At 35.2% G+C, this 72,089-nt stretch overlaps 1 protein-coding gene across 1 annotated transcript; it reads right to left on the bottom strand.

The window, feature by feature from the left end:
* Positions 1–48,762: 48,762 nt before the first annotated feature.
* LOC146999327 (uncharacterized) lies at positions 48,763–63,491 on the bottom strand. Its single transcript, XM_085821922.1, has one exon. It carries the CDS (start codon positions 61,749–61,751, stop codon positions 60,297–60,299), a length of 1,455 nt encoding a protein of 484 aa, XP_085678048.1. The 5' UTR covers positions 61,752–63,491; the 3' UTR covers positions 48,763–60,296.
* Positions 63,492–72,089: the final 8,598 nt, after the last annotated feature.

Genomic DNA, 72,089 nt, shown 5'->3' with positions numbered 1-72,089 from the left:
GAAAACTACCAACTCATTATTGCAAATGATGCTGGCAGTCGTATAGACAAGGTTAAATTCATATATTTTTGAGGAAAATTCTTGCCATGTTGCAGGAGTTATAACAACACCGCGTGTAGTAGGGTATAATATTTTATTTTGTTCCACACATTCACGTAGATAAATGTTCATTCTGTTTTCAAACTGATTTATGGACACAAAATATCCCCAACCAAGAGTCCACTGTGCAATCAACTTCGAACTTTCTTTTTTCTGTTCTCGATTATTCGGCATGAAGATATTTTCAGGAACAGACTTCATATAGTGGGCAAACCAGTCATCCTCTGGAAGTTCATCCTCATTATCTTCCAAGCGTCGTTTTTTAATTTTCGAAATTTTTATGTTTCAGAATGTGATACTAATTCTAGGATCCTTAACGTCAGGTTGAGAGGGTATTCCGTGCATCCAAAATTGATTCGTTGGGGGTTTCATTACAAGGAGAATTCCATGAGTTAAGTCCACGCTTCGAGATGTGAAATTTCGCCTGGTAAATACCATTTGACGTTTTGCACCTAAACTGATGATAGGTATATCACTTTCAGGTTCGAGACAAGTTTCATTGTCTTTATGCGTTGAAAGTTTCGCCACTCCGTCAGGATAATAGTTCAATAAAGCAAAATTATATTTTTTGCCAGTTATCGTTTCAACATAATCTTTTACATTTAGAAGAGTTTGAGTCCATGGTTCTGCACAAATGCTCGTTCCACAGAATTCGTAACTAAGTCCTTCATCACCAAAACCGAGTACTTTTCTTCGTGGAACATACTGAGTCCCATTAATTTCAAAACTAATATTTTTAAAATCATAATTTGATAGTTCATCTAGCAAAATATCAGCTTCATTTCGTGAATAAAATTCTTCGTATAATTCCACATTTAACTCTGTATCACATATATTCCTCATATTCGCTTCTGAATCTAACGACAATTCTGAATGATATAGAAATACGTAGCATTCTTAAATAGCAAAAATTATCTAAAACATACATTAACGAAATGATTTCATCAACACTTATCGTAATACATTCTTATCATGTCTTGTTTGTGAAGCCAGTCTTTCCGACGTCATATGTGTAAAAATAATCATGATAGGATAGTGGGAAAGAGTTATAGTGTCCTAATGTTGTTATTCTGAACCTCGATATTACATATATGCATAAGGAGAATCTTAAAAGCATCATCCACTTATCATGATAGAGTAATGGAAAATTTCTAAAACTCTGATAATCATACGCGAAAGAATGTATTATCTTAAGGTTGTTGTTGCTATTCCAAGTTTGACAATACATACAGAAGTGAAGGAAGACCCTTGATAAGTGCTGCACGTTATCATGATAACGTGAAGTCTACAGCGCTTATCAAGGATCTTCCTTCATTTCTGTATGTACTTATGCATATATGTAATATCGAGGTTCAGAATAACAACATTAGGACACTATAACTCTTTCCCACTATCCTATCATGATTATTTTTACATATATGACGTCGGAAAGACTGGCTTCACAAACAAGACATGACAAGAATGTATTACGATAAGTGTTGATGAAATCATTTCGTTAATGTATGTTTTAGATAATTTTTGCTATTTAAGAATGCTACGTATTTCTATATCATTCAGAATTGTCGTTAGATTCAGAAGCGAATATGAGGAATATATGTGATACAGAGTTAAATGTGGAATTATACGAAGAATTTTATTCACGAAATGAAGCTGATATTTTGCTAGATGAACTATCAAATTATGATTTTAAAAATATTAGTTTTGAAATTAATGGGACTCAGTATGTTCCACGAAGAAAAGTACTCGGTTTTGGTGATGAAGGACTTAGTTACGAATTCTGTGGAACGAGCATTTGTGCAGAACCATGGACTCAAACTCTTCTAAATGTAAAAGATTATGTTGAAACGATAACTGGCAAAAAATATAATTTTGCTTTATTGAACTATTATCCTGACGGAGTGGCGAAACTTTCAACGCATAAAGACAATGAAACTTGTCTCGAACCTGAAAGTGATATACCTATCATCAGTTTAGGTGCAAAACGTCAAATGGTATTTACCAGGCGAAATTTCACATCTCGAAGCGTGGACTTAACTCATGGAATTCTCCTTGTAATGAAACCCCCAACGAATCAATTTTGGATGCACGGAATACCCTCTCAACCTGACGTTAAGGATCCTAGAATTAGTATCACATTCTGAAACATAAAAATTTCGAAAATTAAAAAACGACGCTTGGAAGATAATGAGGATGAACTTCCAGAGGATGACTGGTTTGCCCACTATATGAAGTCTGTTCCTGAAAATATCTTCATGCCGAATAATCGAGAACAGAAAAAAGAAAGTTCGAAGTTGATTGCACAGTGGACTCTTGGTTGGGGATATTTTGTGTCCATAAATCAGTTTGAAAACAGAATGAACATTTATCTACGTGAATGTGTGGAACAAAATAAAATATTATACCCTACTACACGCGGTGTTGTTATAACTCCTGCAACATGGCAAGAATTTTCCTCAAAAATATATGAATTTAACCTTGTCTATACGACTGCCAGCATCATTTGCAATAATGAGTTGGTAGTTTTCAACAAAGAAGGTGAGTGTATTTTTCAACAAGTTTTTAAACAAGATGAAAATTCTTTTAAACTAAAACCTACATACCTAAAAGTAAACTGTGATATTTTAAAAAAATTGAAAGAAATTATTCCTGATGTATCTAATACTTTATATAAAAGTATTTTTGAAATTATTTTACCGTTGCAAATCAAATGTAAAATCAATTGTTCGGATATGGTAAGTGATGATGATGAACTTTTTAAAGAACTCATAAACTCTATCAAAACTGAATTAAATTCAGTGATTACAAAACTATTTAAATGCGAAGGTTGTATTGTAAATCATCCTTCACAAACAAGACATGATTGCATTATAATAAGTGTTGAGGATAGAATTAAATATATTGGGGAAGATATATTTTTATGTATTAATTTTAAAAATATAAGAGATTCTGTAAGGCAGAAAAAAATGTTTCATTTATTTTGTAATAGGTTTTTTGAATCGAAATGTTATGAAGATTATAAAAATGCACTAATATAAGTACAGCTATTCTATTTAAATTTCTGTCTTTGGTTGATGTTATGAGTATTTTTTGTTTTCCTTATGTTTTTTTTAATAGAAATATATTGAAATTTTAGTTTTAATTTTAAAGCAAACATGTATATCAAATATCAGTAAATGGATATTGTTGTTAATTTGATATTAACTAATGAAAGAAAATTCTAAGTATATTTTATGTATAATACAGAAACTTGTTCTTTGGAAATAAATAAATGTATTTAAATAGAAAAGCTTCTTGGTGAAATGAATGTATTTTTATTTTTTATAACAATTTTTTTAAGTATTGTATGTTTACAGTGCAGTATATGCTTCAAGTGATTCACTCGTGTTGAAAAGCATAATAGCATTAAGAGTTTATGAAGCGATTATTCGCTGAACTTATGTGATATATTTGCGAGGTTTCTTGAATACGAGTATCTGAAGAGATATTTGAAATCTCATGAAAGAAACATCAGATGTAGTGTATGTCCTAAGAAATTTAAGTTTATAGTTTGAAAAGTCGCGAAGCTTCTCGTCTTAGAATTTTGTAGTGAATAATCACAAGTTCTTTTCATGTAAAAAGGATATGAAAACTTATAAAGTTACTTTTAAGAGTAAATCATGATAAAAAATATTTAGTGAGCATAAGAATTTAAAACAATATGAATCTTTACATCGTATTGAATGTTCGGACATTTTTTCAAGTAAAACAGAATTTAAAGAATATCTCACGAAACATTATTTTTTAAATGTTGCCGGTGTCAAAAGAAACAGAAATATGCTGATGATGATGTTTTGAAACAGCATGATACTTCTCTTCTTATAAATTGCATCCATTGTTTACAAGTGTTTAAAAGAAAAAGTGATCTCTTACACCACATTCGAATGCGACATGATTTGATGTGAATCTTATAAAAACGAAGAAACGTTGACATCGTTAATACATGCAAGTCTTCTAAAATCGCAAGTCTTAATAGTATGTTCGCAATTGAATCGATTTGCTAGAACATAGAAAATGATCATGTCTTAGATGTACTTCTTGAATATATAAAATTGTAGTTAGTAGGGAAAAAATGAGTTATGATGTAGTTTTACACTGAGTTATGATATCGGTGTTTAAAATGGTAATCAATAGTTACATTTAAAATGTGTCGTGAGAGTGAAAATGCAGAAATAAAAGAGCTTTGGCGAATTTAATAAACGCGGTTCAATGTGGTTGATGGAAAAATTTGTTCCATGTGAATTAAATAGTGTAAGATATGAACCTCTTTCTCTCAATAGTTAATTATTCAATTGTAAGACAATTAAACTTTAAATATATATGCATATAGTACATGTAATGATTAATATTACATTGAATTATGTAAATAACTGATGATATGTGTATTAACATAGTGAATGTTCGCTTTTATGAAGTTCTAAGCATTACTTTAAATACCATTCATAAAACTTTTATCTCATATATACAAACATGACAATATCTATTGAGTTTTCGTTTATTCTTTGGAATGTATGGAAGTTTAAATATTTTTTTAATTTAATGTAGATTGGAGTAAAATATCTGTATCTTTCTTCATTTCAATCGGTAATATCTGTATGCTGGTAAAGGTACGTATGTTCGTAAGAATTATACTGTGTCACATTTTTGACAATCTTCTTTCATTCATATTAGCTAATAAGAGAATTATTGAAGTTAGTAAAGTAATGAAAATCAACGTTATTGAAAGAAAAAAACTCTAAAAGCATTTACATTTCCAGAATTATATCAAAGTTCCTTTTCTTAAAAACACCAGGTGTATCGTAGTTTTTATTTCTATTTCGTTAAAAGCTGAACTTGTAAAATAAAAATTTTCTATTAGTGTAAGGTAAACAAAAAAATCAAGAGACAATCCGTATCATGAATGAAATTCAAGTCTTACATCGGATTAAAAAGAAATATTCTGAATCTAAATGTTTATGCCTATTTAGCACAAAATGTGTTTATTTGTCTTATAAATTTAACTAAAACCATTCTTATAATAGTATGTTGCCTTTAAACTGGGTAAAAATGTTAAGTATATTTTCTGATGGTATTGATATACTTGTCAAAGAAGTTCTAGAAACTTCAAATGTCGAAAGAGCATATGATAAGAGTCTCCTTTCCTATCGCTACGTCAGTTACAGGTTAAGGGGTGTCTTGAATGGATGAAGGTAATGTTTGTGCGAAATATAGTAGTTCTATTTTGAACTGAGAAATGATTCGCTTTTTGTCAATTAAGGAAACTTGTAGTATTATTAAACAGAATGTCAGTGAAAGACATTGCGTTTGCATAGTGAATTATGAAGGTATTGAAAGGTAGTAAAGAAGGTGAATTAAAGAATTAATTTGAACAAATAAGGTAAGGAAGGTTATTATTAAAAGAAAAAACTGTTCGAAAGATGTATGTTAGAATTAAAAGTAAGATGTTAAAATTTAAAAAGATGTAACAGAGTAAAACCAAAGAATACTGGTAATTCCCATCTGGAAAACAGTAATTTGAATACGATATTGAAAAAGTTGGTTTTAAGAATTTCTTTATGCATGTGATGCAAAACAATTGCTACTTTATCATGAGTGCTGACATAGATGCAATCAGTGTATGAAAAATAGTAAAATTAATATAGTCAGTGTCTCTAAAACATGAAAAAATAATAGTGTGAGCAGTGTAAATTCATTTGAAGTACTGAAATATGACATAGACTAAATACCAGAAGATGTAAGAAATATTTTGGTATGTGTGGATGAAACACTAAACGTGGTTGTAAAATTAGAAATGAAAATTATCAACACACATAAAGGTAATAGGGATTTAAAACTAAACATGATGTTAGAAACTTTGAAGATCGTAAAACTATATGAGAAAGAAATGCATTTAGATATAAATGGTATTAAACTGTAAAGTTGTGAATGGAAATTTCTGAGTAAAACCTGTAGATGATCTATTATGATCGGAGAATAAAACAAGTATTTTAAAAATTGTAAGGAAATATTTGAATATGGAGTAAATGAAAACAATCCATATCGTTAAAATGAATAAAAACGGATAAAATGTTGGAATTACGAATGATGAGACAGAAATAAAAACATTATAATAAATAAGTTAAACTAGAATTAAGAAATATAAACACAGAAGGGAAATCATGAACGTAAGAAACGCAATTAACAGTTATAGACTTAAGTGTTTTAAAAAAATATTCGGTAATGTAAGGAAGATATTGTTAAACATGTAAAAGAAATTAGAAATTCTGTAGAAAATTTAGTAAAAGAACTAAGATCACGAAAAATAAACGTTTCTTTTTAAATAGAATTTCAAACCACTAAGTTAAAGTGTGTATAGAATACTAGAATGGTTTAAAAAAAGTAAATGAAGTTAAAATTCAGAATATATTGAACATTATAACGTTAAAAAAAGTGTGAAATTGCATCTAAAATTAAGTAGTGTAACAAATAAACAGCATGTGCGGGAACGTTTGTGAAATATAACATATAAGTTAAAAATCAGGGTATGCTGAAATGGTATGAAAGGTATGAAAAAAAAATAGTATGTGGAAATTAAATAAAATATTACAAATTAGAAACGTTAAGTATTAAAAAAAATATGACAGTAAATAAATATGTTATTTTGAACAGAAAACCTGAGAAATAAGTTAAAGTTTCATGGAAAACTAGAAAGAATAAAAGTATCAGAATAAAATTGAGTAATAAAAAAAAATTATCTTGTAGTTTCATTAAAGGAAAGTCTTTTCTTTATATTTGTTTCTTTTACATTGTTTTCAGAGTCGCGCATTGAATAATTTTAACACCAGACTTAAAAAATATATTTCTAAAACATATAATTCACTTTTTCATTAATAGAGGGCAGCATCGCTATATCATCAAAATTAAGATGCAGAAAATATTTCCCGTTGCCAATTTAAAAAAAAAACTAACTTTAAATGAAAAGCATGAGGTCTACAACTCAATCAGCAATCTAAAAACAACTCAACTCCACTCGAAACCACGCCTCCTGGTGTGATGACGTTGCCTTTGCTCCCGCCCTCTGTGTGACGTCGTTGGCCACGCCCACACCGCGTGTCGCAGAACCCCCATTTTCTATCTACTGGCATAGAAAGGTAGAACAACGGGTCGTCCCACTCGATCCAGAGATTTTACCGTTCACCCGCAGGCTGTTCAGGAACAGGAGTGTTGCGGACCCTTTCTCCGTTCCCCTCCAAATGTTCTTTCGGAAAAGGGAAAGATTTTATTTTTTCCCAGCCTTTGAGTATCTTTTTTCCGACTCGAGACTCAAACCCATCGGGAAGAAATATAAATTTTTTTAAGAACTTTCTGCTCCTAAAAACTAATATAAGATACGTATTAATGCTAATATTTTAATGAATTCTGTAAGACATATATAAATCCCCATGTATTTTACGAGCTGATCTATTATTTCCTACAATGTTTTGTGAATCAAAGTAACATGAAGGAATTGTATTATTATTTGTTTCTTCTCAAAAAAACCTCTTACAACTATATTGCTTTTCTAATACATTGTGTACAAAACTTAGCTAAAGACTATAATAAGAGAATATGAACTTAATTCACCAAAAGAGTGTATAGCTAGTTTGAGTTAGCTGAATCCGTGAAAATAGTTAGATAATATTCATATCAAGTAAACATTTGTAAAAAAAAAATGTGTTTCCTTCTTGTCATGCTACTTCAACCCTTAATCGTTTAAGAAATTTAGATTTTTTTTAGATCAGTTTGTCTGGTGCAGATAAAAAAAAATTAGAATTAATATGTATGTTTGTAATCTATTTGGAAATGGTAAGTTCTTAAAAAAATTTATATTTCTTCCAGATGGGTTTGGGTCTCGAGTCGGAAAAAGGAATCTCGAAGGCTGGGAAAAAATAAAATCTTTCCCTTTTACGAAAGAACATTCGGAGGGGAACGGAGAAAGAGTCCGCAACACGCCTGTTCCTGAACAGCCTGCGGGTGAACGGTAAAATCTCTGGATCGAGTGGGACGACCCGTTGTTCTACCTTTCTATGCCTAAAGGGAATGAAAATCACTTTCCCATGTTGTTTCTTTCCTATGGGCGAACAACGGGTCGTGAACAGAACAACATGGCAACCCGTTGTTCGCTCATAGGAATAACATAGATAGAACAAAAAATCACTTCCCATGTTAAGTCTATGGGCGAACAACGGGTCGCGAAAGGAAACAGAATAGAAACCTGTTGTTCTACCCTAGAAAAAAGGTGAGAGAAAATGAAAAATCGCTTCCCATGTTAAGTCTATGGGCGAACAACGGGTCGCGAACATAACCGAATGAAAACCCGTTGTTCGCCCATCTGAAAAAGCACAGAGGGAAGGAAGATTGCTACCCGTGTTTTTGTCTAAGATAAAAACAATAGGTTGCCGTGTTTTTTTTTTTTTTTTTTTTTTTTTTTTTTTTTTTTTTCAGTGGACAAAACTCCGTTGTTCGCCCTAAGAAACGGATCGAGAAAGAAATGATTCATCTCCATGTTAAGTCTATGGGAGAACAACGGGTCGCGAAAGGAATAGAATGAGAACCCGTTGTTCGCTCATCTGAAAAGCATAGAGGGAAAGAAAAATGAATCCCAATGCTTTGTAGACGGGCGAACAACGAATCGTGACTTGAATAATACAGCGACAACCCGTTGTTCGACCCCTAGGAAACGGATCGAGAATCGAATAATTCATCTCTATGTTAAGTCTATGGGCGAACAACGGGTCCCGAAAGGAATAGAACGAAAACCCGTTGTTCTACCCTAAGAAAACAAAACATAGAGGGAAAGAAAATCACTCCCAACCCTTTGTAGACAGACGAACAATGAGTCGTGACTTGAATAATACAGCGACAATCCGCTGTTCGATCGAGAAGAACTCAATGATTCATCTCCATGTTAAGTCTATGGTAGAACAACGGGTTGCGAAAGCAACAGAATGACAACCCGTTGTTCGCCCATAGAAAAAAAGCATAGAACGAAGATTGCTACCTGCGTTTTGTTCTTTACACCTCATAAAAAATGTATTGTACCCTCCTTTTTTGATTTAAGGAGGTCTGAACGTGTTGTCATGTTTCTAAAAATAGATTTTCAAGAAAGGAATATTTGACTTTTGAGAAACATCACGGCATATTGGGACATATCTCCAACGAAAAGGGTTTGTCGTTAATTTTTATAATGTCTAAAGACTAGACAATATAAAAATAAACAATTTTTTTGTTTGTTTTTTAATGAGCCAGAGAATTTTTTTACCAGCTCTCAGAAATTTTTTTCCCAACCGACTCGATTTTCAATTGGCAAGACAGAACCATTTTGTTTTAAGAATGGGCTCTTAAAAACCGTTGTTCGCCCATAAGAAAAAAAAAAAGCATACAGAGGGAATGAATATCGATACCTATATTTTGTCTAAGACAAGAACAATGGGTTGTCATGGTATTCAGTGGGCAACTCGTTGTTCTACCCTAAGAAAAAGCAAAGAGAGAAAGGAGATCACTTTATATGTTATGTCTATGGTAGAACAACGGGTCACGAATGAAACAGAATGAAATCCGTTGTTCGCCCATAGGAAAAAAAAGCATAGAGGGGAAGAAATATTGATACCTATGTTTTTTTGTCAAAGAGATAAACAATGAATTGCCATGGTATTCAGTAGACAACTCGTTGTTCTACCCTAGCAAAAAGCGAAAAAAAGAAAGCAGATCGCTTCCCATGTTAAGTCTATGGGCGAACAACGGGTCACGAATGAAACAGAATGAAAACCCGTTGTTCGACCGTAGGAAAAGTACAGGATCGTTTTTCAAATAGGATTTATTTTCCTCATTCAGGTTTTGTAGTTGCACGAAGAAAATAAAAAAGAAAGGTTTTCTCCATGATCCAGAGAAAAATGCGTGTTACCTCCATCAAAGTTGTACGCATTTGAAGTGAAACTTGGAATGTTTAAATCCATAACGGTGAGTTCCTTCTAGAAATAATTTGAAATGTCTTGGATTGGAAATCGAGTGGGCTGGGAGAAATTCTCAGAGCTTGGAAAAAATTTTTCTGCCTAAGAGTTAAAAAAAAAAAAAAAATTTTTTTTTTTTTTTAATTTTTATAATTTCTTTAGACATTATAAAAATTAACTCTATTTACTTTAAATCAGGTCTCAACATTTTCTAAAACAAATTTTCATTCATTTCCGACGATGGAAAGGAAAAAAGTACTGATATAACCCATTCTTGGAATCATTCCAATTTATAAGAATAGAATTCCAAGAACTTTATTAACTCTGTCCCCATTTTTCTCTCTGGGAAAGAAGTCTCCCTCTTTCTGAAAATAGACTATGATCCATTCTTGGAATCATTCCACGACCCATTGCAATCATTCCAATTTTTTAGAATATAATTCCAAGAACTTAATGAACGATCTTCCTACCCTTTTTTTTTTTTTTTTTTCTGGGAATAAAGTTTCCCTCTTTCTATAAATAGATTTCGACCCATTTTTTGGAATTCTATTTCTTAGAAAGAATGAGTCATGATCAGTTTTTAGAAAGGGTGACACATCTAAAGACATCATAAAATTAACAAAAAGTTTTTTTTTTTTTTTTTTTCCCTTAATCTGAGCCAGAGAATTTTTTTTCCGGCTGTCAGAAATATTTCGCAGCCGACTCGAATGTTCAATTGGCAAGACAGCACTATTTTGTTTTAAGAATGGACTCTTTACATTTTTCAATATTCTCAGTTTTTTCGCATCAGATGGCTGTGAGTTGTTCAAGAATGCAGATCCGCATACAAGATTTTCTGGAGAGCGACTTGAATTTGTTTAAAGTGAAGGAAAACAGAGTCGACAGAGGATCTTTTTCAAGATTTGCTCCCCCAATTTTGGACTCATCAAGAGGCGAGTTTAGATTTTCCAAGATTGGATGAGAGAGTGACCCCAAAAAATGGGTCTCGGAAGGAATAGAATGCATTGACACTCATGGGTAATGAAATACACTGAAAAAAACAAGCGTTTGAGTTACTTTCTAGACTATTTCTATACAAATTCCACCGTATAAAATGACGTCATCGTTGCGTTCAAACAAAGTCGACAGAGGATCTTTTACAAGATTTCCTTCCCCAATTTTGGACTCATCAAGAAGTGAATTTAGATTTTCCAAGATTGAATGAGAGAGTGACCCCAAAAAATGGGTCTCGGAAGGAATAGAATGCATTGACACTCATGGGTATTGAAATATACTGAAAAAATCTTCTCCAACATTTCGTGGTCGTTGAAATGGGTCTCAACCGAAATGGTTAGTTTTTTTTTTATTCCATTTAGGTAGAAAAAGAATCCGGAGTCTGAAAAATGCAAAACTCCACAGCACGGACTGAACTTAAGCGAAACTCCGAATGTTTAAATAAATAGAAAAAAGTGTCTAATTATACTGTTACAACCACGAAATCTCAGAATGATTAGATTTACAGTTGACTACAGTGTCCGGGTTTGACTATGTCCGGGGTAGACTCTTTTGTCCGGGTTTGACTACATTTTTCCCATTCGTTAACATGGGGTATCCGGTATCATATGGGCGAACAACTGGTCGCGAAAGAAAACAGAATAAAAACCTGTTGTTCTACCCTAGGAAAAAGGTGAGAGAAAATGAAAAATCGCTTCCCATGTTAAGTCTATGGGCGAACAACGGGTCGCGAACATAACCGAATGAAAACCCGTTGCTGGCCCATCTGAAAAAGCATATAGGGAAGGAAGATTGCCACCTGTGTTTTTGTCTAAGATAAAAACAAGCGTTTGCCGAGTTTTTTTTTTTTTTTTTTCCAGTGGACAACCCGTTGTTTGCCCTAAGAAACGGATCGAGAAAGAAATGATTCATCTCCATGTTAAGTCTATGGGAGAAGAACGGGTCGCGAAAGGAATAGAAAGAGAACCCGTTATTCGCCCATCTGAAAAGCATAGAGGGAAAGAAAAATTACTCCCAATGCTTTGTAGACGGGCGAACAACGAGTCGTGACTTGAATAATACAGCGACAACCCGTTGTTCGACCCCTAGGAAACGGATCGAGAATCAAATAATTCATCTCAATGTTAAGTCTATGGGCAAACAACGGGTCGCGAAAGGAATAGAATGAAAACCCGTTGTTCTACCCTAAGAAAACAAAACATAGAGGGAAAGAAAATCACTCCCAATGCTTTGTAGACAGACGAACAATGGGTCGTGACTTGAATAATACAACGACAACCCGTTGTTCGATCGAGAAGAACCCAATGATTCATCTCCATGTTAAGTCTATGGTAGAACAACGGATCGCGAAAGCAACAGAATGACAACCCGTTGTTCGCCCATAGAAAAAAAGCATAGAACGAAGATCGCTACCTGCGTTTTGTTTCTTAGACCTCATAAAAAATGAATTGTACCCTCTTTTTTTGTTTGAAAGAGGTCTGAACGTGTTGTCATGTTTCTAAAAATCGATTTTCAAGAAAGGAGTATTTGATTTTTGAGAAACATCACGGCATATTGGGACATATCTCCAACGAAAAGGGGGTTGTCGTTAATTTTTATAATGTCTGAAGACATTATAAAAATTAACAAATAGTTTTTTTTTTTTTTTTTTTTTTTTTTTTTTTTTTTTTTTTTTTTTTTTTTATGACCGAGTGAAATTTTTTCCAGCTTTCAGAAATTTTTTCCCAGCCGACTCGATTTTCAATTGGCAAGACAGCACCATTTTGTTTTAAGAATGGGCTCTTAAAACCCGTTGTTCGCCCATAGGAAAAAAAAAGCATGCAGAGGGAATGAATATCGATACCTATATTTTGTCTAAGACAAGAACAATATGTTTTCATGGTATTCCGTGGACAACTCGTTGTTCTACCCCAAGAAAAAGCAAAGAGAGAAAAGAGATCACTTCCCATGTTATGTCTATGGTAGAACAACGGGTCACGAATGAAACAGAATGAAAACCCGTTGTTCGCCCATAGGAAAAAAAGCATAGAGGGGAAGAAATATTGATACCTATGTTGTTTTTGTCAAAGATAAACAATGAATTGCCATGGTATTCAGTAGACAACTCGTTGTTCTACCCTAGGAAAAAGCGAAAAAAGAAAGCAGATCGCTTCCCATGTTAAGTCTATGGGTGAACAACGGGTCACGAATGAAACAGAATGAAAATCCGTTGTTCGACCGTAGGAAAAGTACAGGATCGTTTTTCAAATAGGGTCTATTTTCCTCATTCAGGTTTTGTAGTTGCACGAAGAAAATAAAAAAGAAAGGTTTTCTCCATGATCCAGAGAAAAATGCGTGTTACCTAAATCAAAGTTGTACGCATTTGAAGCGAAACTTCGAATGTTTAAATAGATAACGGTGAGTTCCTTCTAGAAATAATTTGAAATGTCTTGGATTGGAAATCGAGTGGGCTGGGAGAAATTCTCAGAGCTTGGAAAAAATTTTTCTGCCTCAGAGTTTAAAAAAAAATAATAATAATAATAATAAAAAAACCTTTGTTTTTAAATTTTTACAATATCTTTAGACATTATAAAAATTAACTCTATTTACTTTAAAGCATGTCTCATCATGTTTCTAAAACAAATTTTCATTCATTTCTGACGATGGAAAGGAAAAAAATACTGATATCATCCATTCTTGGAATCATTCCAATTTCTAAGAATAGAATTCCAAGAACTTTATTAACTCTGTTCCCCTTTTTTCTCTCTGGGAAAGAAGTCTCCCCCTTTCTGAAAATAGACTATGATCCATTCTTGGAATCATCTCATGATCCATTGGAATCATTCTAATTTTTAAGAATATAATTCCAAGAACTTAATGAACGATCTTCCTACCTTTTTTTCTGGGAAAAAAGTTTCCCTCTTTCTATAAATAGATTTTGACCCATTTTTTGGAATTCTATTTCTTAGAAAGAATGAGTCATGATCAATTTTTAGAAAGGGGAGACATCATTCCCAGACAAAAAGGATAGGTCGTTAATTTTATGATGTATAAAGACATCATAAAATTAACAAAAAGTTTTTTTTTTTTTTTTTTTTTTTTTTTTTTTTTTTAAATCTGAGCCAGAGAATATTTTTTCCGGCTGTCAGAAATATTTCCCAGCCGACTCGAATGTTCAATTGGCAAGACAGCACTATTTTGTTCTAAGAACGGACTCTACATTTTTCAATATTCTCAGTTTTTTCGCATCAGCATCAGATGGCTGTGAGTTGTTCAAGAATGCAGATCCGCATACAAGATTTTCTGGAGAGCGACTTGAATTTGTTTAAAGTGAAGGAAAACAGAGTCGACAGAGGATCTTTTTCAAGATTAACTTCCCCAATTTTGGACTCATCAAGAGGTGAATTTAGATTTTCCAAGATTGAATGAGAGAGTGACCCCAAAAAATGGGTCTCGGAAGGAATAGAATGCATTGACACTCATGGGTATTGAAATATACTGAAAAAATCTTCTCCAACATTTCGTGGTCGTTGAAATGGGTCTCAACCGAAATGGTTAGTTTTTTTTTTATTCCATTTAGGTAGAAAAAGAATCCGGAGTCTGAAAAATGCAAAACTCCACAGCACGGACTGAACTTAAGCGAAACTCCGAATGTTTAAATAAATAGAAAAAAAGTGTCTAATTATACTGTTACAACCACGAAATATCAGAATGATTAGATTTATAGTTGACTACAGTGTCCGGAATTTGTTGTCTTTTGAATATTTTTTCCAACATATCGTGGGGCAAAAGGATTTCTGTTCGGCTGCTCCCCCTCTTTACGCTGTGATTTCAATACTGTCCTTTTAAAGACCTTCATGGATTAGCAACGAGACTCTAAAGCAAAAATTGCTTCTATTGATTAGCAATTTCTAAAGGATCCCAGAGGCATTTTTTTTTAAGATTGGTTTTTATTTTCTAAGCTCAGAGGGAAAAGAAAAATCTTTCACAGATAATTTATTCTTTTTGAATTCCCTGAAATAGGTTTCAAGCGAAACGGTCTGGACTTAAATCCTTTCCGTACTACAGGTCCCTCCTTTTAGGCTGACCATTGAGGTGTGAAGGGGGTTGCAGTTTGTGATATTTATTTCCATTTCCACGACAGAGAACACTTTTGAGATTTAGAGAGGTATGAGAGACGAGCTAGAGGATTTTTTTTTCCGTTAACATTGTGAAAGGGATCGAGTCGGCTGGGAAAAATTTCTCAGAACTCAGAAAAAAATATTCTAAGTCAGTCCAGAGAGTTGACATTGCTCTAGGTTAAAAAATGTTTTTCTCAGATCACCCTGGTATAGCTAAAGCGAAACACGAAAGGCTGTCAATAAAAAAAAAACATTTTTTCAGATTTGCTTTCAAAAGCTATGAGAATCCAAAAGAGCTATGGGAATTTCCAGAAGGGAAAGGGGCAGAAAATAAATATCCAGGTGAGTCCACAGCACGCACTGCACGGAAGGAAAACGGGAAAGACTTCCATAGATCAGAGAGTCTCTTAAAAAAATAGAGGGATGTCTCATTGATCGAGTCGGCTGGGGAGAAAAAAAACATTCCTAACAGCTGAGAAAAATGTTCCCATACCTTCATAATGGATCTTTTCCAGGAAAGAGCAGTGTGTATCCAGGTCGTATCCACAGCACAGACTGATTGGAAACGAAATACGAAAAAGAAACATCCAGCTCATCTAAAGTTCCGAAATGGTAAGAGATTCTGAAAGAATTCTTCTTAAGATCATCGTGGGTTCCAGATTTGGGTAGAGAGAGAGAGACATGTTGCATCTGTAACAGCCCACTCTGTTCTGAACAAAAATGCGTAATGCTTTTATAGAAAAGAAAAGAATTGAAAGTGAAAGTTAAAAACCGAAATCGGATCGGCCGGGAAAAAATTTCTGATAGCTGGAAAAAAATTTCTCTGGCTCAAATTAAAAAAAAAAAAAAAAAAAAAAAAAAAACTTTTTGTTATTCATAAAATTAACGACATACCCTTTTTGTTTAGAATGATGTCTCACTCTTTCTAAAAATAGATCATGACTCATCCTTTCTAAAAATAGAATTCCAAGAAAAACAATGAGCTATTTTTAGAAAGGATGAGACATCATTCCCAGACAAAAGGGGGAGATCGTTAATTTTAATGATGTCTAAAAACATCATTAAAATTAACAAAAAGTTTTTTTTTTTTTTTACTAACTTAGCCAGCCAGAATTTTTTTCCAGCCATCAGAAATTTTTTCCCAGCCGACACGATTTTCGATTGGCAAGACAATACATAATTCTTTCTAGAAAGAATTCACACTTATCTATTTAAACCACTCGCGTTTCGACTTCCAATCAGTCCGTGCTGGGGATTCGACCTAGATACACGCTACTCTCTCCTGGAAAAAAATCTTCTGTGGAGGTATGGGAACATTGCTTCTTCTTGGGAGGTGTTTTCATTGGACGGATGGCTCTCTTTCTCTACCTTAGATGAACTGAATGTTTCTATTTTCGTATTTCGAAGCTATTTATTGATCAAACAAGGTGATTCCAATGAAATGACTTACCAATTTTGAAAAATGTTACCCTTTGAATATTTTTTTGGGGGGAAACTCTGTCCTTTCAGTCGATACTAGAACGCCCCGAGTGCCGACTTCACTCAAGTGATTTTCGTTCGACAGATCTCATTTTTTTCCCTACGTTTGAGAGCTACGAGTGCAATTTTTTTTTTACAATTCGCTTATACAGCTACGAGGATATTGGGCAAGGTTGATATGAAGCGGAACGTCTGTATACATCACGCTGAGAGACCCATTTTTTTTTAAGGATCTCAGAGAAAAAAAAATTCAAACGTGTCGTCTAAAGCAGGCTCATGTTGAGAGATCGTACAACAGCTCTCCATTGCGTTTAGTGGGCGACCCGTTATTCACTCGTGGACAAATAGGAATGCTCTAAATTTTCTCCTACCTCAACGGTGTTATATTTGAAATGAATAGGACTAACAAACCGTGATCCACAACTGGTTAGACCAGTTAAAGAATAGATGGATTACAAGTGTTCCAGCTATACTGATATATTTTGTGAAACTTTAACAAAGTCCTTTCAAGAAGGCAAGATTTCATGATCCATAGCTGGCTAGACCAGTCAAAAAATAGATGGATCACGATTGTTCCAGCGTATATTATATATTTTGTGAAACTTTAACAAAGTCCTTTCAAGAAGGCAAGATTTCATGATCCACAGCTGACTCCATCAGTCAGGATAAAAATGGAACATGATTTTTTTTTATTCAATCGTATACTGATATATTTTGTGAAATTTTAACAAAGCCCTTTCAAAAAGGTAAGATCATGTGATTCAGAATAATTGTTGAATCGTATATATACTGGTATATTCTAATAAAAAAAACAACAGAATGTTCCAATTTGAATACGAATATGGGTCTATATCCCAATATGCTTTATAAAATCAATTTCCTATTTTGTAAAAATTGAAGAATGACTTTCAAGCTGGCTGCATAGGTGGTTTCTTTTTCGTGGTTTTTTTCCCTATGTGTAACGTGAATGCGAGCCAGTTACCCTTCAAAAGTCGTCCACGAAGGCATTTCTCAACGCAGATAGCCCTCAAGTGCTTCATCTTTTGTGTGTCGCTGAAAAATCTCGTGATGTCACGCGAATCCTGTCGAAAAATCTTCTTGAAACCCTTCAGAATCATCGTATTCGCTACGAGGGGAAAAATAGGGTGATGTCTCGTTGGTCGAGTCAGCTGGGAAAAAAAAAAACATTTCTAAGAGCTGCGAGAAAATGTTCCCATACCATCATAGAATTACTTTTTAGGAGGGAGAAGTGTGTATCCAGGTCGAATTCACATCACATACTGATTGGAAGTCGAAATTCGAGTGGTTTAAATAGATAACTGTGAATTCCTTCTAGAAAGAATTTTGTATTGTTCCGAAATGGTAAGAGATTCTCAAAGAATTCTTCTTAAGATCATCATGGTCATCTCAGATTTGGGTAGAGAGAGAGAGATGTTACATCTCCAACAGCCCACGCTGTTCTGTTCTCAACAAAAAACGTGTAATGCTTTTATAGAAAAGAGAAGAATTGAAAGTGAAAGTGAAAAAAACGAAATCGGATTGGATTTCAAAAAATTTCTGAGAGCTGGAAAACAAATTCTCTGGCTCAGATTAAAAAAAAAAACACTTTTTGTTAATTTTATGATGTTTTTAGACATCATAAAATTAACGACATACCCTTTTTGTTTAGAATGATGTCTCATCCTTTCTAAAAATAGATCATGACTCATCCTTTCTAAAAATAGAATTCCAAGAAAAACAATAAGCTATTTTTAGAAAGGATGAGACATCATTCCCAGACAAAAGGAGAAAAATCGTTAATTTTAATGATTTTTTTTTTTTTTTTTTTTTTTTTTTTTTTTTTTTTTTTTTACATCTGAGGATTTTTACATCTCTAGGGGCTGAGAAAAAATGCTCGCATACCTTCACAGAATCTCTTTCTAGGCGGGAGAAATGAATCATTTGTTTCTCGATTCGTTTCTTAGGGCGAACAACGGGTTGTCCACTGAAAAAAAAATAAAACACGTTAACCCGTTGTTTTTTTATCTTAGACAAAAACACGGGTAGCAATCTTGCTTCCTTCTATGCTTTTCAGATGGGCGAACAACGGGTTTTCATTCTGCTGTGTTCGTGACCCGTTGTTCGTCCATAGACTTAACATGGGAAGCGATTTTCATTTTCTCTCACCTTTTTCCTAGGGTAGAACAACGGGTTTTCATTCTGTTGTGTTCGCGACCCGTTTTTTACCCATAGACTTAACATGGGGAGTGATTTTTGTTCTCTCTATGAGCGAACAACGGGTTTTCATTCTGTTGTGTTCGCGACCCGTTGTTCACCCATAGACTTAACATGGGGAGTGATTTTCGTTCTCTCTATGAGCGAACAACAGGTTGTCATGTTGTTCTGTTTACGACCCGTTGTTCGCCCATAGGAAAAGCATGGGAAAGTGATTTTCATTCCCTTTAGGCATAGAAAGGTAGAACAACGGGTCGTCCCACTCGATCCAGAGATCTCACCGGCTACCCGTAGGCTATTCAGGAACAGGGGTGTTGCAGACCCTCCAAATCTTCTTTCGGAAAAGGGCAAGATTTTTTTCCCAGCCTTCGAGATTCCTTTTCCGACTCGAGACCCAAACCCATCGGGAAGAAATATAAATTTTTTTAAGAACTTTCTACTCCTAAAAACTAATATAAGATACGTATTAATTCTAATATTTTTAATGAATTGTGTGAGACGTATATAAATCCCCATGTATTTTACGAGATGATCTCATATTTCCTACAATGTTTTGTGAATCAAAGTAACATGAAGAAATTGTATTATTATTTGTTTCTTCTAACCTTTTACAACTATATTGCTTTTCTAATACATTGTGTACACAACTTAGCTAAAGCCTATAATAAGAGAATATGAACTTAATTCACCAAAAGAGTGTAAGCTAGTTTGTGTTAGCTAAATCCGTGAAAATAATTAGATAATATTCATATCACGTAAATATTTGCAAAAATGTGTTTCCTTCTTGTCATGCTACTTCAACCCTTAACTCTTTCGCATAGAGAGATGACCAAATCTGTTTTCAACAAACATCGAAAACGCCCGAGTTTACGAATTTGTCTTGGAATAGTTTTCCTTTCCCCCCCTGCGGTTTCATCCATTGTGTGCATATTCAGCTTACGGCCCGATTGCACCTTCGAACGTCAATACCTTTCGTATTTCTCCTTTATTTGCTTCAAAAGAATGATTGACATGTCTTTTAACAACTCGCGAAACCAATGAGCCATATGCTAACGTGGAGGGGAAAGAACTAGGTAGAAAAAAACGAGGCGTTGAGGCGGTTTGCCGTTGCCTGAATGAACAGGCGTTACGGGCGACTTCGATGCGAAAGAGTTAATCGTTTAAGAACTTTAAAGTTTTTTAGATCAATTTGTCCAATGAAGATAAAAATATTAGAATTAATATGTATGTTTGTAATCTATTTGGAAGTGGTAAGTTCTTAAAAATAATTATATTTCTTCCCGATGAGTTTGGGTCTCGAGTCAGAAAAGGAATCTCGAAGGCTGAGAAAAAAGTCTTGCCCTTTTCCGAAAGAACATTTGGAGGGTCCGCAACACCCCTGTTCTTGAACAGTCTACGGGTAGCCGGTGAAATCTCTGGATCGAGTGGGACGACCCGTTGTTCTACCTTTCTATGCCTAAAGGGAATGAAAATCACTTTCCCATGCTTTTCCTATGGGCGAACAACGGGTCGTAAACAGAACAACATGACAACCTGTTGTTCGCTCATAGAGAGAACGAAAATCACTCCCCATGTTAAGTCTATGGGTGAACAACGGGTCGCGAACACAACAGAATGAAAACCCGATGTTCTACCCTAGGAAAAAGGTGAGAGAAAATGAAAATCGCTTCCCATGTTAAGTCTATGGACGAACAACGGGTCACGAACACAGCAGAATGAAAACCCGTTTTTCGCCCATCTGAAAAGCATAGACGGAAGCAAGATTGCTACCCGTGTGTTTGTCTAAGATAAAAAAACAACGGGTTGCCGTGTTTCATTTTTTTTTTTCAGTGGACAACCCGTTGTTCGCCCTAAGAAACGTATCGAGAAACAAATGGTTCATTTCTCCCTCCTAGAAAGAGATTCTGTAAAGGTATGCGAGCATTTTTTCTCAGCTCCTAGAGAAATGTTTTCCAGCCGACGGGATCGACTAGACATCAGCCGAATTTTTTTAAGAATAGACTCTCTGATATCGATGGAGGATTTTTCCCCGTTTCGCTTTCGTCGAGTCCTTGTTGTGCACCCACCAGGGTACAAGTGTTCGCACCTCTCAACGAAGCTTTCCTAGATCGTGTTGAGTGGATTCCTGAACCCTTTCTCAGAGAAAAAAATTGGAAACACTCGTGAAGAAAATACAAATGTGTCGTCTTTCGGAAAGGATGAAGGAGGCTCATGTTGAAAGGTGTGAACACTTGTCCCCCAGATGGGTGCACAACAGAGACTCGACGAAAGCGAAACGGGGAAAAAAATCCTCCATCGATATCAGAGTCTTTTTCTTAAGAAATCGGCTGACGTCTCGTTAATTGCGTCGGCTGAAAAATATTTCTCTAGGAGCTAGGGGAGGGGGGGAAAATACTCGCATACCTTCACAGAATCTCTTTCTAGGAGGGAGAAGTGTGTATCTAGGGGAAATACACAGCACAGACTGATTGGAAGTCGAAACGCGAGTGTTTTAAATAGATAAGTGTGAATTATTTTTAGAAATAATTTTGTATTGTCTTGCCAATCGGAAATCGAGTCGGCTGGGAAAAAATTTCTGAGGGCTGGAAAAAAAAATTTCTCTAGCTCAGATTAAAAAAAAAACCTTTTGTTAATTTTAATGTTGTCTTTAGACATCATTAAAATTAACGATCTTCCCCCTTTTGTCTGGGAATGATGTCTCATCCTTTCTAAAATAAGCTCATTGTTTTTTTTTGGAATTCTATTTTTAGAAAGGATGAGTCATGATCTATTTTTAGAAAGAGTGAGACATCATTCTAAACAAAAAGGGTATGTCGTTAACTTTATGATGTCTAAAGACATCATAAAATTAACAAAAAGTTTTTTTTTTTTTTTTTTTTTTTTTAAATCTGATCCAGAGAAATTTCTTTCCAGCTCTCAGAAATTTTTTCCCAGCCGTTCCGATTTCAGTTATTCACTTTCACTTTCAATTCTTCTCTTTTCTATAAAAGCATTACGCATTTTTCTTCAGAACAGAGTGGGCTGTTAGAGATGCAACATGTGTTTCTGTCTCTACCCAAATCTGGAACCAACGATGATCTTAAGAAGAATTCTTTGAGAATCTCTTACCATTTCGGAACTTTAGATGAGCTGGATGTTTCTTTTTCCTATTTCGTTTCCAATCAGTCTGTGCTGTGGATTCGACCAGGATACACACTGCTCTTTCCTGGAAAAGATCCATTATGAAGGTATGGGAACATTTTTCTCAGCTGTTAGGAATGTATTTTCCCCCCCCCAGCCGACTCGATTAATGAGACATCCCTGTATTTTTTTAAGAATGGACTCTCTGATCTATGGAAGTCTTTCCCGTTTTCCTTCCGTGCAGTGCGTGCTGTGGACTCACCTGGATATCTATTTTCTGCCCCTTCCCCTTCTGGAAATTCCCATAGCTCTTTTGGATTCTCATAGCTTTTGAAAGCAAATCTGAAAAAATGATTTTTTTATTGACAGCCTTTCGTGTTTCGCTTTAGCTATACCAGGGTGATCTGAGAAAACCATTTTTTAACCTAGAGCAATGTCCACTCTCGGACTAGCTCAGAATTTTCTTCTGAGCTCTGAGAAATTTTTTCCCAGCCGACTTGATCGACGAGGCATCACTCTATTTTTTTAAAGAATAGACTTTCCATTACTGAATGAAGCATTTCGCGTTTAGCTGCAGTTCAGTCCCTGCTGTGGAGCCACCGGGACACACGTGTTTCCCTGATCTGGAAAGAATGGGTATCCAGAGAGAATGCCTCTATACTTTTCCCGTTTCATTTCATTCCCCTCTAGAAAAAACTTCTATGAAGGTATGGGAACATTTTCTCGCAGCTGTTAGAAAATTAATTTTTCCCCAGCCAACTTGATCGATGAGACATTCCTCTAATTTCTAAGAATGGACTCTCTGTTATCTATGGAAGCCTTTCCCGTTTCACTTCCCTGCAGTTCGTGCTGTGGACGCACCTGGATATCTATTTTCTGCCCATCCCCTTATAACGTTGTGCGCCTCTAACTTGCACGCAACCAAGAGGTGACTGTGAAAGCTTGTATAAACCACAGAGTCTTATAAAGGGTTTAAGTCCCTTTTTATTCAACGTAATAAATTACAATGGCGTCCTCTTGACGCTTACAGACTGTGCCCACTAGGCAGTCAAAAAAAAAATAAGAACCTGAAAAGAAAGTAAAGACAATATTCTAACTACGAGGCTCTCTAAAATAACTAACTCACCGCGTTTTACAAAAGCCGCATCTAATTCAGCAGACTTGAAGCTCACTGGAACAATTGCAACTACTTCCCGCCAAGCACATAGGCCGCAACGCGGGGTTCTTCAATTCTCGATTTCTACCTCCGCGCTCGCTAAGTAAGAATAACTCTCTCACCGAACTCGTTTCCTTCTATTTAAATCATAATACTTCCGCTGATAATTTGAATCCTTGCGCGTTCTACTAAAATTTACATATTCTGGCATTGGCAGTTCCAGGGGAAAGTAAGGCTTGACAGGAAAGATAGTTTAAACTTAAAATAAATGTTAGTTAAAATAAATATAAACCCTACATTTGCCGCTGCCAGAATTTGGAAAACTTGGAAGCAGGTCCTACAAACGACCTGTTGTAAGTTTATCTAATTCTGAACTAACTGGCGAAAGCCTCGTTTACACAAAAAAATCTTATGTAACAATTATATATTAAAATTCTGTTAGTCGTTACAAAGCTTTCTTCTTACAGCAACTTTTCCTGGACTTCATCAATCAATCTTGGTCTTTCCTTCCAGCATCTGGAAGGAATAAGTATCAGTATCTTTCTACATATATTATAATTTACACTTCTTGACACAATAAATTTTTGTTTTTAACGTTTCGTTTTTCTTAGTTATTGCTTACTTCACATTCATTCAATTTTTCAAGCATTAATTTAACTTTACCCTGGCTCTCCACCGTGTGTGGTGTCAAACGGGAATATTCGTGTTTTAGTCTTACAACACTTCCCCTAACCACCATGATTTGTTAGAATTCAACAACCAAATAGACACACCTTACTCGACATTCTACAACTCAATGAGCTACTTTAATATTCTTAAAAATTCAAATGTAGGTGGAGAACCCTACAAAACACATTCATTCTAACTTCCCCCTCATTCATCTTTAAACATGCAGGCTTTCGCTCTAAAGCATGACTTTACAGTTTAATACTTAAATTTTGACTTCATTGCTTTTAAGCATTCACTTTTAGCATCTACAATTTTATGCTTCTAGACTAAATTCTACTTTTACATAACATGCAAGTATTTACATACATTTACAAAAGTTTAATACATATGTTTTTTACAATTTACCATAAAATGAATAAGAGAAAATAAATTTTTACTTTACTCATTCTTCGCCAAACTGGCGGCACTGAAACTAAAATTCTTATTAGTACAAGAATACGAAGTTATTTTTATCTCCGGCCAAATTTTGGCTTTAACATAACAGAATTAGTCTTTCGACCAACAGAAAATGCTTGTTTTTAGCTTTTACACTTAAAGAAAATAATACTTTTGCCTTAGCTAAATAAAGTAAAACAAAACTAAGTCTCAACTGAGACATATTGACTTTCGTCAAAACATAGAACTTCGTACTTATGCATAACATTTTGGAACAAAAGAGAAAAATATTTATAGAAGGTTTTAACTTATCTTTGAGTTTTCGATGCTTGAAATTCCGTCATCCGTTTTTGGCAAAATTGATCCCAAGTTAGAGGTTTCATGGATGTCAATCTTCTCCTTATTGATCTCCGAGTGTCGTCCCCGTTGCTTTTTCTTTTGCGTCCTCTACATGCTGGCCTCTTGACGGAGTAATCGTCTGGTTGTTGGCCTTTGCGTTTCTGCCTGGGACGGCTGGTCGTGACGTCCTCCGGTCTGGAGTCCTTCTTGAATTTCTTCTGTTCGTCGTATTTTTGTGCCTCCTGTTGGCGTTTCAGTTTCCGGAACGGCGGCCTTGCTGGCACCTGACTCTGTGGCCGTGTGCGCGTTCTCCTTGATGTGTAATTTCTCCTGCCATCTTTTGTACGTGGTGTTTTCGTCTTTACCACGGTTTCTTTACCCGGTTCATCTGTATTTTTGTTTTTCTTAAACGCCGGAGTTTGAAAATCCTTTTTTCTTTTTGATACCGACGTCCGGGTTGTAGAAGTGCTAGGTCTCTCTTCAGTTCTCCGTTTCTTGGGTGGTGGAATAGTTGTTGCAGTCTCTGGCCCTTCTATTTCGTTTAGACTTGAGTCCTGCAAGAAACTTTTAAGGATTTCAAAATCATTTGGATTATAGTATTTTTTCACCTGGTCGGGACTTCTTTACAGATTTCCCCTCTCTCGTTTTTAAGATATAAGACTACTCCTTTGATTTCCTGAACTACATAGGGGCCTTCAAACTTTGGAGCTAGCTTTGCCATAAAATTGTCTGGGTCACTTGATAAAGAAAATTTCCGTTTCAATACTTTATCCCCAACTTTAAAATCTGCTTCACGGCGTTTTCTATCATAATATAACTTCTGTCTATTTCTTGCCGTATCCGAGGTTTTAAGCGCCTGATCAATCAACTTTTGCACGTCTTGTTGTCTAAATTCCTGCTCTCTTTGTTGCACAAAGAATAATTTATCTAAAGGCGTAATTAACTTTCTGCCTAAAAATAATTCTGCTGGAGATTTTCCCGTAGTATCATGATGTGCCGTTCTCAAAGCATAAGCTAATTCATTTATGTAGCCATCCCAGCGCTTGTGATGTGTGCTAACGTAACTGCGAATTATTTTTACAATGTTTTTATTAACTCTTTCTGCTACGTTAGCGTGTGGTCTATACGGAACCATTTTGATATGGCGTATGCCAAGTCCATTGCATATGTTTTCAAATATTTGACTAATGAATTGTTTTCCGTTATCGCTAATGACTTTTATCGGTGCACCGTATTTTAAAATGTATCTGTGTAAGAATGCATCTGCGACTGTTTTGGCTGACGCGCGTTTAAGTGGAACAATTTCTATCCATTTTGAAAAATGATCTACTATTACTAAAAGAAAACGATTTTTATTTAACTCGCTCTGGGGGAAGGGACCAAGAAGATCTATGCCTAAAATTTCATCCGGAAATGTAGCGCGAATGCTATTTAAGTACCCGGCCGGGGTGTAATTAATATCATTTATTAACTGACATTGATTGCAGGACCTGACATACGCCGTTACTATTTTGTATAATTGCGGGAAATATACCGCCTCGCGTACCCTTTTTATAGTCTTTCTGACCCCGAGGTGGCCCGCAGTTTTTTCTTCGTGCAACTCCTTCAAAATGCTTAAGCGAAGCGAGGCTGGGATGACTGGCTTATACTCAAGATTTTCGTTTGTTGTTTTCGTATAGAATAATAAATTATCTATTATTTCAAAGTTTTTTGCTCTATTTCTTATCGCATCGATATCTGTGTGCTCAAAGCTTTCGGGGTGTTTCAAATAAGCATAGATATTTCCAAATTCAGGATCAGCTTTCAGTTCAGTAATAACCGTATCTCTAGAATCTAAAATTTTTGAAGTCAACACAGCGCATTTAAGTTCATTTCCTTCATCGTCCAGTTTTATACGAGAAAGTGCGTCAGCTACATTGTTTTCCTTACCCGGTTTATATTTTATTGTGATATTATATTCTTGGAGTTTTAAAGCCCATCTTATTAACCTGGGCGTTAGGTTTTTTCCCGAGTAAAGTCTACCAACAGCCGCATGATCCGAAAAGACTGTTACTGGCGATTTGCCGAAATAAACTCGAAATTTGTGTACAGCCATTAATACGGCTAATTTTTCTCTTTCTGTAGCTGTATAATTCCTTTGTGTTTGATTCAATGTTTTACTAAAAAATGCCAGCGGATGGTTATTTTGCATAAGAACCGTACCCACCGCATAGTCTGATGCATCTGCCGCAATTTCCAGGTTTTCGTCCCCCTCAGGGAATTTTAAAACAGGGGCATTAATAAGCGCTTCTTTTAATCTTTCAAAAGCTGTGTTCGCTTCCGCTGTCCACGTAAATTTACTCTTTTTTCTTTTGATTACTAAGAGTGGTTCAACAATATTAGCGAAATCTTTTATGAAAGATCGATAGTAAGAACATAGTCCAAGGAAAGACGAAAGTTTCTTGGCGGTGTTGGGCGGTGGGAAATTCTTAATAGCTTTTATTTTTGAATCTTGCGTTTCTATACCCTTTTGCGAAATTTTATAACCGAGATATTTAAGTTCTTTAGTTGCGAACTTGCATTTTGAGGCGTTAATTGTAAGACCGGCCTCTTTTAATAATTTAGAAACTTGTTCGAGGTCATTAATGTATTGTTCCAACGTACTACTCGTTATAATTATATCATCTAGATAAATTAAAGTTGATTTTCCTAGGACAGGCTTTAGAACAATGTCCATAGCTCTCTGGAATGTTGATGGGGCCCCACACAACCCAAAAGGCATGCGTAAAAATGCATAAGTGCCTGATTTTGTTATAAACGCGGTTTTATGTATATCTTCGGGTCTCATAGCTATTTGATAGTAGCCAGACGTTAAGTCCAAAGTAGACATATATTTCGTCGATTTGATCTGTCTAATGATCTCGTCTATAACCGGGAAAGGGTAAACTGGAAATTTAGTTATGCTATTTAGTTTTCTATAATCGATAGCATCCCTTTTATCCGAAGGAGGAAACTCGTTCTTTTTCCTACATAGTACGACTGGACTCGCGTACTCACTATTTATGGGCGTTATTATTTTATTCTTTAACATCTCCTGAATATGTTCTTCGATGATTAAAACTTTTTGTTTATCATAGCGATACGGTTTAGTCCTACAAGGTTTTTCGGCATTTAATTGAATCTTGTGAGTCACGATCTGACAGTTTCCCGGTTTTTCTGAAAACAAATGAGAAAAATTACTCACCACTTGCTGTATTGCTTTACTTTCCTGGTCATTCAAATGGCTAAGGTCCAATTCAGGTGTCTCCACCGGTTCCACCACCCTCTGGTCCATCTCCAGCACCACAGAACTATCTTGAAAATTTAATTTGGCCCTCGCGGCCCTTAAAAAGTCCATACCTAAAATAAGAGAGTGTTGGAGGTCTTTCACCACAAAAATTAATACTTTGAGATTTTCCTCTTTTATCTGTAAGTTCAATGATACTTTCCCGATGCAGTGACATGTTTTTCCTTGCGCCGCTATAATTTCCGTATTTCTGGTTTTAAAGAGTCGTATCCTATTAAAATTCTTTTTGAAGAACTTTTCACTCATGAAATTTCCTTCTGCCCCTGTATCGATGAGGACTTCTACTGGTACATCGCCAACCAGGACTTGTATAATTGGTAGCTGTGAGTTTTTTACGATGACTGTATTTAAATGTCTATTTGAGGGTTTTTCTAAAACTTCCGGGGTCTGGACCCTCCCTTTCACAGGCCCCTCTAGTCGTTTAAAGCTTTCCTTTCAATGTGTGTCTTCTGGGTACGCGGATGCTTATTTTCAAATTTTCTTTTTGGGCCTTGACCTTCAAGTTTCGATGCGTTAGCTTGATAGTTCTTTCCCCCATACGAGCGATTTCCATTTCTGGTTTCCTCCTTCCTTCTGGTACTTTGAGAATATGTTTCCCCTCTCGCTCTTTCCGCTATTCTGCGATTTTGAAATTTCACCGCCAATTCGAAAAGTTCCTGCAATGTGGTTGGGTTTCTAATTTCAAAGTAGTCTTGGACAGCGGGTAACAATCTTGGTAATATTATTTCAATTATCTCCGCATCGGGTTTTTTCCCATACAACATATCCGTTAGTTTGATTTTTCGTAAAATAAAGTCCGTCAATTGTGCTGTATCCCGTTGATAGAAACTATATAGCTCGGCTTCCAGCCGTGCGTGATCTTTCACTATGGGGAAGGCCTTTACTAACGATTTTTTGAAATTTTCAAATGTATACGTCGGGCTTCCAAATTCATCTAGTAGAAATTTTCCTATATTTTTCCACCATAGCGCGGCCTGTCCTCTTAGTGCTGATGTGGTGATGGCGACTTTTTGTCTTTCAGGCACAGGGTAGAGCTGAAAGTGGTTTTCTATACCTTCTAAAAATACGGACACCGAATTTTTTCCGTCGAAATAGACGTTTGGCTTGATTGATGCTCTCAAAGTCTGGACCAGGTATCCAAATCCTTCTAACTGCGTTGTCATTTCTTGCTGTTGTCCAGCGGCTTCCATCCAGTTTTCGGCCATTTCAGTTCGATAAGTGTTCGGGCGCCAATATAACGTTGCGCGCCTCTAACTTGCACGAAACCAAGAGGTGACTGTGAAAGCTTGTATAAACCACAGAGTCTTATAAAGGGTTTATGTCCCTTTTTATTCAACGTAATAAATTACAATGGCGTCCTCTTGACGCTTACAGACTGTGCCCACTAGGCAGTCAAAAAAAATAAGAACCTGAAAAGAAAGTAAAGACAATATTCTAACTACGAGGCTCTCTAAAATAACTAACTCACCGCGTTTTACAAAAGCCGCAGCTAATTCAGCAGACTTGAAGCTCACTGGAACAATTGCAACTACTTCCCGCCAAGCACATAGGCCGCAACGCGGGGTTCTTCAATTCTCGATTTCTACCTCCGCGCTCGCTAAGTAAGAATAACTCTCTCACCGAACTCGTTTCCTTCTATTTAAATCATAATACTTCCGCTGATAATTTGAATCCTTGCGCGTTCTACTAAAATTTACATATTCTGGCATTGGCAGTTCCAGGGGAAAGTAAGGCTTGACAGGAAAGATAGTTTAAACTTAAAATAAATGTTAGTTAAAATAAATATAAACCCTACACCCTTCTGGAAATTGTCATAGCTCTTTTGAATCCTCGTAGCTTTTGGAAGCAAATCTGAAAAATGTTTTTTTTTTTATTGACAGCCTTCCGAGTTTCGCTTTAGCCATACCAGGGTGATTTGAGAAAACTAGAATAAGATCTCTCAACATGATCTTTCTCGAGTATCTAAAGAGGGAGTGTTGATTCCTACCTGAATAGATAACGGTTTCTACTCATATTTGAGAGCAGTCTCATTTAAAACGTATAGCAAAAAACACATGAATTATGTCTGGTATGGTAACAACATTAGAAACTAAAAAACCATTTTTAAGACAGTTTCACTCTAGAAACAAAAAATCTGACAATATTTCACTCGGAAATGTTTAGAAGCATACTTTAAACAACGACTTGAGAAATGAAAAATGGGATATGCCTTTCGTGAAAATAATTTCTATCCAGACGAAAGCGGGAAGAGATTTCCAAAAACGCATTTTTCAACTTAGAGCAATGTCAGCTCTCGGGACTGACTCAATTTTTTTTTTTGAGCTCTGAGAAATTTTTCCCAGCCGACTCGATCCCTTTCACAATGTTAACGGGAAAAAATCGTCTAGCTCGTATCTCATACCTCTCTAAATCGCAAAAGTGTTGTCTGTCGTGGAAATGGAAATAAATATCACAAACTGCAACCCCCCTTCACACCTCAATGGTCAGCCTAAACGGAGGAACCTGTAGAACGGAAAGGATTTAAGTCCAGACCGTTTCGCTTGAAACCTATTTCAGGGAATTCAAAAAGAATAAATTATCTGTGAAAGATTTTTCTTTTCCCTCTGAGCTTAGAAAATAAAAACCAATCTTAAAAAAAATGCCTCTGGGATCCTTTAGAAATTGCTAATCAATAGAAGCAATTTTTGCTTTAGAGTCTCGTTGCTAATCCATGAGGTCTTTAAAAGGACAGTTTTGAAATCACAGAGTAAAGAGAGGAAGCAGCCGAACAGAAATCCTTTTTCCCCACGATATGTTGGAAAAAATATCCAAAAGAGAACAAATTAAACATCATACATATGTTTTTTTTTTTTTTTAAAATAATCATGCGTTTAAGGGGGGACCCGGGGAAATCCTTTCAACTCTCTAGACATACAGATATTTTCTACACTCGTATTTAAGAATGGAAAATCAAATTTAAAGACTATAGTGAAACATATGAATTATGTCTGGTATGACAATAACATTAGGAACAAAAAATTGTTTTTTATAAATCTATTACATTTTTTTTTTACAATGTTCTACTAGACAATGTTTAAAAGAATAGTTTCCGTAAAAATATTTGTAAAAGGCTTACATTTCATGCAGATCATGTCTATCCAAACGAAAACAGGAATAGATCTGGAAAAAGCATTCTCATTTTAAAACTCTCAGGACGCAAATGATATTTCCTTTTTTTTTTCAATTTCAATAGACGACACCTTTAAACAATTCCATTGGAATCTCCTTTTTTGACAAAGTGCTTCGAAATACGAAGAGAAATATCCAACTCATCAAAGGTTCAGAAGCTGTCAACAATTCTTAAAAGAATTTCCTCTTAAAAAAAACATCATTTGTCCAGATTGAGTAGAGATGTGTCGTCTTTTCAACAACCAGCACGGATCTGCATTGATACGCGGAATACTTTTATAAATCAACGAGCAATGGACATCCAATTCATCTAAGGTTCAGAAGTAGTCAACAATTCCTAAAAAGAATTTCCTCTGTAGAGCATCCTGGGTCCAGATTGAGTAGAGACGTGTCGTCACTTCAATAGCCAGCACGGATCTGCATTGAAACGCGGAATGCTTTTAAAAATCAACGAGCAATGGACATCCAACTCATCTAAGGTTCCGAAGTTGTCAACAATTCCTAAAAGGAAATTCCTCTGAAGAGCATCCTGGGTTCATATTGAGTAGAGAGAGAGACATGTGAATTCCTAAAAGAATTGCCTCTTTAAAAAAAACATCATGGATCCAGATTGAGTAGAGACGTGTCGCTTCTTCAATAGCCAGCACGGATATGCATTGAAACACGGAATGCTTTTATAAATAAGCGAGCAATAGACATCCAATTCATCTGAGGTTCAGAAGTTGTCAACAATTTCCTAAAAAGAATTTCCTCTAAAGAGCATCCTGGATCCAGATCGAGTAGAGAGAGAGAGATCTGTTGTCTCTTCAACAGCCAGCATGAATCTGCACTGAAACACGGAATGTTTTTATAGATAAGTGAGGAAGTAAATTTGAAAGTCAGAAAACGAAATCGGATCGGCTGGGAAAAAATTTTCAGAGCTCAGAAAAAAATTCTCAGTGGCTAAGTTATAACGTTGCGCGCCTCTAACTTGCACGCAACCAAGGGGTGACTGTGGAAACTGTATAAAAGATAGAAGCTTGTGAAGGGTTTAAGTCCCTTTTTATTCAACGTAATAAATTACAATTGCGTGCTCTTGACGCTTACAGACGGTGCCAACTCGGCAGTCAAATAAAAATAATAACCTGAAAAGAAACTAAAGACAAGATTCTAACTACGAGGCTCTCTAAAATAACTAACTCACCGCGTTTTACAATACCGCTGCTAATTCAGCAGACTTGAAGCTCACTGGAACGATTACCACTACTTCCCGCCAAGCACCTAGGCCGCAACGCGGGGTTCTTCAATTCTCGCTAACTACCTCCGCGCTCGTGCAGTAAGAATATCACACCGAACTCGTTTCCTTCTATTTAAATCAGAATACTTCCGCTGATAATTTGAATGCTTGCGCGTTCTACTCAAATTTACATATTCTCGCATTGGCAGTTCCAGGGGAAAGTAAGGCTTGACAGGAAAGATAGTTTAAACTTAAAATAAATGTTAGTTAAAATAAATATAAACCCTACATTTGCCGCTGCCAGAATTTGGAAAACTTGGAAGCAGGTCCTACAAACGACCTGTTGTAAGTTTATCTAATTCTGAACTAACTGGCGAGAACCTCGTTTACACACAAAAAAAAATATCTTACGTAACCATTTGTATACTAAAATTCTGTTGATCGTTACAAAGCTTTCTTCTTACAGCAACTTTTCCTGGACTTTATCAATCAATCTTGGTCTTTCCTTCCAGCATCTGGAAGGAATAAGTATCAGTATCTTTCTACATACATTATAATTTACACTTTCTTGACACAATAAATTTTTGTTTTTAAACGATTCGTTTTTCTTAGTTATTGCTTACTTCACATTCATTCAATTTTTCAAGCATTAATTTAACTTTACCCTGGCTCTCCACCGTGTGTGGTGTCAAACGGGAATATTCGTGTTTTAGTCTTACAACACTTCCCCTAACCACCATGATTTGTTAGAATTCAACGACCAAATAGACACACCTTACTCGACATTCTACAACTCAATGAGCTACTTTAATAGTCTTAAAAATTCAAATGTAGGTGGAGAACCCTACAAAACACATTCATTCTAACTTCCCCCTCATTCATCTTTAAACATGCAGGCTTTCGCTCTAAAGCATGACTTTACAGTTTAATACTTAAATTTTGACTTCATTGCTTTTAAGCATTCACTTTTAGCATCTACAATTTTATGCTTCTAGACTAAATTCTACTTTTACATAACCTTCAAGTATTTACATACATTTACAAATTTTTAATATATATGCTTTTTACAATTTACCATAAAATGAATAAGAGAAAATAAATTTTTACTTTACTCATTCTTCGCCAAGCTGGCGGCACTGAAAGTAAAATTCTTATTAATACAAGAATACGAAGTTATTTTTATCTTCGGCCAAATTTTTGCTTTAACATAACAGAATTAGTTTTTCGACCAACAGAAAATGCTTGTTTTTAGCTTTTACACTTAAAGAAAATAATACTTTTGCCTTAGCTAAATAAAGTAAAACAAAACTAAGTCTCAACCGAGACATATTGACTTTCGTCAAAACATAGAACTTCGTACTTATGCATAACATTTTGGAACAAAAGAGAAAAATATTTATAGAAGGTTTTAACTTATCTTTGAGTTTTCGATGCTTGAAACTCCGTCATCCGTTTTTGGCAAAATTGATCCCAAGTTAGAGGTTTCAGAGGTTTCATGGATGTCAATCTTCTCCTTATTGATCTCCGAGTGTCGTCCACGTTGCTTTTTCTTTTGCGTCCTCTACATGCTGGCCTCTTGACAGAGTAATCGTCTGGTTGTTGGCCTTTCCGTTTCTGCCTGGGACGGCTGGTCTTGACGTCCTCCGGTCTGGAGTCCTTCTTGAATTTCTTCTGTTCCTCGTATTTTTGTGCCTCCTGCTGGCTTTTCAGTTTCCGGAACGGCGGCCTTGCTGGCACCTGACTCTGTGGCCGTGTGCGCGTTCTCCTTGATGTGTAATTTCTCCTGCTATCCTTTGTAGGTGGTGTTTTTCTCTTTACCACGGTTTCTTTACCCGGTTCATCTGTATTTTTGTTTTTCTTAAACGCCGGAGTTTGAAAATCATTTTTTCTTTTTGATACCGACGTCCGGGTTGTAGAAGTGCTAGGTCTCTCTTCAGTTCTCTGTTTCTTGGGTGGTGGAATAGTTGTTGTAGTCTCTGGCCCTTCTATTTCGTTTAGATTTGAGTCCTGCAAGAAACTTTTAAGGATTTCAAAATCATTTGGATTATAGTATTTTTTCACCTGGTCGGGACTTGCTTTACAGATTTCCCCTCTCTCGTTCTTAAGATATAAGACTACTCCTTTGATTTCCTGAATTACATAGGGGCCTTCAAACTTTGGAGCTAGCTTTGCCATAAAATTGTCTGGCGCACTTGATAAAGAAAATTTCCGCTTCAATACTTTATCCCCAACTTTAAAATCTGCTTCACGGCGTTTTCTATCGTAATATAGTTTCTGCATATTTCTTGCCGTATCCGAGGTTTTAAGCGCCTGATCAATGAGCTTTTGCACATCTTATTGTTTAAACTCCTGCTCTCTTTGTTGCACAAAGAATAATTCCTCTAAAGGCGTAATTAACTTTCGGCCTAAGAATAATTCTGCTGGAGTATTTCCCGTAGTATCATGATGTGCCGTTCTTAAAGCATAAGCTAATTCATTTATGTACCCATCCCAGCGCTTGTGATGTGTGCTCACGTAACTGCGAATTATTTTTACTATGTTTTTATTAACTCTTTCTGCTATGTTAGCCTGTGGTCTATACGGAACCATTTTGATATGGCGTATGCCAAGTCCATTGCATATGTTTTCAAATATTTGACTAATGAATTGTTTTCCGTTATCGCTAATGACTTTTATCGGTGCACCGTATTTTAAAATGTATCTGTGTAAGAATGCATCTGCGACTGTTTTGGCTGACGCGCGTTTAAGTGGAACAATTTCTATCCATTTTGAAAAATGATCTACTATTACTAAAAGAAAACGATTTTTATTTAACTCGCTCTGGGGGAAGGGACCAAGAAGATCTATGCCTAAAATTTCATTCGGAAATGTAGCGCGAATGCTATTTAAGTACCCGGCCGGGCTGTAATTAATATCATTTATTAAATGACATTGATTGCAGGACCTGACATACGCCGTTACTATTTTGTATAATTGCGGGAAATATACCGCCTCGCGTACCCTTTTTATAGTCTTTCTGACCCCGAGGTGGCCCGCAGTTTTTTCTTCGTGCAACTCCTTCAAAATGCTTAATCGAAGCGAGGCTGGGATGACTAGCTTATACTCAAGATTTTCGTTTGTTGTTTTCGTATAGAATAATAAATTATCTATTATTTCATAGTTTTTTGCTCTATTTCTTATCGCATCGATATCTGTGTGCTCAAAGCTTTCGGGGTGTTTCAAATAAGCATAGATATTTCCAAATTCAGGATCAGCTTTCAGTTCAGTAATAACCGTATCTCTAGAATCTAAAATTTTTGAAGTCAACACAGCGCATTTAAGTTCATTTCCTTCATCGTCCAGTTTTATACGAGAAAGTGCGTCAGCTACATTGTTTTCCTTACCCGGTTTATATTTTATTGTGATATTATATTCTTGGAGTTTTAAAGCCCATCTTATTAACCTGGGCGTTAGGTTTTTTCCCGAGTAAAGTCTACCAACAGCCGCATGATCCGAAAAGACTGTTACTGGCGATTTGCCGAAATAAACTCGAAATTTGTGTACAGCCATTAATACGGCTAATGTTTCTCTTTCTGTAGCTGTATAATTCCTTTGAGTCTGATTCAACGTTTTACTAAAAAATGCCAGAGGATGGTTATTTTGCATGAGAACCCACCGCATAGTCTGACGCATCTGCTGCAATTTCCAGGTTTTCGTCCCCCTCCGGGAATTTTAAAACAGGGGCATTAATAAGCGCTTCTTTTAATCTTTCAAAAGCTGTGTTAGCTTCCGCTGTCCACGTAAATTTACCCCTTTTTCGTTTGATTACTAAGAGTGGTTCAACAATATTAGCGAAATCTTTTATGAAAGATCGATAGTAAGAACATAACCCAAGGTAGGAAGAAAGTTTCTTGGCGGTGTTGGGCGGTGGGAAATTCTTAATAGCTTTTATTTTTGAATCTTGCGTTTCTATACCCTTTTGCGAAATTTTATAACCGAGATATTTAAGTTCTTTAGTTGCGAACTTGCATTTTGAGGCGTTAATTGTAAGACCGGCCTCTTTTAGTAATTTAAAAACTTGTTCGAGGTCATTAATGTGTTGTTCCAACGTACTACTCGTTATAATTATATCATCTAGATAAATTAAAGTTGATTTTCCTAGGACAGGCTTTAGAACAATGTCCATAGCTCTCTGGATTGTTGATGCGGCCCCACACAACCCAAAGGGCATGCGTAAAAATGCATAAGTGCCCGATTTTGTTATAAACGCGGTTTTATGTATATCTTCGGGTCTCATAGCTATTTGATAGTAGCCAGACGTTAAGTCCAAAGTAGACATATATCTTGTCGATTTGATCTGTCTAATGATCTCGTCTATAACCGGGAAAGGGTAAACTGGAAATTTAGTAATACTATTTAGTTTTCTGTAATCAATAGCAAACCTCCAAGCCCTTTTATCCGAAGGAGGAAACTCGTTCTTTTTCCTACATAGTACGACTGGACTCGCGTACTCACTATTTATGGGCGTTATTATTTTATTCTTTAACATCTCCTGAATATGTTCTTCGATGATTTTTGTTTGATTGAAGTCTTTTTGTTGGTCATAACGGTATGGCTTAGTCCTAGAAGGTTTTTCGGCATTTAATTGAATCTTGTGCGTTACTATTTGGCAGTTTCCTGGTTTTTCTGAAAACAAATGAGAAAAATTACTCACCACTTGCTGTATTGCTTTACTTTCATGGTCATTCAGATGGCTAAGGTCCAATTGCGGTGTCTCCACAGGTTCCACCACCCTCTGGTCCATCTCCAACACCACGGAACTATCTTGAAAATTTAATTTGGCCCTCGCGGCCCTTAAAAAGTCCATACCTAAAATAAGAGAATGTTGCAGATCTTTCACCACAAAAATTAATACTTTGAGACTTTCCTCTTTTACCTGTAAGTTTAATGATAATATCCCGATGCAGTGACATATTTTTCCTTGCGCCGCTATAATTTCCGTATTTTTGGTTTTAAATAATCTTACCCTATAAAAATTCTTTTTGAAGAAATTTTCACTCATAAAATTTCCTTCTGCTCCTGTATCGATGAGGGCTTCTACTGGTACATCGCCAACCAGGACTTGTATAATTGGTATCTGTGAGTTTTTTACGATGACCGTGTTTAAATGTCTATTTGAGGGTTTTTTTAAAACTTCCGGGGTCTGGACCCTCCCTTTCACAGGCCTCTCTAGTCGTTTAAAGCTTTCCTTTCAACCTGTGTCTTCTGGGTACGCGGATGTTTATTTTCAAATTTTCTTTTTGGGCCTTGACCTTCGAGTTTCGATGCGTTAGCTTGATAGTTCTTTCCCCCATAAGAGCGATTTCCATTTCTGGTTTCCTCCTTTAAAGATTTCCTTCGGGTACTTTGAGAATATGTTTCCCCTCTCGCTTTTTCCGCTATTCTGCGATTTTGAAACTTCACCGCCAATTCGAAAAGTTCCTGCAATGTGCTTGGGTTTCTAATTTCAAAGTAGTCTTGGACAGCGGGTAACAATCTTGGTAATATTATTTCAATTATCTCCGCATCGGGTTTTTTTCCATACAGCATATCCGTTAGCTTGATTTTTCGTAAAATAAAGTCCGTCAATTGTGCTGTATCCCGTTGATAGAAACTATATAGTTCGGCTTCCAACCGTGCGCGATCTTTCACTATGGGGAAGGCCTTTACTAACGATTTTTTGAAATTTTCAAATGTATACGTCGGGCTTCCAAATTCACCTAGAAGAAATTTGCCTATATTTTCCACCATAGCGCGGCCTGTCCTCTTAGTGCTGATGTGGCGATGGCATCTTTTTGTCTTTCAGGCACAGGGTAGAGCTGAAAGTGGTTTTCTAGACCTTCGAGAAATACCGCCACCGAATTTTTTCCGTCGAAATGGACGTTTGGCTTGATTGATGCTCTCAAAATCTGGACCAGGTATCCAAATCCTTCTAACTGAGTTGTCATTTCTTGGTGTTGTCCAGCGGCTTCCATCCAGTTTTCGGCCATTTCAGTTCGATAATTGTTCGGGCGCCAATATAACGTTGCGCGCCTCTAACTTGCACGCAACCAAGGGGTGACTGTGGAAACTGTATAAAAGATAGAAGCTTGTGAAGGGTTTAAGTCCATTTTTATTCAACGTAATAAATTACAATTGCATGCTCTTGACGCTTACAGACGGTGCCAACTCGGCAGTCAAATAAAAATAATAACCTGAAAAGAAAGTAAAGACAAGATTCTAACTACGAGGCTCTCTAAAATAACTAACTCACCGCGTTTTACAATACCGCTGCTAATTCAGCAGACTTGAAGCTCACTGGAACGATTACCACTACTTCCCGCCAAGCACCTAGGCCGCAACGCGGGGTTCTTCAATTCTCGCTAACTACCTCCGCGCTCGTGCAGTAAGAATATCACACCGAACTCGTTTCCTTCTATTTAAATCAGAATACTTCCGCTGATAATTTGAATGCTTGCGCGTTCTACTCAAATTTACATATTCTGGCATTGGCAGTTCCAGGGGAAAGTTAGGCTTGACTGGAAAGATAGTTTAAACTTAAAATAAATGTTAGTTAAAATAAATATAAACCCTAGAAAGTTGTAGAAAAAAAAAACTTTTTGTTAATTTTTATTATGTCTTTAGACATAATAAAAATTAACGATCTCCCCCTTTTGTCTGGGAAAGATGTGTCATCTATTCTAAAAACAGAGTTCTAAAGAATGTCTAAAGACATAATAAAAATTAACAAAATTTTTTTTTTTTAGTAACTTAGCCAGCCAGAATTTTTTTCTGAGCTCTGAAAATTTTTTCCCAGCCGATCCGATTTCGATTTTTCACTTTCACTTTCACTTCCTCACTTATCTATAAAAATATTCCACGTTTCTGTTCAGAACAGTGCTGGTTCTTGAAGATGCAGCATGCTTTCTCTCTCTACCTCTACCTCATCTGAACACAGGATATACTTTCTCAAGAAAAAGAATTCTTTGGGAATGTTTTGCTATTTCTGAACTTTACAAGAGCTGGATATTTTCTTTTATCATATTTCGAAGCCATTTGTCAAAGAAATGTAAGATGTCCTGAAAGGGACATGTTGACGAATAAGCTAAACTATTTTTCTAGTCTCTCTTAAACCTCGATAGATGGAGAACCACCCTTTTATTTTTTTTTCATCTCAAACCCTGATGTTGGGAGCAGCTATTTTGTTTTGCCATCCAATGAATGTTGTATTTTTTTTTCCTACACCTAGACAAATTTGACGTGAGCCACCCTTTTATTTTCCCCATGGAACTAAGAGGGATGAATGAGACCATTGTGCTCTTTCTCTCTTCGCGAACCGAGACGGGGGGCATAACGACCTTTTGTGTTTTTTTTTATTATTATTATTTTTCCTCTGAGCGCAAACCTGGATCACTTGAGCAACTATTTTGTTTCCCAGGTCACTCAGATAGGTCGTATTGTATTTTTTTTTCCTATACCTAGCCGAATTTGACATGAGCTATCCTTTTGTTTTTTCTCATCCAACTAAGATGGATGAGGGAGACGATAACTGAGACGGGACGTAGCGACCGTTTGCGTTTTTTCTCTGAACGCAAACCTGGATTACTTGAGCAGTCATTTTGTTTCCCAGCTCACTTAGATAGGTCGTGTTGTATTTTTTCCGACACCTAGCCAAATTTGACGTGGACCATCCTTTTGTTTTTTTCTCATCCAACTAAGATGGATGAGTGAGACGATTCTGTTCTTTTTCTCTCTGCGCGAACCAAGACCCGGGGGTGTAGCGACCGTTTATGGGTTTTATTTATTCCTCTGCATGCAAACCTCGATCCCTTGAGCGGCCATTTTGTTTCCCAGCTCACTCAGATAGGTCGTATTGTATTTTTCCGACACCTAGCCGAATTTGACATGAACCATCCTTTTGTTTTTCCCATCCAACTGAGATAGACTCTTGAGACCCTTTTGCTTTTTCGCTTTTCGGCAACCAAGTCGGGCCGCAACGACCGTTTGCGTTTTTTTTTTTTTTTTTTTTTTTTTTTTTTCCTCTGCTCACCCAGATAACTCGTGGTTTTTTTCTCTCGAGACCTAGCCAGGATGGACTTCAGCCATCCTTTGGTGTTCTGATCGAACCAAGATTGACACGAGCCAGTTTGTTTCTCAACGGAAAAGTAAATTTTCTGAATGGGTACCGGTGTTCAAATTCTTTTGTGACCGACTGTACCTAATCGCCTTTTATAAATTGCCGTGCCGTACACTTAGTACACCAGTTAGTGGGCTCCTGTCTGCCTTGAGTATCGCTGATTACTTGAACGATGAATATCTATCGTAGTGTTTAAGGCGTTTTAGGTTAGGTTTTGCTTTTTTATCTTGCTTACATTCTTCTGCATGCTTGGACAACTGAAAACTATACATCAGCGTAAGTTTTGAATAACCATGGAATTTAATACTGTGCTATAACTACTATTTCTTTAACTATAGGTAGATTAAAAATTAATAACCAGGATGAGTAAGAAGGAAACGAAACGCACATATATTTAAATATGATTGTAGGCAAATGGTAATAAGAATATTACAATTAACTTATGTAGTAATTCTTGAATACTTCGTAAAGCTTCTTTTTTCGGGGGGAGGGGGAAAAACACACTGTTCCGCGAAATGTTTTCGTAAGTTTTACCGGTCAGCGGACCAAAAAAGTTTGAGAAGCACTGCTCTATAGACTTTTGCATTTTCGTCCATGCAAATCTTGCTCTCCCCTCCAACTCCCGTGAAGAAAAGGAAAAGTTGGTGCCTGTATTCATTCTTACATATGGCAAAATGGCAAATTTTCCCTGATAGAAAGGGCTAATCCGTTCCCTCTTCCCACCCTCACAGAAATTTTCAAGGAAAAAAAAAAGCCGTATTTCACTGTATACATTTTAAATAAAAATATAATAAAAACGATAAAATAAGGATAAATATAAATTATATTAAGTAAAATAAAATAAGAACGTTCTTCATCAAATGGACTTTTCTTTTCCAATAGTAGTAAGGTTATTGTGCATCCAAAATTTTCTTTGCCAACCACTCAGTGACTCAGTAAATACGAAAATGGAATGTGCAGATGATACATAACACGTGGCTTTCTAGACACATGGAAAATGACCGTTATCTGGAACTAGATGCGCAGAAGGGTCATTGTGAGTAATGAACAACGTCTGCGTATGTAGTCGGTGTAAGTACGGTATTACCTAGATTTAAACTTGCTCACAGCGTGAATTCCCAACTCGAACGTCTTTGTATGATACTATCCCTGACGATTGACGGATGGGTGACAAGGCATTGATGGATGAGCTGGAGAGGAAAAGTGGGGAGGGGCAACACCTCCTAACACCTGAGAGCGCGAACTCCCATGGTCCCTGTCCTGTGTAAGCATTCAAGGAACATTTTTCTTCTTCCCCGATAAGTGTACATTCTTTTGCATTAAAAAAAGAAAAAAGCTCTGTGTCGTTCGCTGGTCGGCGCCCGCCTGCAAAGAAGGCCTTGCGGGCCCGCTTCCGCCGGCCCTGCCTCTACTATCAGCTTCTCGAGAGAATTTCGGCTGGCCTTGTATTTTGAGTGCACGCTTGCTTCACGCATGAAGAAAGCATGGATGATTGTAAATTTATAATAACTTCACATTATAAGCTGACAAACATCCATGCACATGGTGGTTTATAATGTGAAGATATTATAAGTTTACCAATAGCTATGCCTTCTTCGGGATCCGAACCCAGACCCTTCACTACGGCATTCAGCATCATTAACCATTATATCGCCTGGGCAGCCCTATACATACCAACAGCACAGAAACACCAAATTTATACATAACCAAGTGTTTGGATTTTATTCCTTAAAATACACTATAGGTCGAACTAGGGATCTGGTGGCCTTTTTGCATGCACGCACTGCTCACTTAACAGAACTGGACTTGAATATGAGATAGATTCTGATATAAAGACGCAAATATGGACAGTTCAAAAAATTAGATTGTAGTACAGATTCATAAGAAGGTAACAAATACGGTGCTGTTCATTAAAATTTCTATACCAGGAAGCAAGGCAAATAACAGAATCATATTTATTGTATGTATTGTATTTATTAATAAATATTGAGATTTATTAATAAATATTAATTTATTAATAAATATGAGAGGAAGATATGATTAAATTAACAAGGGGTTTGGCGTTCATAACATGCGGAATTCAGTACACAAAGCTGACACATCTGGCAGCCAGTAACATCTGTAATACGGTTTAACATCTAATTGAACTAAGCTGATACAGGTACTTCATTCCATGCAGCTTTAGTTCTATTTTCTGGCGAGTGATGGCATGGCAATCTCCCGGCAACTCATGATAAGATGTTCTCAATGAGTGAGAGGCCTGGAGAATGTGCTGATCAGGGCAACACTCGGAAACATTCTGTCTCAAAGAACATCAGGGCAGCATAAGTTCGTGCATCATCTTGGTGAAAGAGGGCGTCAAGCAGGCTTTGAAGACAGGACACGGGCATTAAGACATCACAAATGTAACATCTGCCCACATTACCGGTTATGGGAACAAGAGGAGACCAGGATGAAGGTGGAATGGCACCTCATGCCAACACGCCAGGTGCTCAGCCCGTATGACTTTCACGAATGCAAGCTGGCAACGTTTATTCTCCTCTATGCCTCCACACACGGATGCGGTCGTTCTCATGCTGTACGCAGAATATGTTTCGTTTGAATCACGATATGGTGCACTCCTGTGCCCAGTGTCGTCGATGACGTCCATTGTAGGTGCACTAATCTCTGTTGTAGCGTCATGGAAAGCAGCAACAGTGGTCACTGTCCGTGGTGCTGCAGACGTAGTATTTATTATGTAATGAGAGGAAGATATGATTAAATTAACAAGTGGTATGGGGTTAATAACATGCGCAATTCAGTACATAAAGGTAACACTTCTGGCAGCAGCAACATTTGTAATCCGGTTGAGCATCTAATCGAACTAAGCTCGAACGGCAAACACAGGTACTTCATTCCATGCAGCTTCAATTCTATTTTCTGGCCAGTGATGGCATGGCAATCTCCCGGCAACCCATGATAAGATGAGTGAGAGATCTAGAGAATGTGCTGATCAGGACAACACTTGAACACATTCTGTCTCAAGGAACTTCAGAACAGCACAGGCAACATAAAGTCGTGTATCATCTTGTTGAAAGATGGCGTCACGTAGGCCTTGAAGACAGGGCACAGCTACGGGCATTAACACATCAAATGTAAAGACATTTGCTCACACTACCGGTTATGGGAACAAGACGTAACCAGGATGAAGGCGGAATGGCACCTCATACCAGCACGACAGGTGCTGGGCTCATGTGATTTTCACGAATGCAAGTTGCCAATGTCATTCTTGTCTGTGCCTCCGCACACGAATGCGTTCGTATCATGCTGTACACAGAATGGGTTTCGTCTGAATCACGACATGGTGCACTCCTGTACCCAGTGTCGTCGATGACGTCCACTGTAGTTGCAACTGTTTCTGTTGTAGCGTCACTGGAAGCAGCAACAGTGGTCACCGTGCTGACTGTCCGTGGTGCTGCAGACGTCATCTTACTGCCGGCAACGTTCTCTCAGGTTTTAATGCCCCAAGGACACTGAGATTTTGCACGGAGTTTAATATGAACCCATTGATCTCATATTCGCCTTACAGTCATGGGATCCCGACCAACACGGGCAGCAATGTCGCGGAAGAATGAATAGTAGTCCAATGGTCCACGATCTTGCCGTGGTCGAATTCAAACGCATACTAGTAGGAGTTTCTTCTTTTTATAGGGGGCGTAATATAATCTTAATCCGAGCAACCAACGCTTAAATACGATTTCTGAATGAAAAACCCGTTGTTCAATTCCCCCCCATTTATATGCAATGCAGATGGTATTACTCATACATGCTTTGCGCGCATGCGCTGGAATGCTAATTGTTCTTATATCCAGGATGCAGTACTGTATCCAGTATTGAAAGTATATGCCAAGGAATCCTCCAGGAGCACATCCGCCAACTCTACGAGTCAATGCTTAACCGGATTAGAGCTTGCATTAGGGCTAAAGGTATGCCATTGCATTATTTATTTTGCTTTTGTAGCTGTATTTCCTAAATAAAAAATTAAATTCATATCATACTAGTTTCGATTTCAATCCATCTACAGATTTTCGTCTCATTCAGATAACTCCTTTTTGGTGTGTCGTTTTATATGTTACAGAAATGCAACTGAAATTGTAGGTTAAATTAATTGAATATGGCGATGTTTACAAGGGGGATCTGCTTAAGAGGAACGATGCTTTCATGGAGGACTTATTAAGATAAACTGGCTCATATTTACGTTACGCATGGGGAAACCGCGAAAACCAATAATGACCTTTATTTATGTGTCTTTCTAATAAAATCTTACATAGACTGCTATATATTTTATAGCTAGAATAGAGCATTTTCACAGGTTGATTTCATAAATGTTATCAAAATAATGTTAGAATTATGCTTAATGAACAGGTTTCTCCTACATTAAATAATTCCTTCACTACCTAAATGCTTAACGTTCCTCTTATTATTCATTAAATACCAGGGACACAAGTGCAATTTCTCTTATATTAAGACAGATCTTTTTTTTCAGTGTCCTTCAGCTGTTTATGAAAAATACTTTATCTATATAAATTCTTTTTGTAATAAAGATTATTTACAATATTTTTCTTATTTGCTATAACACTTCAGTTTTGCATTGATAGGACAATCAAATTAACCTCTTTTGCAGTTCTTGATAAAGATGCCTATAAATCTGAAAGTAAGGCATTAAATTGTTTTAATACTGTGCATGTAAGTGATTTTAGAAAAAGTTATATAATTTTATCTTTAAATCTATGGAAGATTTAAGAATGCTTTCAACTGAACTGCTGCCATGGTTTTGGTGCTAAGAAGCATCTTGTTCTAGGCAGATAGCACTTGAAATGCATATGCTTATGATTAATAAAACATTAAACCACATGTTCAAAATTCAGCGTAAAACTTCTCATCCTTTTGTAGAATGTTTTTCAATACTGACATGTAAAGTTGAAAGCCTTGTGAACTTTCTTCTTCTTGTTACTTTATTTATACAAGATAATCTATACTGTACAATGGTTGTATCAATAACGCATTTTATTTTAGAATTTCATTCCCTTCTCTATATAACATTGTAATTTGTAATTTACTACTATCGGTATTCTGAATAACTATTTACAAGAAATTACTCTTGGTATTATAAGCATTTCTATAACTATTAATCTCAATGTTTTTGAAAGAGATAGTTTTTCCCCCTCCTTGAATTTTGCATTTATGGTAAAAGAATTTTAAATGCGAGTTTAATGCAAGACATACAAAAGTGTCATCAATTATGATAAAGCAGAATTTATTTTACTCAGTGTGGCTCATATTTACGTTACGCAGTGTAAATGACAGCACGTCTTATAACTCACAGGTAACCAGCGGCTGAGTGATAAAAAATCACTGAATACGGGCAGTTCCTATTCGATTTCAGAAGAACAGGGTTGGCTGCATGGGTGTTTTCATTGTTTTCCCTACCTGTACCATGTATATGAGCTAGTTTTCCCGAGAAAGTCCTCCACGGAGGAATCCTCCCCTTAGAAAGAAAACCCTAGTTTGCTTTGCAATAATCAACTAAAACAAACCAATTATGACTCACAGTTCAAAATACCTCTAATATATTAAAAATATACCAAGTTTATGAAATGAATTTAGTTACATAATGTGAATGTGCCTAATTTCTTATTAACAGTTTCAGATATATACATACCTTAAAATTTATGATATACTGAGATTTATAATAGCCTGAGATATCTCAATAATTACTTTTGTAAAAATTAAGTAAGTTTAATTAATAAACTGATCACTAAAATTTTGAAATTTTAGTGATCAGATAATTAAGTAAGTAATAAATGAAGGTCCCATTTTGGCAAACGTGCTCTGAAATGAAAATATATTTGAAAGCATAAGATTGTGTATGCAAAATAAAGTGCAACTCATTAGCCAGTGGTCTTGTATTTATCTTTTTCTATCATTGGCTGCTCTAGGAAACTTTTGCTTCAGCAGAATTCAAATGCCTACATGCCAGAAAGAATATGACAGTCACGCCTTCTCTGAGAAATGAACATGAAACTGAACTAGGTTGAGGTGACAAATTTTGTTTGACTATTAGGATTATGTAGGTTATTTGTAGAAGGCTGACTGCTATCTTGGGGTTTAGATGAATCAAGATGACAACCTTTTTTCTTACTAGTTACATATTTAGTAACATTTTTTGGAAGTTTTCTTCTGGCAGTTTTAGAAAACCTTTAGGAATACCTTCAGATTTTCTTCATTACTACCAGAAAAAGTATCTGGTTTCCTTTTAAGATGCAAGATTTCATTACTTTGTGTACTTAATTTATCTATTGTCAGGAAGTGTAGCCTGCTATAGAAATAAAAACCCATTCCTTTCACTGCATAACATTAAAGTTCCCCCCCCCCTTTTTTTTTTTGTTAAATATTTTTGGCAGTTTTCAAAGATGAATTTATGCAAAGATCAATATATGGAATAGCTTTGTCGAGCCATACATAGTATCCCTTGATTAATGATTCCATACTCTGATCCAATTCTTGTACTACCACTTTGATAGTTTCAATATCTATATAATTCAGTAGTATTCTTCAGTAAATGAAGTATCTATCTTGTTATGAAGTATTCACGCACAGGCTCATTCCAATCAATCTTTCCAAATGGAACAACATCACTCGCTGGCCTTCTAAGGCTGAAACCTGAATGTATGATACAATGTATGAATGACATACAAGGCATGTCTTATGAATGCGTACAATTATGATTTTTATTAAGGGTACACGGTTAATCTTTGGATTATGGTAACTTGGCGATTTTTTGGCGACCAACCCTGCTACAACAACCTGCTAGCTTTGTTTTGGACGCCATTTTGTTTTCACGAAGTAAAGGCGTGTTTTTTTTTTTTTTTTTTTTTTACTTAACATTTTTTCCAACAATCTGCTAGCCGAATTACGCTTATACTGGAACTTTTATGGAACAAAAATGCTTAATCATGACGAACATTAGGTGCGAAATTGGGAGAAAGTGCAGAATCGCCCACTGCTTGCCGCGTTTTTAAGAATTGCACATACACGGTATCATCCATGTACACGTCGACCTATTTTCACTTTTTTAAGTTCAGTAGAAAACAGTCTGCTTTTTTTTTTTTTGTTGTTGTTGTTTGTTTTTTTAAACATCCCAGAATTGCACAAAAATGGCATTGCGCACACTCTTGACATGTACACTGCTAAAGTCCTAGCTAGTAACCTTTATCGCCTTACCAAATGTCGCCAAACTACCTGTTACCATATTCCAAAGATTAGCCGGGTACACTTTTAAACTGAATACTTTGCATAATAAGCATTGAGCAAGTTTTTAGGTACACAAGTATTATTGGGGGCACATGTATGAATACAAGTCATTTGCAAAATGACACCATAATAGTCTCAATATCACAGCTTAAAAACAGAAAATAAGTCCATAACTGTTTCAAAGAAAAATGTAAAAATACAATGCAAAAATTTATTCCATCATAACAAAAATGTGCCCACCAGTGCTTGAGCAGTAAAGTTGCTCAAAGCTAGTAGTTTGACCTGACTGCAGTTCTAGGTAAACAGATTGGCTGCATGTGTAATGAGGATACGAGTGAGTGTCTTTTAGAAAGTCCTCTATGAAAGCATGCTTCTGCTTATGCAAATAGCTCTCACATACTTTGCCATAAACAAATCATGCAGACCAAGCCAAATCAAATTAAAATAAAAATGAAAATCACAATAAAATAAGTCAAACTATTACTAAATAAGTAAATTAAAAAGTATGTAATTTGAGTTTAGCTGTAATTCTGTAAAATGTCCTATGCATTATATGTGTTTTTTTTTTTTTTTTTTTTTCAAGAAGGGGGGCAATTAGCTAATCTAGAATCAATATTATTGTTAAACATATTAGTTGAATAACTGTATTGCTCTTACATGAGTAACAGATTTTACATGTTTCATTATTTACATGCCTTACAGATTTTCTATGCCTCATTATTTACATAGCTTGCAGGTGTTAAATGCCTCATTTTGTTTTTATTTGGTAAAAAGGGGGATAATAAATTTCATTGCAAAACATTTTGATAGGTAGTTCTGTATATGACTTATGATATGAACTCTATATTCAAATATCATATAAATACTATTCCTAATATACATAAAATTTAATTTTTATTTGCCTCTATAGTCAACCCTCTAAGGTATAATATAGCATGGCTTAAGTAATAATTTTCGCAATACAATGTATTGTGGAATGTGAAACATGAATACAGAAACATATTAAGTGCAAAGAACATAGAGAATAAAATGCCATTTTAATCATAGATATTTACAAGAAATAATGCTTGATATTTATCAGAATTGTTCAGATGAACTGTTACTCACTACAATACATGCATCACAATGACAAAGAAGTGTTTGGCATATACTTTGAAAGCTATTCAGCAAGTTTCTGCTGCAGTGATGCTAATTGGCTGACAAGGTCTGCAGTAGAATCAATCTCTGTTTCCTAAACAAGATCCACTGTCATTGTAATGCATGAAGTTTGCATTATCTATTTGTACAATTCATTTATAATAATACTCAAATATCTTGCTGTAATCATAAACAATTACCAAGGACTTCAGTTTACTTAATTAAATTAAATAAATCATGATGGAAATACTGCAAAATTTTCACTATCACATTCTGTAAGTTGGAGATGATTTATATTTATGACAATTAAAATCAAAAATGAAACAAACTATTTTTAGTTTATTCTTATAGCATTTAAATCCACTTGTATTAACTGCATACAGCATTATTTTATGACATCAGGATTTATTAATTGTGATAGCAACTGTGAAGTAAAACTGCCACTCTATAGGCAAATTTAAAGTTCCTCTGAATTCAGATTACTATACATAACTATAAATATGATATTAAAGCACACATTAACTTATTTTATTGCACCACGATATGAAAGCACACATTGCAAGAAAGAAAGTACAAGAAAATGTTTATAGATTACTTGCAATCAATGCACATAAAATAAAAACTAAAAAGCTACAGAATAAACCATGTTAGGAACAGCAAACAGGGAAGCATAACAAAGCAAATGAAAACAGATAATAAAGCATTAAATAAATGAAAACAGAAAATAAAGCATTAAATAAATATTTACAGGTGCAAGACACTTATTTTTACATATATTATCAATATGTTATTCAATTATGTACTATTTCTAATTTAATACTCTTTGCTTGATAAGCAAACAGTCAACATAATTAATACGTATCCCGATCTGCTGCTACGGATAATCCCTTAGCAGGGAAAAAGAATCACGCTGTCCTCCTAGAAGAAATACGTCATCGGATGACAACCATAACGTGGTCTACCATAATAAGTTGTTTCTCCCCGTTTTAGCGTTAAGGCTGTTCTCCGAACCTTATCCCTTAGCCAATAATGTATATCACACGACTTTAAAAAAGAGTAAAGATTTCCACATGACATATTGTGCAAATAAAAGAGCATGAATAACAGAAGAGTTAATGATTGAAAACAATTTCATACCCGAGGCTTGGCAACATTTGAATTCGGTTGGTCTACCTGATGACAGTAAAATTGTCCTGAATGTAGACCACTGTTTGGTTCATAATTCACTTAAAGTTTTAGTAAAAGACAATGCATCTGTATTAGTCTTTCCTTCAAATCACACATCCATCACTCAGCCTACAGAAAATAGAATAGTGCATGTGTGGAAATGCAAATATAAAAGTAGCATTTCTAAAATCCATGTTAAATTTCTTAAATAATGGCAAGACTACTAAAAAAAATTTGAAATATTTTAGCACAAAATCTGATGTGTGGAGCATCGCAAGATCATGGGAGGATGTATCTCCTGATACTTCAAAGAATGCTTGGAATAATTTGTGGTCAACTACCATATTTCATTTTGAGAATGATGAAGATACCCGTTAATTTGAAGTTTTTTGGATATTCCAAACCGTAAAATGAAATTTTCCAATTAATGAATTTTTTAAAGAAATGTGGAGAAGTGGTAATAAATGAAGATGATACAACAGAAGCTTTTCATTGCGATGACAATGGCAATGAATCATCAATCAACAAATGGCGAAATCTGTAGTACGGAAAATACCAGAAAAATGAAAAAGTATGTAGTCTGTATTAGTAATGGAGAAGTATATAGTCTATAGCAGGGGTGGCCAACTTTTTCGTATATAATGTCTTACTTTTTATCTTATGTCGCAGTCGACTTTGTGTCATTGGTGTCGTCGAAGGGGGAAGAAGGCTGTAAAATACAATGTCCACTGTGTTTCAGTATAAAGTGCATTCCAGCGAGGTATGGGTAGGTACACCCATAATCCGGACATCAAAGCTACAAACTTTCTGCGCATAGGCGCTTACGCATGTGCGTAAAACCTTTACAGCTGTGCATGCGCATAATAGGTTTACGCACGCGCGTTTAATGTATAACGGACTGTATAAGCTAAAATTATCTAATTATGTATTTCAGTTAATGTTGCAGATTGCATTGTTTTTTAATCTTTGAATTGGATCTGGCTTATAATTTTTTTCAGACTGTTAGAGCAATTTTATAAAAGTAAGCTTGAACTTTCGATTATGTCAAACAGAATTTCCGATGCTGGAGCTCCCAAGGGATCTACAAAGCTAAAGAAAGCATGTTTCGATGTCCATCAAACAAAAAGTTGAATTGCTGCAAAAAATGGATAAAGGCATATCCTTCGTTTCTCTAACCATTCCGAAATCTGTATATCAATTTCACGCTGCTCTGCGGTGGGGGGAGGGACGCCGCGTCACGCAATGAATTGGAAGTTGATCTGTCAGCACTATCCTTATCTTCAGGGCAGAAGTTTTTTATTTTATTTGGATTATAATTTCTTACTAAATGTAGTATTTCATCTCGATGTACTCCGTCTTTGATATGATTTAAATCAAATTCTTCATCATTATAATTCGCTTCCAATAGTGAACAAAGTGACACAGAGGTTATTGAAAACGAAAAAATTTTGATTGACAAATTAGTCAGTATTCTCGACACAGCAATTATAGGACTTGAACAGCAGAACTTTGTAACTGAAGAAGAAATTATGTCTGTTTATAGAATTGGAGAGAGAAAGTATTATCACATAAAACGAAGCAACTTAAACAATTTACATTGAAAGAAATGTTTAATAAAGTAAACAAATAAATATTAAGCTTTTTCTGTGTGTGAATTTTGATAATTGTTCTTTATTTCATAAATTACGGTTTCATATTTTTAATTTTATAATTTTTGCATGCCATCTTGCCAGATTTAAACTGATGATCTATAATCCGGAAAAATCGATAATCCGAAATAGCCGAAGTCCCGACAAGTCCGGATTAACGACTTTTGACTGTATATGTTAAAAACTATTTTTTATTTTTTAAATCACTTATTAAGTTTTCGAGATATACACTTATGAAGAAAATTAATTTCCATACCCAACTTTTAATAGCAACATTCCGTACATGCAATACCTAAAAAATGCGATATTCCGACACTTTTTCAAGATAGACTTTTACTAACTTAAAATGCAATTTCTTTTTTTATCTATGTTTATCCATGTATAAGTTGTTGTACTATTTGTTCGTTAATATGAAAAATGCACAGTATGACATAATTTGATTTATATATTTCACTTCTGCATTTTGGGGGGGGCAGAAGAATTTATCATTAAAGAATAACATGGCTTAATTTTTGCTAGTCTATCAATAGCTCGCTGAGCATACCTCGTACTTAAATATAGATATAAGGTTTCTACAAAAAAAACAGCAATTATTATTTAAAGATCCCAAAAATTCATGTCAAAGGAAGAAAAAAGAACATGGATAATTATTAACAATATTTATTAATTCAAAATAGCTACAGACAAAGACAGATTTGCCATGGACGAGACGCCAAGACAGATTTAGAATTTACTTTGTTGCTATAACATCAATGGAAAGACTGAGTTTGCATGTTCCTAACTAAGGAATTATAATTAGGTGTATATCCTGACAAAGATAATAATAATGAGGCTTCAGTATGGGAATCAGTCAGGACAAAACGTTGTTGTCTTCGTTAATTTCAAGTGTGAAAATGCTGATACGCATAGGTATATAGATTCGAAACAAGAATAGATATATTCGCTACATTTGGTGATACCTGGATATTTTTCTCAGTTCACATATTTCCACAAATCTTCAAATTTTCGGGCTTGCAAAATTATAATTTTATTTTCTAATGCCTTTTGATCCATATGAAATATGCCTGAAATTTTTTGGTTTTTCACACTTAAATCTTTTATAAAAGGAAAAGATATGAATTCCACAATTTCTTTAATTTTTTCGAAATCCTGGAATCTTATCACAGAATCTTCAATTACTTTTTGGATTTCCACGACACTTGCTTTTGTAGGTTATCCGCTATATTTGGAAAATCGTTCAGATTATTTTTTTGTGGGTCTTCTATTAGCAAAATAAATTTTGTTTTATATGCATCTATGGAGCTGATCATATCAATTACTGTTTTATTTTTACCTTGTAATTCTGAATTTAAATGACTTAATGTTGAAGTTAACTCAGTACGAAATGCTAAGTCATTAAGCCAAGTTCCGTCATTTAAATTTTCAGTTTCCATCTTGTTTGTGAAAAAAATTTCAGGCAATAAATCATGAAATCGCTACAGAAATGTACCTCTGCTTAGCCATCTGATATTTGTATGTAGTAATAATTCAGGTTGGCCTTCATCGAGCTGCAGTTGGACGAGACGCCATTTGAGGGAACTTCCTCGAACTGAGTTAACAATTCTAAATGCTATGTCCATTACCTCTTGTGTTTAGTCTCTTGCTAACTAACACTTGCTCGTGAATTATGCAGTGACAGCTTAAAAAGGCAGAGAATTCATCTTCCTTTTAACATATAGGGCTATAAATCCATTTATGCTACTTATCATTGCAGCTGCACCATCCATTGTTATTGACACTAATTTTAAAAAAGGTACTACTTTCAAATCATTGAGCAAGTTTTTGAAAGGTTTTGAATATATCTACACCTCTAGTCCTTTCCTTCAAAGAAATCATACCCAACAACTCTTCTTTAGGTGTAAAATAATAAATTCGTTTACATACGAACCACATTAACGAAAACAAGTACAGTCAAAAGTCGTTAATCCGGATTCGTCGGGACTTCGGCGATTCCGAATTATGGATCATCAGTTTAAATCTCGTAAGATGGCATGTAGAAATTCTAAAATTAAAAATATGAAACCGTAATTTATGAAATAAAGAACAATTATGATCTAAAAGGTATCAAAATTTACAAAAAAAAAAAAAAAAGGCTTAATATTTATTTATTTACTTTATTAAACATTTCTTTCAATGTAAGTTGTTTAAGTTGCTTCGTTTTATGTGATAATACTTTCTCTTTAATTCTATAAACAAACATAATTTCTTGTTCAGTTACAAAGTTCTGCTGTTCAAGTCCCGTTAATTGCTGTGCTGAGAATACCGACCAACTAGTCAAGCGAAATTTTTTCGTTTTCACTAACCTCTCTGTCACATTCTTCATGTCCTTATTCATTTTTTGCAGCAATTCCACTTTTTGTTTGTTGGACATCGAAACATACTTTCGTTTTGTATGATCCTTTGGGAGCTCCAGAATCGGAAATTCTGTTTGACATAATCGAAAGTTCAAGTGTACTTTTATAGTATTGCTCTTACAGTCTGCAAAAAATAATAAGCCGGATCCAGTTCGAAAATTAAGGAACAATGCAATCATCAACATTAACTGAAATAGATAATTAGATAATTTTAGCTTATACCATCCGTTATACATAAAACGTGCACGCGAAAACGTGTTCTGCACTTGCGCACACGCATATGCGCAGTCGTAAAAAGTCTTATGCGCATGTGTCAACACGGTGCATGCGCAGAAAGTTTTTAGCTTTGAGGTCCGGACTATAGATCATTCCGGATTACGGGTGTCCGAATTAACAACTTTTGACTTTAATTGTGCCTTATCTGTTGGTTCATCATACTGAAGGGAAAAATAAGAACAGCTATTAATATAATTATGTAACTGCTCTTTTACATTCCCACTCATCCTTTCAATTCGTTGCATCACTGGGTTGATTGTAGATCTTGAGTTGCAGCAACAATTTCACACTTGCTCTTAAAATTGTTAAAAAGTGAATCTGACATTTCTAAAAAAAATTGCCTTTACAAATTCACCATCGGAAAATGGCTTACTATATTTTCTGGTTAAGAGATAGCTAATTTTGAATGGCAGTAGTTACTGCTTAAGACTTTAAAAATGCTTTGTTGATTTGTTAATTGAGTTTTAAGATCCTTACTTTATGTTTTCTCAGTTCAGAATTTGTTTAATAATCTGTTTGATACTTGTTTTGTTAAGCTAAAAATATGTCTCTCCAGATTACCCTTTTTAGTAATGGCTACTGAGGTAAGGCATATTAAACAATAACATTTGTCATTCAACAATGTAAAAAAAGTAATCAAGTTCCCATTCTTCATTGAAGTGATAAGTTTTTGATTTCTTCGGTTTACTACTCATGTTCATCATGTGTATAGTAGAATGCAAAGAAATACGACAATTTAAAGAATAAATATTGAATTAAATATTTTTCTAGAAAATTAAAAACTCATGAACTGCAGCCATCATCTTCCTTATGTTGAGAGAAATGCTAACAATGCTGCATACTATGATCGGACACAGCAATAAAAGTGTATTAAAATCTAATAAAGATATATTCAAATTTGCAAGAACATGTTAAATTTACAAAATATTGGGTACTATTCCGTTTTGAGGACCGTAAAAAATTGCAGCGAAAATATATGCGCAAAAGTGCCAAATCTAGCAAAAGCGTCCATTAACAGCGCGCCAAATCTAGCGTACGCGCTGATTTCAAATTGCGTAAGTTTAGATAGTTCTATATTTCTTAAGACGCCATTGAAATACTAGTTTAATTTTTAAATCCTTTTTTGATATCCTATAGATTTAACATTTTGGGAATTGCCCATGACGAAACGTCTGCAATAGAATTTTTTCAAAGAAAAGGCATCATTCATTATAGAAAATTATGTTTGAACAACCAACGAGATGAAATTATGCTTTAGCGATAACTCGATAGCGAAAGAACGATGCAGAAATCCATTCAGTTATGGTTAGCCTTTTCTTATACAAATTATAATAATAATCTGAAACATTTATTTACTCTTATGCTTCCATTCAGCTATGTTTAACCTTTTTTATATAAATTATAATAATAAAAAAAAGTATTGTATGAAATTAACCTTTCATATAAATTAAAACAATAATCTTTAGATAGTTATTTCGTATAATAAAACAAAAATCTTTAGATAATTATTTCGTATAATACTTCCTTTCTTGCGTTAGGGTTGCCACAATTATTTTTGGCGGCATCAATAATAGTTTGGCAATTTTTTACGGTCCTCAAAACGGAATAGTACCAAATTGATTATGGTTTAAATACTGAAATCTTAATTTAAATAGAATTTTTGTTATTTCTAAATATATTTGTAATACTGCCCCTTATTTTTCTCTCAGTATAATGACCGCAGTTTAAAGATCTGTTCTCGAGAATGCTCACTTAGCAAATAAATAGATACGTAAGAAAATCAATTCGATTTAAAACAAAGAAAAAGTACTTACATTTTAAACAGAAGAAAAATTGAAACCCAAAGTGGTCACTGAGGATAAATAATATTGATAAATGATAATACTGTTAATACAAAAGAAAAGAAGCTACTATATGACACTACCAAATATTCGAGCTAACTGACTGTGTTAGTTGATGAGTCGAGCCCTAACAGTTGCATTCTGGTATTGCATCCGGTGACAAGTTTAAAACGTAAGTCGAAATGAATTGTGCTGGATGGGCAGATATCACAGTGTCCAGCTGTCAGAATTCTAGGAATTTTTTACCTTTGCAAATTCCAAGACTCCAGTATACTATTGCTAAAAGGTTTTGTCTTCTACAATCACTTCAAAATCCATTGTACACGGAATTCCACTCCAGCCATTGCGAGCAATCGACGATCAATCAAAATTAGCCTCGTGATCGACTCGTTGGCCAGCCCTGGTCTATAGTATGTAAAATCCAGAAAATACTGGGCTAATGTTTGGAATATGGTAACAGGTAGTTTGGCGACATTTTGGTAAGGTAATAAAGGTTACTAGCTAGGACTTTAGCAGTGTACATGGATATAGTCAAGAGTGTGCGCAATGCCATTTTTGTGCAATTCTGGGATGTTTTTTTTAGTGAAAATATGTCGACGTCTACATGGATGATACCGTGTATGGCAACTCATAAAAACGCGGCAAGCAGTGGGCGATTCTGCACTTTGTCTTAATTTTGCACCTAATCTTCGTCTTCATTAAGCACTTTTGTTCCATAAAAGTTCTAACATAAGCGTAATTTGGCTAGCAGATTGTTGGAAAAAAATGTTGGAAATGTTGAGTAAAAAAAAAAAAAAAAAAAAAAAAAATGCCTTTACTCAGTGAAAACAAAAATTAGCAGGTTGCTGTAGCAGGGTTGGTCGCCAAACAATCGCCAAGCTACCATAATCCAAAGATTAACCAAATACTGCTATCGATAGGTGCGAAATTGTTTCTAAGTGCTTATTAGCTAAAATCACGATCGGAATTTTCCAGAAAGTAGTGGAACAAACGTGCACAGAAATTTGCTTTTACAGGGCAAATTTATATATGAAACATGTAATCCCCCCTTTTGGATTAAAGAACTCTGATTCGTCTAAGTGCTTATTGGCTAAAATCCCGATCGGAATTTTCCAGAAAGTAGTGGAACAAACGTGCACAGAAATTTACTTTTACAGGGCAAATTTATATATGAAACATGTAATCCCCCCTTTTGGACTGAAGAACTCTGATTCGTCCAGAAATGTCACATGGCATGTCTCATTATCTCTCATTTCTCTGAGACAAAATAATCTGTGATTGGAAATGTGTACTTCTCAGATTATTGCTAAAGTCCTAGCTAGTAACCTTTATCGCCTTACCAAATGTCGCCAAACTACCCGTTACCATATTCCAAAGATTAGCCCAGGATTTAAACAATGGAACTTTGGAACTGAACAAGAAATTTACGTCTGTCTATAGAATTAGTACAGTCAAAAGTCGTTAATTCGGACACCCGTAATCCGGAATGATCTATAATCCGGACCTCAAAGCTAAAATCTTTCTGCGCATGCACCACATTGACGCATGCGCATAGGTGTTTTACTCGTGCGCGCAAGACATTTACGACTGCGCATATGCATCTGCGCAAGTGCAGAATACGTTTTCGCGTGCGCGTTTAATGTACGACGGACGGTATAAGCTAAAATTATCTAATTATCTATTTCAGTTAATGTTGATAATTGCGTTGTTCCTTAATCTTCAAATTGGATCCGGCTTATTATTTTTTGCAGACTGTAAGAGCAATTTTCTAAAAGTAAGCTTGAACTTTCGATTATGTCAAATAGAATTCCGATGCTGGAGCTCCCAAAGGATCTAGAAAACGAAAGTATGTTTCGATGTCCATCAAACAAAAAACGAATTGCTACAAAAAATGGATAAAAGCATATCCTTTGTTTATCTAACCGTTCTGAAATCTGTTTATCAATTTCACGCTGCTCTGCGCGGGGGGGGGGGGCACGTCGCGGCGCGCAATGAACTGGAAGTTGATCTGTCAACACTATCGTTATCTTCAGGGCAGATGTTTTTATTTTAGTCGGCTTATAATTCCTTACTAAATGTAGTATTTAATTTCGATGTACTCCGTCTTTGATATGATTTAAATCAAATTCCTCGTCATTATAAATATCATGAATACAAATCACATAGTTTTCTGGTTGCAATTTTCTAATTTCGGCTATAAGTAAGGTATGCTTTACGCATCTGCGCGTTAAAAGAAATGTTTAATAAAGTAAACAAATAAATATTAGGCTTCTTTTTTGGTAAATTTGGATATCCTTTAGATCATAATTGCTCATTATTTTATAAATTACGGTTTCATATTTTTAGTTTTATAATTTCTGCATGCCATCTTACCAGATTTAAACTGATGATCTATAATCCGGAATCGCCGAAGTCCCGACGAGTCCGGATTAAAGACTTTTGACTGTACTAGCACAAAAAACAAAGCAACTTAACCAACTTACACTGAAAGAAATGTTTAACAAAGTAAACATTGCAGAAGGAAAAGTCCAGTAATTTGAGGTCCAGTGAGCGGAGAGGCCAAGCCACAGGCCTGCCACCTCCGATCCATTGCGCGGGATACGTGGCATTAAAAAAGTTACGGACCATGAAGGAAAAATGTGCTGGGGTTCCATCGTGCATAAATCACGTCTCTCTGGATGGGGAGCAGAACAGCCTCCAATAAACTGGGAGACACTTGTTCCAAGAAGATAAGTTATGTTGAACCGGTCAAACGGTCTGGCATGATGTAAGGGCCTACCAGATAATCAGCTAGGATACCTCCCCAGTCGTTCACGGAAAATTCCTGCCAATGTTTATGAGGGGTACTGCAGCGGAAATTGCTGTCAGACCAATTTTTTTTTTTTGTATATTTTGATAATCTTTAGATCATAAATACTTCATTACTTCATAAATCACAACGAGTTCAGATCTCAAAATTTGTACAATATATATATGCTTAAGATACTTTTCCGCCAACTTTAATTCACATACATTAAGTAGCTTGTATACCAGCTACTTTGACATATTTTAGGTATATTTTTCTGTGAACTTTACACTAGATATTATGTTTAAAATCATTGCCAATGCTGTTGTCAAACTTGGCACTGTTTGACAACAGCATTGGCTGTACATAAACTGTACAAAAATGTACATTCATTAATGGGTTCTCTGCAGTAGTAAACCCATGTTCGTTATTCATTAAAATCACGATTTAAAATGCCTTTTTCTGCATCAATTATTAAATACCCTCGTTTACTCATGAAGTTGCATTTCGTCGACAATGCAAACATATAAAAAAAACACTACATATTTACCATCATTATTAAATACTCATAATTGTATAAATATATACAACTTATCTCACTTGCACATGTATACAGGTGCTTAATGCTTTCAACCTCGAGACATACTACATTTCACAAGGTTGAAATACAAACCTTAGAGACACACAAATAGTCTTTTTTTTTTTTTTTTTTTTTTTTTTTTTTTTTTTTTTTTTTTTAAGCTTTGCATATTTTATACATATCACACATGTATGTCAATCCTTTGATGGTTAAACTGAATAAAAGCAGACTGCAAAGAAAAAAATTCCAGAACTTTCTAAGGGAAACTATTGTACACTTTATCAGGAAATGATGAAAACCACACAATAATGCAACACTAACAAAATCTATCCACCTGTAAAAAATTCAACCTAGGGTTGAGTAGCAGAATTTCATTATCAGTCTTTTATAGGTTAACTAATTGCCAACTATGCATATTTTGAGACCTCCAGAAAATTTTCTCTTAAAATATGAGCTTTTGCTCCTTCAATGGGTTGAAGACCAAGGCCTATGATCGGTGATAAATGAGAATGGTGATGGTGCCTTCATCTTTTGGGAAGAAAACATGGCAAATTAAAGTCAAACTCTGGTACTATTGCTTGCTAACTCAATGCTTACATGATAAAACACAAGTGCACTTATGACTAAATAGCAACTTATAACCAAAGGGCAATTATGACTGGTCTATTATCAACACTTGATGTGTTTCTATATAAAAAAACAATACATCATATTTTCATGTATATCAGTTATCATACACACTTACATGAGACTTCTCTCCTGTTGAAATACGTAAATGTTCAATAAGATCACCTTCCTGCACAAAGGACTTATTACATACATCACACATGTATTCTTTAGCTGAATGGATAAGCATATGCTGATCAAAATTTTGCTTTTCTTGAAATGATTTATCACATATATAGCATACATGGGATTTCTCTTTTGAGTGAGCATGTAAATGTTCCACTAAATCATGCTTTTGTGTGAATGATGCATTACAAGTCTCACACAGATATTTTTTTGTTGACTGGTTGGAATCTATACAGTTCTGTTTTTGTGTACGTGACTTTTTAAAATGACTATATTCCATTAAATTCTGCTTTTGCATGAATGACGTATTAACCATGTCACATACACATTCTTTTTCTGTATGATTAGGTCCATTCTCCATTAAATTCTGCTTTTGTGCAAATAATTTTTTTTCTCTTGAATGATTATGTAAATGTTCTATTAAATCCTGCTTTTGTGCAAATGATGTGTTACATTTATCACATACATATCTTTCTGCTATATGTTTAAGTATACACTGTACCATATTCTGCTTTTCTCCCAATGACTTTTTCTCTCCTAAGTGAATATATAAGTGATCGGCTAAGTCATGTTTTTGCATGAATGACATATGGCATATGTCACATACATATTTTTTTGCTGTGTGGTTAAGTGCATGCTGAACTAAATTCTTCCTTCGTGCATATGCCTTGTTACATATATCACATACATGAGGCTTTTCTCCTGTATGAGAACGCAAATGCAACACTAAACTACGTTTTCGCATAAATGATTTGTCACACAGGTTACAAAAATGTCTTCTTCCTGTGTGAGAATATGTATGTTCAATTAAATTTTGCTTTCGTCCAAATGACTTATTACACACAGTACATATGTGAGGCTTTTCTCCTGTGTGAACATGCATATGTGCCAGTAATGCATGGTTTTGTGTATACGAATTATTACATATATGACATACATAAGGTTTCTCCCCAGTATGAATGCGCAGATGCATTTGTAACTCAGAATTCTGAGTAAATGACTTATTACATATAACACATACAAAAGGCTTTTCTCCTGTGTGTACACGCATATGTACTACTAAATGCTGCTTCCTTGTAAACGACTTGTGACATGTAGCACATACATGAGGCTTCTCACCTGTATGTATGCGAATATGTGACATTAACTGCTCTTTTCGTAGGAATGATTTATTACATTTATCACAAACATGAGCTCTCTTCCCTATGTGGATAAGTACATGTTTATGTAAATTAGATTTATGTGAAAAAAAAATACCACACACTTCACATGCATGAAGTTTCTTCCCACTATGTAAAAGCATATGTTTCTTTAAATAAGATGGTCTTGGAAAGGATTCATAACAGATTTCACAATCATATGATTTACTCTGAATGTGGATATCCATCTTCAGTTGCAAGAACTTCAACAACAGAAATGACGTTTTTTCACAGGTATTTAGTAGACTGATTTTTCACTTCTCTATTGAAATATTTCATTTGTAAATAAGTTAATATTTACTTTCCCATTTCAAAATAAGACTGAGTGATTTACAACAAGTTGTTGGAAGAAATCTCACACTTAACGCTGACGAAGTTCACGGACACATTACTTATATCGAACACACAAAGCAGCTGGATTAATGTATTGTGGTATAAATGAAACAGTAGAAAATTACAGGGATATTTTGGTCTTTAAATCGCTTGCATAAATTCGAGTTTGAGTTACGATATGAAATGAGCCTGAGATGGTTTAATCCTAGTATCCGGTGCACAAAGGATTTGGCGACTTTATGATGAGCAGTAAACGGGAGATATCAACACAAGCGTCTAGACCCCAAACCTCACTTTTGCTCATCGCACGGGTTTCGGAATGAGAGAGGGAAAACGGGAATTTCGCCCAAGCTCTCGCAAATGCTCTTGTTGGATTTCATCCAAGCGCTCACAATTGCTCATGGTCGAAAATGGCGTGCGATGTTACTAGCGCTTGAAATGCTAACGAATATGAGCGATACTATATTTACTTAGCGTAATTACATTCAGTCTATTGTGTAAGATTAATTGTGTGTAAAATTTCCGTTTGTAAATTGTGCAAAATTTTGTCTGAATGCAAATATTTCGCATATTTATATTATCAATATGAGCAGACGATCTTATGCCAGCAGGTGACTGCATATTAGCTAATTAATTGTTAGTTGCATTAATTTAAATCTCATCTCTATAATGGGTATATAAGGGCATTATCGGACTTTTGTATGAGGAAAATAAAAAGTTTTACTTTTCATTAGCAGCTTTGATTTATGAATGTAAAAACCCTTCTTTGTATGAGATTGAAACTTTTTTAAAGCATTATTTTATTTAATATTTTTCTTATCTTACGCTTATTATCTTCTGATTCATTCAACTAATTGACAACTTTGTAAATTGGCAAAAATTGTGTGACTCATAGGTATTATGGCTCATAGGTAATATTCTGTTCTTAAATAAACAGGAAATTGAATGTGAAAAAAGAACAACCTTTATGGTTGTTAGTTACATTTTAAGAGCAAGTAGGTACTTTTCTGCGAAATATACAGTTAAATAAAGCATGTTATTTAATTCCAGAAACACATGTGTGGTACATGCAAGCACGGATCGGCTGCTGTCGTCTTTATGCACAAAAAATGATTTAAAAATTGAAACTGATTGTTAAATAGGGGATGTTTCCATAACCGGCACTTGGCAAAATTGCGGATTTGTTTACATCGGAAGTGAGCGTACGTGCGCTAGAATATGGTAACCCTGATAATTGTTGCAACCCACACAGGGAATTTTCCTGAAGGAGGAAAAGGGAAATTATCTGTTTCGAACATTACGGTAAGAGAAAATAGAGTTTGAAAGTCGCAAATCATTATGATCATCATAATTGACTGTAGCATAGAGATTTATTCGCATTGCATCCAGTCTCTTATACAGCACGGAAAAAAAAAATTAAATACGAAGAGCGGCCCTTATTAATTCCGCAAGATTTTATCAACCTCACCACAATTCCGCATAAAACGTAAACAACGTATCCAGACTTCGTAATCGATTACAAAGTGCAAAGCATGCCGAACGACCTAATATTAATAATACGATTACGAACAAAAGCTTGGCTACTTTTGAACAATGCACTTGGCTCTAAAATTTATTCTGGTAACCTTACATTGCATCAGCGATTTCGAAAGGCATCATGGAAAAAGTACACATTTTTCGGTAAACTTCCGGTATCAGGGACTCAGTTATCTGTAAAATTCATGGAGGAAGTGTCTACAAGTACGACGTCGGACGGATAGCTCAAACATGGTGAAAATGATAAAAGGCTAATCTTTGGAATATGGTAACTGGTAGTTTGGCGACATTTTGGAGGCGATAAAGGTTACTACCTAGGACTTTGGTAATAATGTGAGAAGCACTCAGTTCCGATTACGCATTATTTTGTGTGAGGGAAATGAGAGATCATGAGATATGTCATGTGACATTAATGGACGAATTGCAGTTGTTTAATCGTAAAAGGGGGGGGAATCTGGAAATTTCGTATTTAGCTATATTCAGTGTTGTGTGAAACGTGACATTAATGGACGAATTACGGTTCTTTAATCGGAAAGGGGGGTTAATTTGGAAAGAATTTTACAGATAACTGAGTCCCTGATACCGGAAGTTTACCGAAAAATGTGTACTTTTTCCCATGATGCCTTTCGAAATCGCTGATGCAATGTAAGGTTACCAGAATAAATTTTAGAGCCAAGTGCATTGTTCAAAAGTAGCCAAGCTTTTGTTCAATCTGTCGTTGCAAAGAATGTCTATGTACAATACATATTCTTTGGTCGTTGTTCGTAGTAGTATTATTAATATTAGGTCGTTCGGCGTGTTGTAACGGGCTTGTAATTTTGAAGTTTTTATAACTTGTAATCGACTATGAAGGTTCTGATAACCGGCGATTCCATGATTAAATATATGTACCAATATTTACCGTCTCAGCTGTATGATAATAAACTGCATGCTCTCGCGTTTCCGGGCATAACAATAGAAAGATTGACCAAAAAAATTTCATCCTTTAATGAATACGATTGTATCCTTTTTCATGTAGGGACCAATAATATGGATTCTACTGTGGATGACAGTGTCTTAAAATATAAAAGTTTAATTCGGGAAGTGAGTAGAGTGAATCCGTATGCACAGGTAGTCATATCAGGAATTTTGCCTAGAGTGGATTCGAAGTATTTAACTTATAATGAGAGGGACGAATTGCGACCTCGACTGCGCTCTGTCAACAAGAGTTCTCAGTTTAATGAAAAAATGATTGATCTCTGTGAAGAGCTGGATAATGTAACCTTCTGCATGTCATCTCGTGACTGGAGTGGATGCATGGCTCTGGATGGGCTGCATTTGAATGCAGCAGGAACACGGCAGTTAGCTACACTGTTTGTTCAAGTTTTGACGCAACTTTTAACTGAGAGTTCCAAAAGTACCAGTAAAATAGAGCTTCGAAGTTCATTGGATTTTCCTCCTCTCTGTGATGGCGGCAGCGATATTTTAACATCTTCAGCCTCTCGTCTGTATTCTGAAGTTGTTGCTGAATCAGCTCTGTCGAGGTATGTATATATATATATAATTTCTTTCCTTCTTCGAAATTCAAACACAAAGAAATATTTTTACAGCAAGGCATTAAATATTTAAGCAATCTGTTTGTCAGCCAAGCTGTGAATTTCTGAATCACACTAAGCAACTGTTGAACTATCAAAATCTTTATTCATTTTTCTTTTTAAAGTAATGAAATTTGACAAGTAAAATTCAATGCCTAAGAATACAACTTGTATATTGTTTTCTTGAAAAAAACTTAATGCTTCCTTGATAAAGCAGCTATTGCACTTAGTTGTGACAGCTGGAGAACGTAATCGCCCAGTCAATAACATTCAAATTTCTAATGTTCTCAAAGGCTTATGTAGTGGCTTCTTTAATGAGGAATTTTTATCTGTCATGGATCATTTCAGTGCAGAGGCAGATTACAGAACAAGAGGCCCAAGACTGAGTTCCTTATTTTATTATATATGTGCTTATAATTCTTCCCAACACTGTAAAATTCAAATTTTCTTTGTTGATGACACAACTATTCTCATGCAAGCTCAAACACTAGAAAAAAAATCCATATTCAACTGCAAAATCATTTCTGTTTGTAGAAATATGGTTAGAGATACTCAGTGCAAAGTTCTGTTTCACGCAAAAAAAGTTTAACTTGCTATCTTCCCATGTTATTTGAAGGCTACAATGCAAGAAATCACATTTGCATGTAATCTACTTGATAATAAACACACTTTTAAATTTCACTTTGCCAAACTCTGAAATAAATTCTTTATTTCTGTGGCAAGCTTGAGATATTTTCTTGGAAAATAAGTAATTTTTCCATTCACAATAAAAAATTAAGCAAGTAAATTTTATTTGTCTTTTATGTTCTGTTGGGATTACACAGGTGATAAACATCAATTTGTTTCAAACTGTAGCTGTTTAAAAGACATTAACCTTGTGACTACAGATCACTTTCATGCACAAAGAATTACAATCAGATAAATATTTGTGTGTGTTTATAATAAATCTTTTTAAAGTGCATCACTTTGAAATCAGTCCTTGTCCTATGATTCTAACATGCTGCAAATGACGCATCTATTAAGATAACGGCAAATTTGAAAGTGAATGACGAAGTACAGAGAATTTTTATATGTACATGTAGGATATTTTGGTACAAAAGAATCAGTCCTTTGCCAGTCTTAATTTAATAAATGGCATTTTTGCTAGTGATTAGAATGTATTTCTTCTGGTTTCTGAAAATCTGAACGTCATAAATGGCTGAGTTTATTAACTATATGCATTATTGTTAGTGTTTATATATATATATATATATGTTATAACTTACCAGCTGCTCATTTAATATTTGTTAAGAAAATAATACAGCCTACTAGGCAGTTAATCATCTGATTGCTGAAAATATTGCCTAAAGTCACTGCAGAGGAGAGCAACTTCTAATGAATCATCACTGCTGACGGGAGAAAATGCATCCCCCCCATGGCCTTAATTTTTGCATAGCTGTCAAACTTACCTCAAAAACTGTGTGGCTGTTCTATTTAATAAATTGCTTATGGAAAAATAGTATTTAAACATTAACATATATAAGCTACAGAATAAAGGGAAAAAACAGCATACAGGATAGTTTGCAGTGCATTTTACAGCTTGACTTTAGCTTTGATGCTCTGAAATTGTTTTTTTTACAAAATAATGCAGAAAAGTGTAATCATTATTATTTTATTCCACAGGAAACTGCCATCACAGTTGAATGTGAAAGCTCCTTCAGAAACTGAACAGCAACTTCAAACAAGGTAGCTTTTTTATGCAAATGCATGAAGTACTACAGAATCTATAAATTTTTGTTCATGAACTCTTTGCTCCAAATTGATATTTATTATACTTCATTGCATATAAATTAATTTTTTCAACAGAGAATTTCAACAGTGTTCATCTGCTGCTGTTACTCAAAAGAACCTAAAGGAAAATTCTGAATTGTCTTCTTTCTTGAGGTAAATGATAATTCATTAGTGGTGAATCGTAATCATTTGTACCCTATGCGGCATCTGTTTTTCATAACAGTTATTCCTTTTTAGTAATTTTGAGATTTCATGAATTATTAAAGAATTGGTAAATTTCTTTTTGTGCAACGGTAAACAAGATATGTTTCCTCCACCTTTCAGGAAATCTGCTCATCCAGATCCTAATGGTTGGATTCATGTAGAGCGAAAACGTTTCACTCAAAATATAGAACAGTGTTGTCAGTTTAGGTGAGATATTGTTTCTAACTTTCCAAGGACAATAAATTAGAGCTTTTATCAAGTAACCAAACACATTTTCAGAAAAAGGGACTGAAAAATGTTGTTAGAGCTGGCATGTGGGAATCCATTTTAATGGATTGGTCCCAGCTGAATATTGGGCAGCTCAGTTCAATATTCAGTTTTCTGCTGATGACCCACTTAGGTCAAAGTAAGAAATATATATATATCTTAATGTAATGCAATCATTATACAGGGTGTGAATCAAAAGTTTAAAGACTTACCTCAAAATAGAAATTTATTGGACATTTAAATACAGCGGACTAAAATTCTTCAAAATACAGTCAAAAGTCGTTAATCCGGACTCGTCGGGATTTCGGCGATTCCGGATTATCGATTTTTCCAGGTTATAGATCATCAGTTTAAATCTCGTAAGATGGCATGCACAAATTCTAAAATTAAAAATATGAAACCGTAATTTATGAAATAAAGAATAATTATGATCTAAAGGGTATCAAAATTTACAAAAAAAAGAAGCTTAATATTTATTTGTTTACTTTATTAAACATTTCTTTCAATGTAAGTTGTTTCGTTTTATGTGATAATACTTTCTCTTTAATTCTATAAACAGACATGATTTCTTGTTCATTTACAAGTCCCGTATAATTGCAGTGCCGAGAATACCGACTAACTTGTCAATCGAAATTTTTTCGTTTTCACTAACCTCTCTGTCACCTTCTTCATGTCTTTATCCATTTTTTGCAGCAATTCCACTTTTTGTTTGACGGACATCGAGACATACTTTCGTTTTGTAGATCCTTATGGAGCTCCAGAATCGGAAATTGACATAATCGAAAGTTCACGTTTACTTTTATAAAATTGCTCTAACAGTCTACAAAAAATAATAAGCCGCATCCAATTCGAAGATTAAGGAACAACGCAATCATCAACATTAACTCAAATAGATAATTATATAATTTTAACTTGCACTGTCCGTTATACATTAAACGCGCACGCGAAAACGTATTCTGCAGTTGTGCACACGCATATGCGCATGCGCGTAAAGGTCTTACGCGCACGCATAAACGTCTATGCGCATGTGTCAACGTGGCGCATGCACAGAAAGTTTTTAGCTTTGAGGTCCGGATTATGGGTGTCCGAATTAACGACTTTTGACTGTATAATACTTCAGCATCAACACAGTGCGCCTTCCACTGTTCGTAGCCCTTCTGGAAGGCCTCGAGTGTCATGCTGTCAAGGGCTCTCGTCGAAGCCTGTTGAATGGGGTCGAATCGCTTTCCTTTTAGGACTGTCTTGATTTGGGAAAAGAGGAAAAAGTCACTTGGAGCCAAGTCGGGACTGTAGGGTGGCTGCGTCAGTGTTATCACATTGAACTTGACCCAAACGTCGGCGGGTGCATTGTCGTGGTGCAGAATCCAGACGCCGGGCGGACTCGATCCCTCAAGCGGCGGAGCACTCCAACGTAAAAGTCACCTGTGACAGTCTGTCCACAAGCAACAAACCCTTGTGAATCACTCCTTCACGATTAAAAAAACAATCAGCATGCACTTCACACGCGACTTGCTTATGCAAGCTTTCTTGGGCTTCGGAGAGGAAGCAGTGTGTTATTTTGAACTTTGACACTTCGACTCAGGATCGTACTCGTAGACCCAGGTCTCATTACCAGTCACCTTTTTCTCCAGAAGGTTCAGATCAACATTCAACCATTGGAGCATTTCCTGGCAAACAGTCATGCATAATTTTGCATAACATCTGTATATACGCACAGAATAAACGACTTCTTTTCCAAAAGGAATTTTTTCAATGATGTCTGTACATACATATGTATTTATCTCACATAACTAAAAAAGATTATCCGTAGAATGTTTGTTGTATATGGGACTGCTATAGTTGTGCATCTCTCTTTTTATTGTAATTGCCAGAACCAAATGTGTATATATACACACACACACCTTTACCTAGCCTTAATTTTCACAATCACTGGCCCTAGTCTATACTCCCAATTATCATTGAAATGCTTTAAATGATGAAAATAGTTGTGTTTTGGCGATGTAAAACTTTTTTTAAAAAATTATTTTTGACAAATAACGAAATCTATTTTAATGCGATCTCCAGCTTCCTTATGTCTGCAAAAATATCTGGGACATTTTTATACTCAATATAAAAAATGAAATTATGAGAAGTTTGACTCTCATGTGACAAAGACTGAGCAGTGTTTTAAATTTCAAAATCTGCAATTTTTGTATAATTTAATAAGTAATGTGATGTGCACATCAGATTTTGCATATGTATTTTAAAATTTTATACTCTTTAATTTACATCTAGTAATAATGTATTAGATTGAATTAAATTGTGTAATATATGTTTCTGATGTTATTTTTATTTTAATGTTTGAATTTGTGTTGAGTCAGAATACATACATGCGGGCATCTCAGTTAAAGGATGAAAATATGACTTTTTAAGTAAATTCAAAATAGTTTCATTGAAATAATTTTGAAACTGATAAAAAGCTTTCAGAGATTTGTAAAATAATAATAATTTGTAATTGTATCCCGAATCCTTCTCTTGTAAACATTGTATGGTAAAAAATCTGAAAATATTAGTATATATGATGTTTGAATGTATTCAAATCAAATAGATATTTATTGAAATTGTTTTGTTCTAAAGTTTTCATAATGTATATTTTAGCATCTATAATCAGAATTACCTAAATCAGGCTTATGTTTGTTTGTCCCTTCATAATAACTGATGGGCAACAAAAATAAGCTTGTTTTAGTACCTGACAGATTGAAGGAAAACCAGCACCTGTATATCTAAGTGGGTACTTTAGGTATTGCTGGGCCTTGCTAAGTACTAAGCTTCCACCAAAATAGAATTTTGAAGAAGAATGCTCTGAATGTGGTCAGAAAGTCTCCTACCACCAACCTCTCAAGGATTTCGCCTCACCTTCTGCTTTTAGTGCTCCTTGCTAAACAACCATTACACACTTACATTACAACATCCATGCCTTCTTTGGGATTTAAACTTGAACCTTTTGGTATGATAGGCATCGTCATTAACTACTATCCTGTCTGGGTGCTACAGCATAGTGTTGCTATAATGGAAGATGTCTTGTTCTGTGAAGACATGAAAACAATCACAAAAGAAAAAGATGCCTTTCTGCATGTGAAGGAATTCTTTGTGAAGTATGCTCTTTTGTCAATCGAAACAAAATTCAGAAATCACTTGGATGCACAAGCAGATATGCGAATTGCTATTAACAATAAAGTGCCACAATTTGGAAAAAAATATCCAATACAGAGGAACAGAAATAGTTATTAATTATTGTTTTGAAAAATTTATGCAAATATTAAATTTTGTAATATTTTTTTAGTTCCATGTTTTTTTTTTTTTTTTTATTTGTTATTAAAATTTGATTACATAACTGTTTTCTTTTTCCTCGCCCTCCCTAGAAACTTTGTTAGGGGCTGCAAGAATATAATTTTTTAGAACTGCTAGACATGGAAAAGTTTGGGAACCTGTGTCTTAGAAGATGATATTGTGAAGTTCAGTTTTGAACTAATAAAGAATACTGTGTATGTACATATAAAAAAAATCTAATATCTATGTGAATATGTTTCAAACCTGTTTCTGAATATATATATATTTATTTATATTTACATAATACATTTAAAAAAGGGAAGATAACTAAAGTTTTCATTTAATAAACTAAATATACATGCAGGAGTAGTATTTGACCTACTCCACTCTCATGTAGACATTACTCATGCAGGAGTAGTGTTTGAGCCCAATACTGGCATATGTATATATATATAGGAGTGAAATCATTAAGCAACTGGGAAACAAAATAATTTTGCCATTTACAACATTCAATTTTTTCCATACATCTAAAGCATTCTTAGTTACATTGCTGTCATAAAATCTGGTCTAAATTTTTGTGAAATGTAAGTTAGTACATTGCTTATACCACATGTCCATCAGAGTTCTTATGCAATCATTGGTTGTATGCATATATTGGAGTTTAAAAAATGATTTAAAAAAACATGTAACTTCAAGTTGCATAAGTCAGGTTTAACTCTACCTGATATGGGATTAAGACCAGGAAATTAGCTAGATGCTTTTAAACATGGACTGTTTATTGTATGACATTCTAACTCGATGAAAAGGAGATTATCATTTGCTTATATTATACATATCAATAAGTGTGGTGTTAACTTATTCTGAGTCTTTACATGCAGAAAGATCTTGAATAATCATAATAGTGCAACTTTATACCTGTTACTTGTGGTGTTTATGTTGCAGCAGTATAGGTAATTATTTCTTAGATTCGATACACAAAACCCGAAAAGACAGATTCCTGTGGTTTACACCTTTTGTTTCCTTTCTATCATCCACATCAGAGCACTTTTGGACTGACAGATTTCAAGTATCCTTAATGTGCTTAAGCATAACAGTAAAAAATAGCTTATTTGAAATTCGAATCTTGGCACAAGTGAGTCAGTTCTGAACCATATTGATCAAGTTGCTGCATAGCAATGAATTATCTAGGATTTATATTTCAGAAAACACAAACAGTTCATTGCTTCTGGCAAAAAAGGGGGATGCAACGTCACAAAATAAGCGAAATGTAATCACAGAAAAACGCAATGAAGTTCATTCACTATGACATAAATCAACAGTGCTATGTATTAAATCGATGAAGAATTAGCAATTTAAAAAAGACTGGAAGAAAAATAATAGATCGAATAAGAAGCAGACTATATTACTTAAAATGAATGACTCATAAAATTTCTGGGCTGGCGTAAACATTCAGGAAATGTAGTGTTAGAAGAATTAATGTGCAATTTGAGAATACAGTCAATGTGTGGGAAGGTGCAGAAAGAACGTCTATGC

This window comes from Stegodyphus dumicola, chromosome 1, assembly GCF_044657685.1.
Source record: "Stegodyphus dumicola isolate Sdum_Otavi_A_Nest chromosome 1, ASM4465768v1".
NCBI lineage: Eukaryota > Metazoa > Arthropoda > Arachnida > Araneae > Eresidae > Stegodyphus > Stegodyphus dumicola.
Note: the sequence above shows the minus strand (reverse complement) of the source record. Positions and strands in the feature narration are given on the sequence as shown.

Bases quoted from the DNA above. Each gene is read 5' to 3' on its own strand.
- LOC146999327 (XM_085821922.1), bottom strand. From the start codon at position 61,751: ATGGATATCCACATTCAGAGTAAATCATATGATTGTGAAATCTGTTAT.